Raw genomic sequence first — 66,538 nt, 5'->3', positions numbered from 1 at the left:
TGTCTGTCTCCCCCTTTTAGACTGTGAGCCCACTGTTGGGTAGGGACTGTCTCTACATGTTGCCAATTTGTACTTCCCAAGTGCTTAGTACAGTGCTCTGCACATAGTAGGCGCTCAATAAATACGATTGATGATGATAGTAAGTGCTTAATAAATGCCATTATTAGTATTACAGTGCTCTGCACACTAAGCGCTCAATAAATACGACTGATTCCCAAGCTCAGGCTCTATCCACTAGGCCTCACAGGTTCTCCTGCTGCTCCTCGCGGCCTCCCCATCCTCTTCCTGACCTGGTTGGGCGCGAGGGCCGTCACCCCATCGCTCGAGAGTCGTCCCCCCCCGGGATCTTCCTCCCATCCCGGACCCTCCTCTGTCTGGTTTGGCTCCGGAGTGGGAGGCGGAGAGGGATTCGAGGGTGGGAATGCGGGTGCCTGGAGTATCTCAGGGAGACTTTCATCTCCCCGGGAGCCGAGGCTCCCCCGTCTGACCTTGGCCAAACCCTCCGGCCTCCTCCTTCCCAGCTCTTCCCCCATCCCGTGAGATAACTGCATTCCTCCCAGGCCTGGGAGGAGGAGGAACAGACAGAGCCCGGGCCCGGCAGTAAGAAGGATCCGGGGTCTCACTTGTCTGCTGGGTGCCCCTGGGCAAGTCACATAACTTCTCTAGACTTCTTCTTTTAGACCGTGAGCCCACTGTTGGGTAGGGACCGTCTCTATATGTCGCCAACTTGGACTTCCCAAGCGCTTAGTACAGTGCTCTGCACACAGTAAGCGCTCAATAAATACGATGGATTGATTGATTGATTGACTGTAAGCCCACTGTTGGGTAGGGACCGTCTCTAGATGTTGCCTACTTGTACTCCCCAAGCGCTTAGTACAGTGCTCTGCACACAGTAAGCGCTCAATAAACACGATTGAATGAATGAACAAATGGCAGTTAACCTTGTGACTCCCAGGCCCGTGCCCTATCCCATGCAGCAGAGGTATTTATTCTATTTATTTTATCTTGTTAATACGTTTTGTTTCGTTGTCTGTCTCCCCCTTCTAGACTGTGAGCCCACTGTTGGGTAGGGACCGTCTCTAGATGTTGCCTACTTGTACTCCCCAAGCGCTTAGTACAGCGCTCTGCACACAGTAAGCGCTCAATAAATACGATTGAATGAATGAATGAATGAACAAATGCTAGCTAACCTTGTGACTCCCAGGCCCGTGCCCTATCCCATGCAGCAGACATATTTATTCTATTTATTTTATCTTGTTAATACGTTTTGTTTCGTTGTCTGTCTAACCCTTCTAGACTGTGAGCCCAGTGTTGGGTAGGGACCGTCTCTAGATGTTGCCTACTTGTACTCCCCAAGCGCTTAGTACAGCGCTCTGCACACAGTAAGCGCTCAATAAATACGATTGAATGAATGAATGAATGAACAAATGCTAGCTAACCTTGTGACTCCCAGGCCCGTGCCCTATCCCATGCAGCCCCTTCCTTCCTCTCCCCCTCGTCCCCCTCTCCATCCCCCGATCTTACCTCCTTCCCTTCCCCACAGCACCTGTATATATGTATATATGTTTGTATATATTTGGTACTCTATTTATTTATTTATTTATTTATTTTACTTGTACATATCTATTCTATTTATTTTATTTTGTTAGTATGTTTGGTTTTTTTCTCTGACACCCCATTTTAGACTGTGAGCCCACTGTTGGGTAGGGACTGTCTCTACATGTTGCCAACTTGTACTTCCCAAGCGCTTAGTACAGTGCTCTGCACACAGTAAGCGCTCAATAAATACGATTGATGATGCAGCAGACTAATGGCAGCAAACTTGTGACTCCCAGGCCCATGCCCTATCCCATGCAGCAGACATATTTATTCTATTTATTTTATTTTGTTAATATGTTTTGTTTCGTTGTCCGTCTCCCCCTTCTAGACTGTGAGCCCACTGTTGGGTCGGGACCATCTCTAGATGTTGCCTACTTGTACTCCCCAAGCGCTTAATACAGTGCTCTGCACACAGTAAGCGCTCAATAAATACGATTGAATGAATGACTGAATGAATGAACAAATGGCAGCTAACCTTGTGACTCCCAGGCCCGTGCCCTATCCCATGCAGCAGACATATTTATTCTATTTATTTTATTTTGTTAATATGTTTTGTTTCATTGTCTGTCTCCCCTTTCTAGACTGTGAGCCCACTGTTGGGTAGGGACCGTCTCTAGATGTTGCCTACTTGTACTCCCCAAGCGCTTAGTACAGTGCTATGCACACAGTAAGCGCTCAATAAATACGATTGAATGAATGAATAAATGAACAAATGGCAGCTAACCTTGTGACTCCCAGGCCCGTGCCCTATCCCACGCAGCAGACATATTTATTCTATTTATTTTATCTTGTTAATATGTTTTGTTTCGTTGTCTGTCTCCCCCTTCTAGACTGTGAGCCCACTGTTGGGTAGGGACCGTCTCTACATGTTGCCAACTTGTACTCCCCAAGCGCTTAGTACAGTGCTCTGCACACAGTAAGCGCTTAATAAATACGATTGAATGAATGAATGAATGAACAAATGGCCCCTAACCTTGTGATTCCCAGGCCCGTGCCCTAACCTCTGCAGCAGGCATATTTATTCTATTTATTTTATTTTGTTAATATGTTTTGTTTCGTTGTCTGTTTCCCCCTCCTAGACTGTGAGCCCACTGTTGGGAAGGGACCGTCTCTAGATGTTGTCTACTTGTACTCCCCAAGCGCTTAGTACAGTGCTCTGCACATAGTAAGCGCTCAATAAATACGAATGAATGAATGAATGAATGAATGAACAAAAGGCAGCTAACCTTGTGACTCCCAGGCCCGTGCCCCGTCCCCATGCAGCAGACAAATGGCAGCAAAGCTTGTGACTCCCAGGCCCGTGCCCTATCCCATGCAGCAGACGTATTTATTCTATTTATTTTATTTTGTTAATATGTTTTGTTTCGTTGACTGTCTCCCCCCTCTAGACTGTGAGTCCACTGTTGGGTAGGGACCGTCTCTAGATGTTGCCTACTTGTACTCCCCAAGCGCTTAGTACAGTCCTCTGCACACAGTAAGCACTCAATAAATACCATTGAATGAATGAATGAATGAACAAATGGCAGCAAAGCTTGTGACTCCCAGGCCCGTGCCCTATCCCACGCAGCAGACATATTTATTCTATTTATTTTATTTTGTTAATATGTTTTGTTTCGTTGTCTGTCTCCCCCTTCTAGACTGTGAGCCCACTGTTGGGTAGGGACCGTCTCTATATGTTGCCAATTTGTACTTCCCAAGCGCTTAGTCCAGTGCTCTGCACACAGTAAGCGCTCAATAAATACGATTGAATGAATGACTGAATGAATGAACAAATGGCAGCTAACCTTGTGACTCCCAGGCCCGTGCCCTATCCCATGCAGCAGACATATTTATTCTATTTACTTTATTTTGTTAATATGTTTTGTTTCATTGTCTGTCTCCCCCTCCTAGACTGTGAGCCCACAGTTGGGTAGGGACCGTCTCTAGATGTTGCCTACTGGTACTCCCCAAGCGCTTAGTACAGTGCTCTGAACACAGTAAGCGCTCAATAAATACGATTGAATGAATGAATGAATGAACAAATGGCAGTAAAGCTTGTGACTCCCAGGCCCGTGCCCTATCCCTTGCAGCAGACATATTTATTCTATTTACTTTATTTTGTTAACATGTTTTGTTTTGTTCTCTGTCTCCCCTTCTAGACTGTGAGCCCACTGTTGGGTAGGGACCGTCTCTAGGTGTTGCCTACTTGTACTCCCCAAGCGCTTAGTACAGTGCTCTGCACACAGTAAGCGCTCAATAAGTACGATTGAATGAATGAATGAACAAATGGCAGCTAACCTTGTGACTCCCAGGCCCGTGCCCTAACCCATGCAGCAGACATATTTATTCTATTTATTTTATTTTGTTAATATGTTTTGTTTCGTTGTCTGTCTCCCCCTTCTAGACTATGAGCCCACTGTTGGGTAGGGACCGTCTCTAGATGTTGCCTACTTGTACTCCCCAAGCGCTTAGTACAGCGCTCTGCAAACAGTAAGCGCTCAATAAATACAATTGAATGAATGAATGAATGAACAAATGGCAGCTAACCTTGTGACTCGCAGGCCCGTGCCCTGTCCCCATGCAGCAGACAAATGGCAGCAAACCTTGTGACTCCCAGGCCTGTGCCCCAACCCCATGCAGCAGACTTATTTACTCTATTTATTTTATTTTGTTAATATGTTTTGTTTTGTTGTCTCTCTCCCCCTCCTAGACTGTGAGCCCACTGTTGGGTAGGGACCGTCTCTAGATGTTGCCTACTTGTACTCCCCAAGCGCTTAGTACAGTGCTCTGCACACAGTAAGCGCTCAATAAATACGATTGATGATGCAGCAGACAAATGGCAGCAAAGCTTGTGACTCCCAGGCCCGTGCCCTATCCCATGCAGCAGACATATTTATTCTATTTATTTTATTCAGTTAATATGTTTTGTTTTGTCGTCTGTCTCCCCCTTCTAGACTGTGCGCCCACTGTTGGGTAGGGACCGTCTCTAGATGTTGCCTACTTGTACTCCCCAAGCGCTTAATACAGTGCTCTGCACACAGTAAGCGCTCAATAAATACGATTGAATGAATGAATGAATGAACAAATGGCAGCAAAGCTTGTGACTCCCAGGCCCATGCCCTATCCCATGCAGCAGACATATTTATTCTATTTATTTTATCTTGTTAATATGTTTTCTTTCGTTGTCCGTCTCCCCCTTCTAGACTGTGAGCCCACTGTTGGGTAGGGACCGTCTCTAGATGTTGCCTACTTGTACTCCCCAAGCGCTTAGTACAGCGCTCTGCACACAGTAAGCATTCAATAAATACGATTGAATGAATGAATGAATGAACAAATGGCAGCTAACCTATTGACTCCCAGGCCCGTGCCCTAACCCACGCAGCAGACATATTTATTCTATTTATTTTATCTTGTTAATATCTTTTGTTTCGTTCTCTGTCTCCCCCTTCTAGACTGTGAGCCCACTGTTGGGTAGGGACCGTCCCCATATGTTGCCTACTTGTACTCCCCAAGCGCTTAGTACAGTGCTCTGCACACAGTAAGCGCTCAATAAATATGATTGAATGAATGAATGAATGAACAAATGGCAGCTAACCTTGTGACTCCCAGGCCCGTGCCCTATCCCATGCAGCAGACATATTTTTTCTATTTATTTTATTTTGTTAATATGTTTTGTTTCGTTGTCTGTCTCCCCCTTCTAGACTGTGAGCCCACTGTTGGGTAGGGACCGTCTCTATATTTTGCCTACTTGTACTCCCCAAGCGCTTAGTACAGTGCTCTGCACACAGTAAGCGCTCAATGAGTACGATTGAATGAATGAATGAATGAACAAATGGCAGCCAAACTTGTGACTCCCAGGCTCGTGCCCTATCCCACGCAGCAGACATATTTATTCTATTTATTGTATTTTGTTAATATGTTTTGTTTCATTGTCTGTCTCCCCCTCCTAGACTGTGAGCCCACTGTTGGGTAGGGACCGTCTCTAGATGTTGCCTACTTGTACTCGCCAAGCGCTTAGTCCAGTGCTCTGCACACATTAAGCGCTCAATAAATACGATTGAATGAATGAATGAATGAACAAATGGCAGCAAACCCTGTGACTCCCAGGCCCGTGCCCTGTCCCCATGCAGCAGAAGTATTTATTCTATTTATTTTATTTTGTTAATATGTTTTTGTTTCGTTGTCTGTCTCCCCATTCTAGACTGTGAGCCCACTGTTGGGTAGGGACCGTCTCTAGATGTTGCCTACTTGTACTCCTCAAGCGCTTAGTACAGTGCTCTGCACACAGTAAGCGCTCAATAAATACAATTGATTGAATGAATGAATGAATGAACAAATGGCAGCTAACCTTGTGACTCCCAGGCCCGTGCCCTAACCCATGCAGCCCCTTCCTTCCTCTCCCCCTCATCCCCCTCTCCACCCCACCATCTTACCTCCTTCCCTTCCCCACAGCACCTGTATATATGGATATGTTTGTACATATTTGTTACTCTATTTATTCATTTTACTTGTACATATCTATTCTATTTATTTTATTTTGTTAGTATGTTTGGTTTTGTTCTCCGTCGCCCCCTTTTAGACTGTGAGCCCACTGTTGGGTAGGGACCGTCTCTAGATGTTGCCTACTTGTACTCCCCAAGCGCTTAGTACAGTGCTCTGCACACAGTAAGTGCTCAATAAATACGATTGAATGAATGAATGAATGAATGAACAAATGGCAGCTAACCTTGTGACTCCCAGGCCCGTGCCCTATCCCATGCAGCGGACATATTTATTCTATTTATTTTGTCTTGTTAATATGTTTTGTTTCGTCGTCCGTCTCCCCCTTCTAGACAGTGAGCCCACTGTTGGGTAGGGACCGTCTCTAGACGTTGCCTACTTGTACTCCCCGAGCGCTTAGTACAGTGCTCTGCACACAGTAAGCGCTCAATAAATACGATTGAATGAATGAATGAATGAACAAATGGCAGCTAACCTTGTGACTCCCAGGCCCGTGCCCCGTCCCCATGCAGCAGACAAATGGCAGCAAACCTTGTGACTCCCAGGCCCGTGCCCTAGCCCTATGCAGCAGACATATTTATTCTATTTATTTTACTTTGTTAATATGTTTTGTTTCATTGTTTGTCTCCCCCTTCTAGTCTGTGAGCCCATTGTTGGGTAGGGACCGTCTCTAGATGTCGCCTACTTGTACTCCCCAAGCGCTTAGTACAGTGCTGTGCACACAGTAAGCGCTCAATAAATACGATTGAATAAATGAATGAATGAACAAATGGCAGCTAACCTTGTGACTCCCAGGCCCGTGCCCTAACCCCATGCAGCCCCTTCCTTCCTCTCCCCCTCGTCCCCCTCTCCACCCCCCGATCTTACCTCCTTCCCTTCCCCACAGCACCTGTATATATGTATATGTTTGTGCATCTTTGTTACTCTATTTATTTATTTATTTATTTATTTGTTTTACTTGTACACATCTATTCTATTTATTTTATTTTGTTAGTATGTTTGGTTTTTTTCTGTCACCCCATTTTAGACTGTGAGCCCACTGTTGGGTAGGGACCGTCTCTATATGTTGCCAACTTGTACTTCCCAAACGCTTAGTACAGTGCTCTGCACACAGTAAGTACTCAATAAATACGATTGATGATGCAGCAAATTGCAGCAAAGCTTGTGACTCCCAGGCCCATGCCCTATCCCATGCAGCAGACATATTTATTCTATTTATTTTATTTTGTTAATATGTTTTGTTTCGTTGTCCGTCTCCCCCTTCTAGACTGTGAGCCTACTGTTGGGTAGGGACCGTCTCTAGATGTTGCCAACTTGAACTTCCCAAGCGCTTAGTACAGTGCTGTGCACACAGTAAGCGCTCAGCACTTAGAACAGTGCTTTGCACATAGCACTTAACAAATACCATTATATTATTATTATTAATAATAATAATAAATGAAGGAATGAATGACAATAGACGCATTCCCTGCTCACGAGTTTACAGTCTAGAGGGGGAGACAGACAGCAGTATAAATAATTGCGCTAAGTAATGATAATAACGTTGGTATTTGTTAAGCGCTTACTATGCGCAAAGTACTGTTCTAAGCGCTGGGGAACAGTACTTTACAATACAAGATGATCAGGTTGTCCCACATGGGGCTCAGTCTTCATCCCCATTTTCCAGATGAGGTCACTGAGGCCCAGAGAAGTGAAGTGACTTGCCCAAAGTCACACAGCTGACAAGCGGTGGAGCCAGGATTTGAACCCATGACCTCTGACTCCAAAGCCCGGGCTCTTTCCACTGAGCCATGCTGAAGTACAGTGCTCTGCACACAGTAAGTGCTCAATAAATAATAAATAAATAATCAATCACTGATTGAACAGAGCACTGATTGAACAGAGAGACTGATATAACAGGGTTCTTAGATTCCCTGCCCACAACGAGCTTCCGGTCTAGAACGGTTAAGGAAAACCAGGAGAGGACTGGGTGAGTAATAATAATTCTGGTATTCGTCAAGCACTTACTATGGGCCAGGCACTGTACTAAGCGCTGGGGTGGATACAACAAAATGGGTTTGGGCACGGTCCCTGTCCCACGTGGGGCTCACGGTCTCAATCCCCATTTGACAGATGAGGGAACCGAGGCCCAAAGAATAATAATAATAATGGCATTTATTAAGTGCTTACTATGTGCAAAGCACTGTTCTAAGTGGCTGGGGATGTTACAAGGCGATCTGGTTGTCCCACGGGGCATTCAGTCGTCATCCCACGGGGCGTTCAGTCTTCATCCCCATTTTACAGATGAGGGAACTGAGGCCCAGGGAAGTGAAGTGACTTGCCCAAAGTCACCCAGCTGCCAAGTGGCGGAGCCAGGATTTGAACCCATGACATCTGACTCCAAAGCCCGGGCTCTTTCCAATGAGCCATGCTGTTTCTCAGTGAAGTGACTTGTCCAAAGTCACACAGCAGACAAGTGGCGGAGCCGGGATTAGAACCCATGACCTTCCGATTCCCAGGCCCGCGCTCTATCCACTATGCCAGGGTGGGACGGTGGTTCCGATCCTCAGCAGTTCCTGGTGTCGAAGGAGGATTGAGATAATAATAATAATAATAATAGTGATGGCAGATTTTAAGCGCTTACTATGTGCAGAGCACTGTTCTAAGCGCTAGGGAGGTTACAAGGTGATCAGGTTGTCCCACGGGGGGGGTCACAGTCTTCATCCCCATTTTACAGATGAGATCACTGAGGCCCAGAGAAGTGAAGTGACTTGCCCAAAGTCACACGGTTGACAATTGGCGGTGCTGGGATTTGAACCCGTGACCTCTGACTCCAAAGCCTGGGCTCTTCCCACTGAGCCACAATGGATAATCTGCCGCCCGCCCCCCGCCCAAAAAAACACCAGCCACGCGGCTTTTTATTTAAAAAAATTTTTTTTAATCCGTTTACAAAGGAAACTACAGGCTATGTTGAAACTAACCTTTGTACAAAAAGGCCAAAAAGGGGCGCTGAGATGGACAGATACGGAGACAGGCACGGGAGAGAGACGGAGTGAGGCCGACAGAAGCGGTGAGAGACGGGGAGATTGAGAGATCCGGACAGGGCAATCATCTAGATAAAAAAACAAAAATGTCCCCCCGACCCAGCCCTGGTGGCGGGGGGATCGAGGCCCGTGACCCAAACAGAACCAAATATTATTTCGCTAAAAAATGCCCAGCCGTCGGTGGCAGAGGCTGGCACAGCTGTAGGCACCGGAGGTGGGAGGCAGCACCGGCCCGCAACCGTCCCCTGCCGGGGTTGGGGTGCGGAAGCTCGGGAAGACGGGGCAGAGGGGGCCGGGGGGGGGCGAGGAGCTGCCAATCTGGGGGGGGGGGGGGGTCCTCCCCTGGCCCGCCGACATGGAGGTCTGGGCTCCTCCTGGCCATGAGGCCTGGGGGGGGGGCCCACCCCCGGGGAAGGGAAGGGAAGGGAAGGGAAGGGAAGGGAAGGGAAGGGAAGGGAAGGGAAGGGAAGGGAAGGGAAAGGAGGGAGGGAGGAAGGAAGGAAAGGAAAGGAAAGGAAAGGAAAGGAAAGGAAAGGAAAGGAAAGGAAAGGAAAGGAAAGGAAAGGAAAGGAAAGGAAGGAGGGGAAGGGAGAGAAGGAAGGGAAGGGAGAGAAGGAAGGGAAGGGAGGGAAGGAAGGGAAGGAGGGGAAGGGAGAGAAGGAAGGGAAAGGAAGGAAGGGAAGGAAGGGAAGGAAGGGAAGGGAAGGAGGGGAAGGAGGGGAAGGAAGGGAACCAAGGGAAGGAAAGGAAGGAAGGGAAGGAAGGGAAGGAGGGGAAGGAGGGGAAGGAAGGGAAGGAGGGGAAGGGAGAGAAGGAAGGGAAAGGAAGGGAAGGGAAGGAAGGAAGGGAAGGAAGGGAAGGAAGGGAAGGGAAGGAGGGGAAGGAGGGGAAGGAAGGGAACCAAGGGAAGGAAAGGAAGGAAGGGAAGGAAGGGAAGGAGGGGAAGGAAGGGAAGGAAGGGAAGGAAGGAAAGGAAGGAAGGGAAGGAAGGGAAGGAAGGGAAGGAAAGAACAAAGCTCAGAGGGACAAGGCACATTTGGATTTCCCGAGTTTGGACTTCCTGCGGTGGGACCCCCGCCTCCGCCCGGCCCCGGATGGATGGGGAGGGGGGCGACTTGGCAGCGCCCACATGGACTCCCCCGGGAGGCGAGACGGGAGGGGCGGGGCCGGGCCCCCCAAATCTCCCCACGGTCCGGGACTGGGGCGAGCCTGGGGCCGCAGTCCAAGTCCGGGCCTCAGCCCTGGGAAGACCGATGGAGACCGGGGGAGGAGAGGTCAGGGGACAGAGAGGGGCACAGAGCGCGGTGGGGCGGGGGGGGGGGGGGGGGGGGGGCCTCAGAGGCTGGCTCAGAGTGGAAGTCCCGAGTGTTTTTATCGGGGCATTTCAAAAGCAAGTTTTTCTCGGCCTGGCAGAGAGCCACGTCCTCCCATCCTCTCTCAAGGCTACAGCTGCCTCCTTCCATCCCGCGGACCCCCCCCCCCCCCCCGGCCCCCGCAGAGACGAAGCTTGGACATTGGCCTCTCCAGCTCTGAGGACCCCTCCCCTCCCCTCACGTCTACACAACCCTCCAGGATCCCCCCGACCCCCTCGCCTCCAGGCCGGGCGGACGGGGGGGCCGCGCTTGTGTGTGTTTGTGTGGCACCCCCCGGGCCGGGCCTGGCCGGGGTCCGCGCAACCCTCCCCGCGGAGAGAGACTTATTGCATTCTAGCCAAGGGTTTTCAGCTTCCAGGATTCACACGCCATGAAGGTATTAACAATACAAAATATATTCCGAAAGTAGAACACATCTGCCATCCATAGTGCTTTTCTCAGATTCTGTTAAAAAAATACAAGGCTTAAAGTTTCCTATATAAGATATACAAAAGCAAAAAAAAAAAAAAAATATATATATATATATATATATAGTAGAAATCAATCAGCCAGAGGAATTTACAGAGACGGACCCTCGCCTCCGCCGCCCCGCCGGTTTGGGTTGCTGGACCCCGAGACGCCCCATCCAGGCCCGACGGGTGGGAGGGGGTTATTGCTTTGCAAGGCAAAGGGGGCGGGGGGAGGGCCGGCTTTTGGGGGGGCGGGCGGGAGGTGGGCACATCTGCTGCCCCTCTCCCCCCATAATCAGAACAGAAAAATTGGGTTTGGTCACCACGAAAGGAATTGTACATCCGGTGGGGAGAAAAAGAGGGGGACAGAATCGGGGGGGGGGGGGGCGGGGGTACACACACGCACCCAAGGTGAGGCTGGGCTCGCCGGGCCACGGGGTGCCACGAGCCCGGCCCGGGGAGGGGGCTCCCCAAATCGTCGAGGTGGATTCCTGAGTTCTGCAGCTCCCGGGTGCCCGCCGGGGACCTGGGGGTGCTTGGAGGCTTGGAGCCTCTGGAAGACCTGAAGGGCCCCGCGAGGAGCCGGGTGCCCGCGCCCCCCGGGGACCCCGGCCGCCTCTCCCGGCTTGGCCGGACCGCGGGTGGCGGGGGAGTCCGGGAAAAGTCCTAACCCTCACCCGCGTCCCTCTCGGCCCCGGCCCGCCGCGCCCTTTGGGCACCAGACTCAAACAGAGGTAACGCTCTGCCCCTCGAGGGGGTGGGCGGCCGGACGGGTGGCATCTCGCCGGCCTCTTTGGGGACCTGACGCCCGGGTGAGGGAGGGTCGAACCCCCAACCCGTCCCCCCCGACCGCCGAGGGGAGACTACTCCGGGCGAGACGGGGCGGTCCCGGACGCGGGCACAAAGCGGTGGGTGTGAGGCGGGGCGGCGGCAGGCTTGGGGGACGCGGGCGAGAAGGGGGCGGTCACCGGGGGGAAGAGGGCGGAAGGCCGCTCTCCGTTAAAATGACAAAAAAAAGAAGAAACCAACCCATATATATAAACCTAAAAGCGGAACGTGAGGACCGGAAAACGGGCGGGGGGGGGGGGGAAGCCCCGTGTGAATGCGTCATATACTTTTTTCTTTTTTAATATATATATATAATATAGAATCTGTCTTTTGTTAAAAAGTATTTCAATGATCATATATATTTATCAAGGCATGATGGCTTTGGGCGGGCGGGCGGGGGGGGGGTTGAAGGGGAAGCCGTCTGGGGACGCGCGCCGGCGGCGATGCCACCCTCTCCCCCGCGTCTCTTGGACCCTCGCTACCGGGCGGCCCGCCCCCGTCCCGACCCCCGGCGGCGGCGGCGGCGGCGGCGGGTCCCCCCCTGCCCCCCACCCCCCCATCCGGACCCCCGGCCGGGCCCCGGGGGGGCTCAGAAGCCGTTGCCGCTGATGTTGATGGACTGCAGGTCGGCCACCTGCATGACGTTGATGCCGCTGTTGGCGAGGCGGGCGATGCCGTCGGGGCAGATGGCTTCCATGGCCACCATGTTGGTGGCGATGAGGGCGGGGGGGGCGGGGGGGCCCCCGCCGCCCCCGCCACCCTCGGAGCCGGCCCCGCTGTCCAGGGGCAGGGCCCCCACGCTCAGGGCCACGCCTGCCACGCCCGCCCCGCCTTTCTTGTTCTGGTGGGTCTTGATGTGCTTGGAAAGGTGGTCGCTCCTCATGAAGCGCTTCGGACACTCGGGGCAGGCGAACTTCTTCTCACCTGGACCGGGGCGGAGGGGGCCGTGAGAGACGTCCGGCGTCCGCCCGAGCGCGCGGCAATGCCGTGGGCTCCTTCTAGCCTGGGAGCCCACCGTTGGGTAGGGACTGTCTCTATGTGATGCCAATTTGTGCTTCCCAAGAGCTTAGTACAGTGCTCTGCACATAGTAAGCGCTCAATAAATACGATTGATTGATTGATTGATTGATTATATGTTGCCGACTTGGACTTCCCGAGCTCCAAGCGCTCAATACATCCGATTGAACGAATGAATGAACAGCGCGTTAAGCGCTTACTATTCAGGATAATAATAATAATAACGATGGCATTTGTTAAGCGCTTACTACGTGCCAAGCACCGTTCTAAGCGCTGGGCGGGATGCAGGGTGATCAGGTTGTCCCCCGCGAAACTCACCGTCTTCATCCCCATTTGACGGATCAGGGAACAAGTGACTTGCCCAAGGTCACCCGGCTGGCAAGCGGCAGAGCCGGGATCCGAACCCACGACCTCGGACTCCCCAACCCGGGCTCTTTCCACTAAACCACGCTGCTTCTCAGCGCTTGCTATGTGCCAAGCACTGTTCTAAGCGCCGGGGGAGATGCCAAGGAATCCGGCTGTCCCCCGTGGGGCTCAGAGTCTCGATCCCCATTTTCCAGATGAGGGAACTGAGGCCCGGGGAATAATAATAATAATAACAATGATGGCATTTATTACGCGCTTACTATGTGCAGAGCACTGTACTAAGCGCTGGGGAGGTTACAAGGTGATCAGGTTGTCCCATGGCGGGGGCTCACAGTCTTAATCCCCATTTTACAGCTGAGGTAACTGAGGCCCAGAGAATGATAATAATAATGATGGCATTTATTAAGCGCTTACTATGTGCAAAGCACTGTACTAAGCGCTGGGGAGGTTACAACGTGATCAGGTTGTCCCATGGCGGGGGCTCACAGTCTTAATCCCTATTTTACAGCTGAGGTAACTGAGGCCCAGAGAAGTTAAATGACCTGCCCAAAGTCACCAAGCTGACAATGGGCTGAGCCGGGATTTGAACCCAAGACCTCTGACTCCAAAGCCCGGGCTCTTTCCACTGAGCCACGCTGCTTCTCTATGTGCAATGTGCCAAGCACTGTTCTAAGCGCTGGGGGAGATGCCAAGGAATCCGGTTGTCCCCCGTGGGGCTCACAGTCTCGATCCCCATTTTCCAGATGAGGGAACTGAGGCCCAGAGAAGTGAAGTGACTTGCCCAAAGTCACACAGCCGACAAGCGGCGGAGCCGGGATTAGAACCCATGACCTCTGACTCCGAAGCCCGGGCTCTTTCCACTGAGCCACGGTAAGTCAGATGACTTGACACCTGTCCACATGTTTTGTTTTGTTGTCCGTCCCTTCGAGGTTGTGACCCCGTTGTCGGGTAGGGACCGTCTCTATACGCTGCCGACTTGGACTTCCCAAGCGCTTAGTCCAGTGCTCTGCACACAGTAAGCGCTCAATAAATACGATTGATCGAATGAATGAATGAACGACCGGGGTACTTGTTGAGCGCTCACTGCGGCCGGGCACCGGCCTGAGCACTGGAGTCCATCCAAGATGAAAGGGTTGGACCCATTCCCTGTCCCCCACGGGGCTCGCACTCTTCACCCCCATTTTCCAGGCCCAGAGAAGCGAAGTGACTCGCCCAAGGTCACACGGCAGACAGGTGGCGGAGTCGGGATTAGAACCCAGATCCTCCCGGCCCCCGGGGCTCTCTCCGCTTAACGAAGACCACAATTATTATTATTCCTTCTTATTAAGGAAGCAGCGTGGCTCAGGGGAAAGAGCCCGGGCTCGGGAGTCCGAGGTCATGGGTTCTAATCCCGCCTCCAGCTGGGTGACTCTGGGCAAGTCGCTTCACCTCTCTGGGCCTCAGTTCCCTCATCTGGAAAATGGGGACGATGCCTGTGAGCCCCACGGGGAACAACCTGATGACCTTGTATCTACCCCAGCGCTTAGAACAGTGCTTGACACTTAGTAAGCGCTTCACAAATATCAACATTATTATTATTATTACTACCCCAACAGTTAGAACAGTGCTTGGCACAAGGTAAGCGCTTAACAAATACCAACATTATTATTACACGAATGCTTAGAACAGTGCTTGGCACACAGTAAGCGCTTAACAAACACCAACATTATTATTATTACCACCCCAACGCTTAGAATAGTGCTTGGCACAAAGTAAGCGCTTAACAAATACCAACATTATTATTATTATTATTATTACACGAACGCTTAGAACAGTGCTTGGCACATAGTAAGCGCTTAACAAACACCAACATTATTATTATTACCACCCCAACGCTTAGAATAGTGCTTGGCACACAGTAAGCGCTTAAACACCAACATTATTATTATTATTATTATTATTATTATTATTATTATTATAACACCAACGCTTAGAACAGCGCTTGGCACATAGTAAGCACTTAGCAAATACCAACATTATTATTATTACTATTACTCCAGCAGTTAGAATAGTGCTTGGCACATAGTAAAGCGCTTAACAAATACCAACATTATTATTATTACCCCAACGCTTAGAACAGTGCTTGGCACGTAGTAAGCGCTTAACAAATGCCAACATTATTATTACCCCAGCACTCAGAACAGTGCTTGGCACATAGTAAGCGCTTAACAAATACCAACATTATTATTCTTACCCCAACACTTAACAGTGCTTGGCACATAGTAAGCGCTTAACAAATGCCAACCGTATTATTATTATTACCCCATTGCTTGGCACATAGTAAGCGCTTAACAAATACCAACCTTATTATTATTATTACCCCAGTGCTTGGCACATAATAAGCGCTTAGCAAATGCCAACCGTATTATTATCATTATTACTACCCCAGTGCTTGGCACATAGTGCTTAGCAGATGTCAACCTTATCATTATTATTACCCCAGTGCTTGGCACATAGCAAGCGCTTAGCAGATGCCAACCTTATCATTATGATTACCCCAGTGCTTGGCACATAGTAAGCGCTTAACACATACCCACCTTATTACTACCCCAGTGCTTGGCACATAGTAAGCACTTAACAAATACCAACCTTATTACTACCCCAGTGCTTGGCACATAGTAAGTGCTTAACAAATGTCAAATGCATTATTGCTATTACCCCAGTGCTTGGCACATAGTAAGCACTTAACACATACCAACCTTATTATTATTATTACCCCAGTGCTTGGCACGTAGTAAGTGCTTAACACATACCAACCTTACTACTACCCCAGTGCTTGGCACATGGTAAGCGCTTAGCAAATGCCAACCGTATTATTATTATTACCCCAGTGCTTGGCACATAGTAAGCGCTTAACAAATACCAACCTTATTATTATTATTACCCCAGTGCTTGGCACATAGCAAGCGCTTAGCAAATGCCAACCTTATTATTATGATTACCCCAGTGCTTGGCACATTGTAAGCGCTTAACACATACCCACCTTATTACTACCCCAGTGCTTGGCACATAGTAAGTGCTTAACAAATGCCAACTGCATTATTATTATTACCCCAGTGCTTGGCACATAGTAAGCACTTAACACATACCAACCTTATTATTATTATTACCCCAGTGCTTGGCATGTAGTAAGTGCTTAACACAGACCAACCTTATTACTACCCCTGTGCTTGGCACATAGTAAGTGCTTAGCAAATGCCAACCGTATTATTATTATTACCCCAGTGCTTGGCACATAGTAAGCGCTTAACACATACCAACCTTATTACTACCCCAGTGCTTGGCACATAGTAAGTGCTTAGCAAATGCCAACCTTATTATTATTATTACCCCAGTGCTTGGCACACAGTAAGCGCTTAGCACATACCAACCTTATTACTACCCCAGTGCTTGGCACATAGCAAGCGCTTAGCAAATGCCAACAGTATTATTATTATTACCCCAGTGCTTGGCTTGTAGTAAGCGCTTAACACATACCAACTGTATTACTACCCCAGTGCTTGGCACATGGTAAGCGCTTAGCAAATGCCAACCTTATCATTATGATTACCCGCCAACCTTATTATTATGATTACCCCAGTGCTTGGCACATAGTAAGCACTTAACACATAACCACCTTATTACTACCCCAATGCTTGGCACTTAGTAAGCGCTGAACACATACCCACCTTATTACTACCCCAGTGCTTGGCACATGGTAGGTGCTTAGCAGATGCCAACCTTACTATTTTGATTACCCCAGTGCTTGGCACGTAGTAAGCGCCTAACAAATCCCATCATCATCACCATCCCTTCCTCCTGATTATGACGCTCGGCGGTGAGATCATTGAGCCCTCCCTGAGCTCCATCCGTCTCCGGGATGCCCCGCGTCTTCCCGCCCGCCCGGTGCCCGGTGCCCGGTGCCCGGCGCCCGGGGGGGGGTTTCTCACCGGTGTGCGTGCGTTTGTGCCGCTGCAGCTCGTCGGAGCGGGTGAAGCGCTTGCCGCAGAACATCCAGGAGCAGATGAAGGGCCGCTCGCCCGTGTGCCAGCGCAGGTGTGCCCGCAGGTGGGAAGTCTTGCCGTACACCTTCCCGCAGCCCTGGATGTGGCAGATGTGCTGCTTCTTCTTGCCGGGATCGCCGCTGCTCCTGCGGGATTCATTCGGTCGTATTTATTGAGCGCTTACTGTGTGCAGAGCGCTGTACTAAGTGCTTGGGAAGTACAAGTTGGCAACAGCGGGGAGGGAAAGCCGGCCCGTCTCTGGGGGCTCCGGACGGACGCCCCCCGTTTTTTCTCCTGGTTAGTATGTTTGGTTTTGTTCTCTGTCTCCCCCTTTTAGACTGTGAGCCCGCTGTTGGGTAGGGACTGTCTCTAGATGTTGCCAACTTGGACTTCCCAAGCGCTTAGTACAGTGCTCTGCACAAAGTAAGCGCTCAATAAATACAATTGATTGATTGATTCGCCTCCTTCCCCTCCCCACAGATTACTCCATTTTACTTGTAATAACAATAACGATGACGGCATTTAATAAGCGCTTACTATGTGCAAAGCACTGTTCTAAGCGCTTGGGGAGGTCACAAGGGGATCAGGCGGGCCCACTTGGGGCTCCCAGTCTCCATCCCCATTTGACAGATGAGGTCACGGAGGCCCAGAGAGGTGAAGTGACTTGCCCGAAGTCACCCAGTGCAAATCAATCAATCAATCGTATTTATTGAGCGCTTACTGTGTGCAGAGCACTGTCCTAAGTGCTTGGGAAGTACAAGTTGGCAACATCTAGAGACAGTCCCTACCCAACAGTGGGCTCACAGGCTAGAAAAGCACTGTTCTAAGTGCTGGGGAGGTCACAAGGTGATCAGGTTGTCCTACTTGGGGCTCCCAGTCTCCATCCCCATTTGACAGATGAGGTCACTGAGGCCCAGAGAAGTGAAGTGACTTGCCCAAAGTCACCCAGCTGACAAGTGGCGGAGCCGGGATTGGAACCCATGACATCAGACTCCAAAGCCCAGGCTCTTTCCAATGAGCCACGCTGCTTCTCTGATATGCAGCATTAATACATTAATAATTTATAATTAATTAATAATTAATGTTAAGCATTAATGATTAATAAATGATAGCATTTATTAAGCACTTACTATATGCAAAGCACTGTTCTAAGCACTGGGGAGGTCACAAGGTGATCAGGTTGTCCCACGGGGGGCTCACAGTCTTCATCCCCATTTGACAGGTGAGGTGCTGAGGCACAGAGAAGTTGTACATATTTACAACTTACTCTATTTTATTTGTAATAATAATAATGATGATGGCATTTATTAAACGCTTACTATATGCAAGGCACTGTTCTAAGTGCTGGGGAGGTCACAAGGTGATCAGGTGGTCCCACGGGGGGCTCACAGTTTTCACCCCCATTTTACAGATAAGGTACTGAGGCACAGAGAAGTTGTACATATTTACAACTTTATTTTACTCATTTTATTTGTAGTAATAACAATAATAATGATGGCATTTATTAAGCGCTTACTACGTGCAAAGCACTGTTCTAAGCGCTGGGGAGGTTACAAGGTGATCAGGTTGTCCCACGGGGGGCTCACAGTCTTCATCCCCATTTGACAGAGGAGGTACTGAGGCACAGAGAAGTTGTACATATTTACTATTCTATTTATTTTGTTAATGATGTGCATAGGGCTTTAATTCCATTTGTTCTGACGACTTGACACCTGTCCACATGTTTTGTTTTGTCGTCCGTCTCCCCCTTCTAGACTGTGAGCCCGTTGTTGGGTAGGGACCGTCTCCATATGTTGCCGACTTGTCCTTCCCAAGCGCTTAGTACAGTGCCCTGCGCACAGTAAGCGCTCAATCAATACGATTGAGTGAATGAATGAATCCCCCCATGCCACCCTGGGGCCTTCATTCATGAGAAGCAGCGTGGCTCAGTGGAAAGAGCCCGGGCTTGGGAGTCAGAGGTCATGGGTTCAAATCCCGGCCACTTGTCAGCTGGGTGACTTTGGGCCAGCCACCTCACTTCTCTGGGCCTCAGTTCCCTCCTCTGGAAAATGGGGATTAAAACTGTGAGCCCCACGTGGGACAACCTGATTACCAGCGCTTAGAACAGTGCTTGACACATAGTAAGCGCTTAACAAATATCAAAATTATTATGATAATAGTAAGCGCTTAAAAATACCATTATCATTATTATTATTATAATGATATTGGATTATGACAACAATCTCTCAGCTGGGTGACTTTGGCCAAGTCACTTCACTTCTCTGGGCCTCAGTGACCTCACCTGGAAAATGGGGATGAAGACTGTGAGTCCCCCATGGGACAACCTGATCTCCTTGTAACCTCCCCAGCGCTTAGAACAGTGCTTTGCACATAGTAAGGGCTTAATAAATGCCATCATTATTATTACCCAGCGCTTAGAACAGTGCATTGCACAGAGTAAGCGCTTAATAAATGCCATTATTATTATTATTATTGTTTGGAGACAGAGGTCATGGGTTCAAATCCCAGCTCTGCCAATTGTCAGCTGTGTGACTCTGGGCAAGTCACTTCACTTCTCTGGGCCTCAGTTACTTCATCTGTCAAATAGGGATGAAGACCGTGAGCCCCCCGTGGGACAACCTGATCACCTTGTAATCTCTCCAGCGCTTAGAACAGTGCTTTGCACATAGTAAGTGCTTAATAAATGCCATCATTATTATTACCCAGTGCTTAGAACAGTGCTGGAAACATAGTAAGCGCTTAACAAATACCAAAATTATTATTATTATAGTAAGCGCTTGAAAAAATACCATTATCATTACTATTATTATAATGATACCGGATTAGGACCACAATGATCATGATGAGTCCTATGGGGTCCTGAAGGCGGACCAGGGCACAGAACAGTGCTTGACACATAGTAAGCACTTAAAAAATACCATTATCATTATTATTATTATAATGATATTGGATTAGGACCTCAATGATCATGATGATTCCTACGGGGTCCTGAGGGTGACCAGAGCATAGAACAGTGCTTGACACATAGTAAGCGCTTAACAAATACCGTTATCATTACTATTATTATAATGATACTGGATTAGGACCACAATGATCACGATGATTCCTACGGGGTCCTGAGGGTGACCAGAGCATAGAACAGCGCTTGACACACAGTAAGCGCTTAACAAATACCGTTATCATTACTATTATTATAATGATACTGGATTAGGACCACAATGATCACGATGATTCCTACGGGGTTCTGAGGGTGACCAGAGCATAGAACAGCGCTTGACACACAGTAAGCACTTAACAAATACCGTTATCATTACTATTATTATAATGATACTGGATTAGGACCACAATGATCACGATGATTCCTACGGGGTCCTGAGGGTGGACCAGGTCATAGAACAGCGCTTGACACACAGTAAGCACTTAACAAATACCGTTATCATTACTATTATTATAATGATACTGGATTAGGACCACAATCATCATGATGAGTCCTCTGGGGTCCTGAGGGCAGACCAGAGCATAGAACAGTGCTCGACACATAGTAAGCGCTTAACAAATACTATTATCATTACTATTATTATAATGATACTGGATTAGGACCACAATGATCACAATGATTCCTACGGGGTCCTGAGGGCGGACCAGGGCATAGAACAGTGCTTGACACATAGTAAGTGCTTAAAAAACACCATTATCATTACTATTATTATAACGATACTGGATTAGGACCTCAATGATCATGATGATTCCTACGGGGTCCTGAGGGCGGACCAGAGCATAGAACAGTGCTTGACACATAGTAAGCGCTTAAAAAATACCATTATCATTACTATTATTATAGTGATACTGGATTAGGACCACAGTGATCATGATTCCTATGGGGTCCTGAGGGCAGACCACAGCATAGAACAGTGCTTGACACATAGTAAGCGCTTAACAAATACCATTATCATTACTATTATTATAATGATACTGGATTAGGACCACAATGATCACGATGATTCCTACGGGGTCCTAAGGGTGGACCAGGGCATAGAACAGTGCTTGACACATAGTGAGCACTTAAAACATACTATTATCATTATTATTATTATAATGATATTGGATTAGGACCTCAATGATCACGATGATTCCTACGGGGTCCTGAGAGCGGACCAGAGCACAGAACAGTGCTTGACACATAGTAAGTGCTTAAAAAATACCATTATCATTACTATTATTATAATGATACTGGATTAGGACCACAATGATCACGATGATTCCTACGGGGTCCTGAGGGCGGATCAGAGCACAGAACAGGGTTTGACACATAGCAAGCGCTTAAAAAATACCATTATCATTATTACTATTATAATGATATTGGATTAGGACCTCAATGATCATAATGATTCCTATGGGGTCCTGAGGGCGGACCAGGGCATAGAACAGCGCTTGACACATAGTAAGCGCTTAACAAATACCGTTATCATTACTATTATTATAATGATATTGGATTAGGACCTCAATGATCACGATGATTCCTATGGGGTCCTGAGGGCGGACCAGGGCACAGAACAGTGCTTGACACATAGTAAGCGCTTAACAAATACCGTTATCATTACTATTATTATAATGACACTGGATTAGGACCACAATGATCACGATGATTCCTATGGGGTCCTGAGGGCAGACCAGGGCACAGAACAGTGCTTGACACATAGTAAGTGCTTAACAAATACCGTTATCATTACTATTATTATAATGACACTGGATTAGGACCACAATGATCACGATGATTCCTATGGGGTCCTGAGGGCAGACCAGAGCACAGAACAGTGCTTGACACATAGTAAGTGCTTAAAAAACACCATTATCATTATTATTATTATAATGATATTGGATTAGGACCACAATGATCATGGTGATTCCTAAGGGGTCCTGAGGGTGGACCAGGGCATAGAACAGCGCTTGACACATAGTAAGCGCTTAACAAATACCGTTATCATTACTATTATTATAATGATAGGACCTCAATGATTATGATGATTCCTACGGGGTCCTGAGGGTGGACCAGAGCATAGAACAGTGCTTGACACATAGTAAGCGCTTAAAAAATACCATTATCATTACTATTATTATAATGATATTGGATTAGGACCACAATGATCACGATGATTCCTACGGGGTCCTGAGGGCGGACCAGAGCATAGAACAGTCCTTGACACATAATAAGCGCTTAACAAACACCAAAATTATTATTATTATTATAGTAAGCGCTTAAAAAATACCGTTATCATTACTATTATTATAGTGACACTGGATTAGGACCACATCGATCACGATGATTCCTACGGGGTCCTGAGGGCGACCAGAGCATAGAACAGTGCTTGACACATAGTAAGCGCTTAAAAAATACCACTGTCATTACTATTATTATAATGATACTGGATTAGGACCACAATGATCACAATGATTCCTACGGGGTCCTGAGGGCGACCAGAGCACAGAACAGTGCTTGACACATAGTAAGCGCTTAACAAATACCGTTATCATTACTATTATTATAATGATACTGGATTAGGACCACAATGATCACGATGATTCCTACGGGGTCCTGAGGGCGACCAGAGCATAGAACAGTGCTTGACACATAGTAAGCGCTTAAAAAATACCATTATCATTATTACTATTATTATAATGATACTGTATTAGGACCACAATGATCCTGATGAGTCCTCTGGGGTCCTGTGGGTGGACCAGGGCATAGAACAGCGCTTGACACACAGTAAGCACTTAACAAATACCGTTATCATTACTATTATTATAATGATACTGGATTAGGACCACAATGATCATGATGAGTCCTCTGGGGTCCTGAGGGCGGACCAGAGCATAGAACAGTGCTCGACACATAGTAAGCGCTTAACAAATACTATTATCATTACTATTATTATAATGATACTGGATTAGGACCACAATGATCACGATGATTCCTACGGGGTCCTGAGGGTGGACCAGAGCATAGAACAGTGCTTGACACATAGTAAGCGCTTAAAAAATACCATTATCATTATTACTATTATTATAATGATACTGTATTAGGACCACAATGATCCTGATGAGTCCTCTGGGGTCCTGTGGGTGGACCAGGGCATAGAACAGCGCTTGACACACAGTAAGCACTTAACAAATACCGTTATCATTACTATTATTATAATGATACTGGATTAGGACCACAATGATCATGATGAGTCCTCTGGGGTCCTGAGGGCGGACCAGAGCATAGAACAGTGCTCGACACATAGTAAGCGCTTAACAAATACTATTATCATTACTATTATTATAATGATACTGGATTAGGACCACAATGATCACGATGATTCCTACGGGGTCCTGAGGGTGGACCAGAGCATAGAACAGTGCTTGACACATAGTAAGCGCTTAAAAAATACCATTATCATTATTACTATTATTATAATGATACTGGATTAGGACCACAACGATCACGATGATTCCTACGGGGTCCTGAGGGCGGACCAGAGCACTCCTCTCCCCCTCGTCCCCCTCTCCATCCCCCTCATCTTACCTCCTTCCCTTCCCCACAGCACCTGTATATATGTTTGTACATATTTATTACTCTATTTATTTTACTTGTATATATCTATTCTATTTATTTTATTTTGTTAGTACGTTGGGTTTTGTTCTCCGTCTCCCCCTTCTAGACTGTGAGCCCACTGTTGGGTAGGGACTGTCTCTAGATGTTGCCAACTTGTAGTTCCCAAGCGCTTAGTCCAGTGCTCTGCACACAGTAAGCGCTCAATAAATACGACTGATTGATTGATTGATTCTCGGGGGTTCCTCCCCTCCGCTCCCCAGGTCCCGGGGGGGTCCGCGCGGAGGGTCTCACCGTCCTTCGCTGTCCTTGCAGTAGGGGCAGGTGCAGGCCTCTCGGCGGGTGCGCCGTCCGGGCTGGGGCTGGGGGTCCGGGCTGGCGTCCCCGTCGTCTCCGCCGGCCGCCTCGTCGTGCAGCCCGTCCGGGCCGGCCCCGTGCAGGCCCAGCTGGGCTCCGTGCTCGCCTGCCGGACACAATCCCGGAAGGACCGAGGGTTGGGCGGGGGCGGGCAGCCGGGGGGGCCCCAATATGCCAGCGGCCCTGGGCGCCATCCCCTCGGGACCCCCGGCCAGCCCACCGGTCTACATGTTTTAATGATAAAATAATAATAATAATAATAATAATAATAATAATGATGATAATAATAGCATTTGTGATGCACTTAATAATAATAATAATAACCGGCCTACCTGTCTACATGTTTTAATAATAATAATAATGATAATAATAACAATAACAGCATTTGTGGGGTGCTTAATAATAATAATAATAACCGGCCTACCTGTCTACGTTTTAATAATAATAATAATAATAATAATAATAATAACAACAATAACAGCATTTGTGGGGCGCTTAATAATAATAATAATAACCGGCCTACCTGTCTACGTTTTAATAATAATAATAATAATAATAATAACAGCATTTGTGAGGCGCTTAATAATAGTAATAATAATGATGGTGGTACTTGTTAAGCACTTACTATGTGCTTACTATGTACTATTTACTTGTACATATCTATTCTATTCTATTTTATTTTGTTAGTATGTTTGGTTTTGTTCTCTGTCTCCCCCTTTTAGACTGTGAGCCCACTGTTGGGTAGGGACTGTCTCTAGATGTTGCCAACCTGTACTTCCCAAGCGCTTAGTACAGTGCTCTACACACAGTAAGCGCTCAATAAATACGATTGATTGATTGACTGATTGATTGCAAAGCCCTGTTCTAAGCGCTGGGGAGGTTACAAGGTGATCAGGCTGTCCTACGTGGGGCTCACAGTCTTCATCCCCATTTTCCAGATGAGGGAACTGAGGCCCGGAGAAGTGAAGCGACTTGCCCAAAGTCACCCGGCTGCCAATTGGCGGAGCCGGGATTTGAACCCACGACCTCTGACTCCAGAGCCCGGGCTCTTTCCACTGAGCCATGCTACTGCGTGTGAAGCGCTAAGCGCTGGGGAAGGTGATCAAGTTGTCCCCCGTGGGGCTCACAGTCTTCATCCCCATTTTCCAGATGAGGGAACTGAGGCCCAGAGAAGGGAAGTGGCTTGCCCAAACTCACACAGCTAAGTGATGGAGCCGGGATTCGAACCCATGACCTCCGGCTCCCAAGGCCGGGCTCTTCCCACTGAGCCACGCTGCTTGTCACCTGTTTCCATGCTTTGTTTTGACGTCTGTCTCCCCCTTCTAGACTGTGAGCCCGTTGTCGGGGAGGGACCGTCTCTGTTGCCGACCTGGACTTCCCAAGCGCTTAGTACAGTGCTCTGCACACAGTAAGCGCTCAATAAATACCATTGAATGAATGAATGAATGGGGGGACGTGGGGGTAGGCGGTGGGACCCGCGGCTTAGTGGCTCGCACCCGGGCCTGCGATTCTAGAGGACCTGGGTTCTAGTCCGGGCTCCCCCATCTTGTCTGCCGTGTGACCCTGGGCGAGTCACTTCCCTGGGCCTCAGTTCCCTCAGAACAATAACAACGTTGGCATCTGTTAAGCGCTTACTATGTGCCGAGCACTGTTCTAAGCGCTGGGGGAGACGCAGGGTCATCAGGTGGTCCCACAGGGGGGCTCAGGGTCTCAAACCCCATTTTCCAGATGAGGTAACTGAGGCCCAGAGAATCAATCAATCAATCGTATTTATTGAGCGCTTGGGAAGTACAAGTTGGAGTGGCTCACCCAAAGTCACACAGCTGGGATTCGAACCCATGACCTCTGACTCCTAAACCCGGGCTCTTTCCACCGAGCCACGCCGCTTCCGTGACACGGGGTTGGAGACTGTGAGCCCCACGCGGGACCGTGCCCAACTCGATTTGCTTGTATCCACCCCAGCGCTTAGTACAGTCCCTGGCACACAGTAAATGCTTAACAAATACCATTATTATTATTATAATTATTATTATTATTATTATTATTATCACTATTATTAAGACTGTGAGCCCCATGTGGGACAGGGACTGTGTCCAACCTGATCAGAGAAGCAGCGTGGCTCAGTGGAAAGAGCCCGGGCTTTGGAGTCAGAGGTCATGGGTTCAAATCCCGGCTCTGCCAATTGTCGGCTGTGTGACTTTGGGCAAGTCACTTTGCTTCTCTGGGCCTCAGTGACCTCATCCGTAAAATGGGGATTAAGACCGTGGGACAACCTGATAACCTTGTAACCTCCCCAGTGCTCAGAACAGTGCTTTGCTTATAGTAAGTGCTTAATAAATACCTATTATTATTGTCATATGTAAAACATGCATGGCGACTATATGGATATATGATTATAATTAATCATCATATAATTACATGCAATATAGTTAAACATGATTTATGATTAATTAATATTACAATATTGATAACAGTAATAACAATAATGATGATAACAATGGTACTAATAAATGATAATAGTAATAAGTGCTTAGAACAGTGCTCTGCACACAGTAAGCGCTCAATAAATATGACTGAATGAATAATAGCAACAATAACGATAACAATGATAATGATAACAACAATAATAATAATAATGAGAATAATAATAATAAGCGCTCAGTAAATACGACTGAATGAGTAATAACAATAACGATGACGATGATAACGATAACAATGGCAATAACAACAACGGTAATAATAATGGCATTGATAATAATAATAATGATAAAAATAATAAGCATGTAGCACAGTGCTCTGTACACAGTAAACGCTCAATAAATGTGACTGAATGAATAATAATACGATAACAATGATAACGATAATGGTAATAATAACAACAACGGTAATAATAATGGCATGAATAATAATAATGATAAAGATAATAAGCGCTTAGTACAGTGCTCTGTGCACAGTAAGCGCTCAATAAATATGACTGAATGAATAATAATACGATAACAATGATAATGATAATGGTAATAATAACAATGATAACAATGGCATGAATAATAATAATGATAAAAATAATAAGCGCTTAGTACAGTGCTCTGTACACAGTAAGTGCTCAATAAATATGACTGAATGAATAATAATATGATAAAAATGATAGCGATAATAATGGTAATAACAACAACGATAATAATAAGGGCATGAATAATAATGATAAAGATAATAAGCCCTTAGTACAGTGCTCTGTGCACAGTAAGTGCTCAGTAAATACGACTGAATACTAATACGATAACAATGATAACGAAAATAACGGTAATAATAACAACGATAATAATAACAATGATGAGGATAATAATCATGAGAATCATCATCATCATAAGTGCTGATAAACACGACTGAATGAATAACAATAATAACGATAACTGTGTATATGTTTGTACATATTTTTTTTACTCTATTTATTTATTTAATTTATTTGTACATATCTATTCTATTTATTTTATTTTGTTAGTATGTTTGGTTTTGTTCTCTGTCTCCCCCTTTTAGACTGTGAGCCCACTGTTGGGTGGGGACTGTCTCTACGTGTTGCCAATTTGTACTTCCCAAGCGCCTAGTACAGTGCTCTGCACATAGTAAGCGCTCAATAAATACGATTGATGATGATGATAACGATAATAATGGTAGTACCAATAATAACAACGATAATAATGGTAATAATAATGATAACAATACTAATGATCCCACTAATGATACTACTGCTCTATATGTTGCCAACCTGCACTTCCCAAGGGCTTAGTACAGTGCTCTGCACACATAAGTGCTCAAAAATAATAATAATAATAATAATAATGTTGGTATTTGTTAAGCGCTTACTATGTGCCAAGCACTGTTCTAAGTGCTGGGGTAGATACAAGGTCATCAGATTGTCCCACATGGGACTCCCAGTCTTCATCCCCATTTTACAGATGAGGGAACTGAGGCCCAGTGAAGTGACCTGCCCAAAGTCGCACAGCTGACAAGTGGCAGGGCCGGGATTGGAACCCACGACCTCTGACTCCAAAGCCCGGGCTCTTTCCACTGAGCCACGCTGACTGACCTCTACTCCGGTGCTTTCAACAGGGATGGTCCTCTCCCAAGCGCTTAGTGCAGTGCTCTGCACACAGTAAACGCTCAATAAATACCACTGAATGAATGAATGAATGAATGCTACTACTAAGGGAGAGCTTCGCGTCGCCGCCGCCAGGGGGAGCGCGCGCGCGCGCCCTCCCGCCCACGCGCCCGTCACGCAGGCTGCCGTGGGCGCGCACGCACGTCACGCCGACTGGCCAGTAAGCGCGCGCACGCACGTACGTACGTACGTCACGCCCGTACGTAAGAACGTAAGGCGGCCCAGTCGGAGGTTGCCCAACCTCAGCAGCCTCACAACCGTGGAGGAGGCGCTCAGTACAGTGCCCCGCGCACACCCAGCGCTCAATAAATAGGACTGAATGACTGAGGGGGAGGGGGAGGCAAGGGGTCTGACCCGCCCCCGGCCCCCGACGCTGTACTAAGTGCCTGGGAGAGGCCATCACACTAACATATGTATATTACATTATTGATAATAACAACAATAATGATGATAATAATGGTAATAATAAATGATAATAGTAATAAAGCAGTGTGGCTCAGTGGAAGGAGCCCGGGCTTTGGAGTCAGAGGCCATGGGTTCAAATCCCGGCTCCGCCACTTGTCAGCTGGGTGACTTTGGGCAAGTCACTTCTCTGGGCCTCTGGAAAATGGGGATGAAGACTGTGAGCCCCACGTGGGACAACCCCATCACCCTGTAACCTCCCCAGCGCTTAGAACGGTGCTTTGCACATAGTAAGCGCTTAATAAATGTCATCATCATTATTATTATTATTCTCTGGGCCTCAGTTGCCTCATCTGGAAAATGGGGATGAAGACTGGGAGCCCCCCGTGGGACAACCTGATCACCTTGTATCCTCCCCGGCGCTTAGAACAATGCTTTGCACATAGTAAGCGTTTAATAAATGTCATCATCATTATTATTATTCTCTGGGCCTCAGTTGCCTCTTCTGGAAAATGGGGATGAAGACTGTGAGCCCCACGTGGGACAACCTCATCACCTTGTAACCTCCCCAGCGCTTAGAACAGTGCTTTGTACATAGTAAGTGCTTAATAAATGTCATCATTATTATTATTATTATTATCACCCCCGTCCCAGCCCCACACCACTTTTATGCCCATGTCTGTAATTTATAGACCGGCGCAATTGGAGCAATTATTATTATTAGTATTATTATTATTATTATTATTATTATTATTAAGAGGTCTTCCCTAACTAAGCCTTCCTCCTTTCTTCTTCTTCCCCTGCCTTCTGCATCCCCCTGACTTGCTCCCCTCATTCATCACCCTGGTCCCAGCCCCACACCACTTTCATGCCCATGTCTGTAATTTATAGACCGGCACAATTGCCGCAATTATTATTATTATTATTATTATTATTATGAGGTCTTCCCTAAGCCCTCCTCCTTTCTTCTTCTCTCCCAGCCTTCTACATCCCCGACTTGCTCCCCTCATTCATCACCCCCGTCCCAGCCCCACACCACTTTTATGCCCGTGTCTGTAATTTATAGACCGGTGCAATTGCCGCAATTACTACTATTATTATTGTTATTACGTATTAATAATAATAATAATAATAATAATGAGGTCTTCCCTAACTAAGCCCTTCTCCTTTCTTCTTCTCCCCTGGCCTTCTGCGCTCCCAACTTGCTCCCCTCATTCATCACCCCCGTCCCGGCCCCACCCCACTTTTATGTCCATGTCTGTAATTTATAGACCGGCGCAATCGCCGCAATAATAATAATAATAATAACAATAATAATAATAATAATTGTTATTATTATTATTAAGAGGTCTTCCCTAACTAAGCCCTCCTCCTTTCTTCTTCTCCCCCCGCCTTCTGCGTCCCCCTTACTTGCTCCCCTCATTCATCACCCCCGTCCCAGCCCCACACCACTTTTATGCCTGTCTGTAATTTATAGACCGGCGCAATTGCCGCTATTATTATTATTATTATTATTATTATTATTGTTAATAAGAGGTCTTCCCTAACTAAGCCCTCCTCCTTTCTTCTTCTCCCCCCGGCCTTCTGCGTCCCCCTGACTTGCTCCCCTCATTCATTCATCACCCCCATCCCGGCCCCACACCACTTTATGCCCATGTCCGTAATTTATAGACCGGCGCTCAGAACAGTGTCTGGCACACAGTAAGCGCTTACCAAATACCGATTAAATAAAAAAGCACAGCCAAAACAGAAAAATCAAGTTTGAGGTACAGGTCACGAACAGTCCCCGCCAAGAACCCCGAAGACCCCCGCTCCCTAACCCACAATGCCTCGATTGCATAATGCTCCATCTCCCCCGCCTGCGCTTAGTGCAGTGCTTTGCACACAGTAAGCGCTTAATAAATGCCATCATTATTATATATTATATACAACATTATACATACAGTATGTATTATATATAATAATAATAATAATAATGGCATTTGTTAAGCGCTTACTATGTGCAAAGCACTGTTCTAAGCACTGGGGGGATACAAGGTGATCAGGTTGTCCCACGTGGGGCTCACAGTCTTAATCCCCATCTTACAGATGAGGTAACTGAGGCTCAGAGAAGTTAAGTGACTTGCCCAAGGTCACACAGCAGACGTGGAGGAGCCGGGATTCAAACCCATGACCTCTGACTCCAAAGCCCGGGCTTTTCCCACTGAGCCACGCTGCTTCTCTAGTACACATTATATATATTATATAGTATGATGATGAAGTGACTTAATAATAATAATGATAGCATTTATTAAGCGCTTACTATGTGACTTTGGGCAAGTCACTTCACTTCTCTGGGCCTCAGTTACCTCATCTGGAAAATGGGAATTAAGACTGTGAGCCCCCCCACCCCCGCCACCGTGGGACAGCCTGATCACCTTGTAACCTCCCCAGCGCTTAGAACAGTGCTGTGTACATAGTAAGCGCTTAATAAATGCTATCATTATTAGTATTATTATTAAGTCACTTCACTTCTCTGGGCCTCAGTTCCCTCATCTGTAAAATGGGGATGAAGACTGTGAGCCCCCCGTGGGACAACCTGATCACCCCGTAACCTCCCCAGCGCTTAGAAAAGTGCTTTGCACATAGTAAGAGCTTAGCGTGGTTCAGTGGAAAGAGCCCGGGCTTTGGAGTCAGAGGTTATGGGTTCAAATCCCAGCTCTGCCACTTGGCAGCTGTGACTTTGGGCAAGTCACTTCACTTCTCTGGGCCTCAGTGATCTCAGCTGGAAAATGGGGATGAAGACTGGGAGCCCCCCGGGGGAAAACCTGATCACCCTGTAACCTTCCCAGTGCTTAGAACAGTGCTTTGCACATAGTAAGCGCTTAACAAATATCATCATTATTATTATTGGGGCAAGAGCCCGGGCTTTGGAGTCAGAGGTCATGGGTTCAAATCCCAGCTCCGCCACTTGGCAGCCGTGTGACTTTGGGCAAGTCACTTCACTTCTCTGGGCCTCAGTGACCTCATCTGGAAAATGGGGATGAAGACTGTGAGCCTTACATGGGACAACCTGATCACCTTGTAACCTTCCCAGCGCTTAGAACAGTGCTTTGCACATAGTAAGTGCTTAGCGTGGCTCAGGGGACAGAGCCTGGGCTTTGGAGTCCAAGGTCACGGGTTCAAATCCTGGCTCCGCCACTTGGCAGCTGTGTGACTTTGGGCAAGTCACTTCACTTCTCTGGGCCTCAGTGACCTCATCTGGAAAATGGGGATGAAGACTGGGAGCCTTACATGGGACAACCTGATCACCCTATAACCTTCCCAGCGCTTAGAACAGTGCTTTGCACATAGTAAGCGCCTAATAAATGCTATTATTATTATTATTATTATTATTATTATTATCTGGGCCTTCAGCGACACAGGCACAAACACTCCGTCCGGAAGGCCCGGACACGTCCGCCCCACTTTATTTTTAAATCGCTGCCTCCCCCCAAGAGACTTTTCTCCCTGGCAGCCCTCCCTCCCCCGGGTCTTCCTTTTCCACATCCGCCGGTATTCCTACATTCCCCCGGAAAAGCCGGACGGGATTTTCCTCCTCCCTTCATCCCGATCCTCCCTCCTCTCCCCCGTCCCCGGAGCAGCTGCGGGAATCAGGTCCGATGGGGCAACCAGTCGCTTCACTTCTCTGTGCCTCAGTTCCCTCATCTGTAAAATGGGGATGAAGACTGGGAGCCCCCCAGGGGACAACCTGATCACCTTGTAACCTCTCCAGCGCTTAGAATAGTGCTTGGCACATAGTAAGCGCTTAGTAAATGTCATCATTATTATTATTATTCTCTGTGCCTCAGTTACCTCATCTGTAAAATGGGGATGAAGACTGTGAGCCCCCCCAGGGGACAACCTGATCACCTTGTAACCTCCCCAGCACTTAGAACAGTGCTTGGCACATAGTAAGCGCTTAATAAATGTCATCATCATTATTATTATTATTCTCTATGCCTCAGTTACCTCATCTGTAAAATGGGGATGAAGACTGTGAGCCCCCCCGGGGGACAACCTGATCACCTTGTAACCTCTCCAGCACTTCGAACAGGGCTTGGCACATAGTAAGCGCTTAATAAATGTCATCATTATTATTATTATTCTCTGTGCCTCAGTTACCTCACCTGTAAAATGGGGATGAAGACTGTAAGCTCCCCCGGGGGACAACCTGATCACCTTGTAACCTCCCCAGCACTTAGAACAGTGCTTGGCACATAGTAAGCGCTTAATAAATGCCATCATTATTATTATTATTATTCTCTGGGCCTCAGTTACCTCATCTGTCAAATGGGGATGAAGACTGTGAGCCCCCTGTGGGACCACCTGATCACCTTGTAACCTCCCCAGCGCTTAGAACAGTGCTCTGCATATAGTAAGCGCTTAATAAATGCCATCATTATTATTATTATTATTCTCTGTGCCTCAGTTCCCTCATCCGTCAAATGGGGATGAAGACTGTGAGCCCCCAGGGGGACAATGTGATCACCTTGGAACCTCCCCAGCGCTTAGAACAGTGCTTGGCACGTAGTAAGCGCTTAATAAATGTCATCATCATTATTATTATTCTCTGTGCCTCAGTTACTCATCTGTAAAATGGGGATGAAGACTGTGAGCCCCCCGTGGGACAACGGGATCACCTTGTGACCTCCCCAGCGTTTAGAACAGTGCTCTGCATATAGTAAGCGCTTAATAAATGCCATCATTAAAGAGGATTATTAGAGGGTGTTTTACAGTCCTCAGGCCCGGGAGAACCCGGACGTCAGTGACCCGGGCGGCCTCCGAAACCCGTCGGACCAGTCAGTCTGCCCACCCGCCCCATTCATTCATTCAATCGTATTTATTGAGCGCTTCCTGTGTGCGGAGCACTGTACTGAGCGCTTGGGAAGTCCAAGTTGGCAACATCTAGAGATGGTCCCTACCCGACAGCGGGCTCACAGTCGAGAAGGGGCAGACGGACAACAAAATCATTCATTCATTCAATCGTATTTATTGAGCGCTTCCTGTGTGCGGAGCACTGTACTGAGCGCTTGGGAAGTCCAAGTTGGCAACATGTAGAGACAGTCCCTAAGCATTCATTCAACTGTATTTATTGAGCACTTCCTGTGTGCAGAGCACTGGACTAAGCGCTTGGGAAGTCCAAGTTGGCAACATGTGGAGACGGTCCCTAAGCATTCATTCAATTGTATTTACTGAGCGCTTCCTTTGTGCAGAGCACTGGACTAAGCGCTTGGGAAGTCCAAGTTGGCAACACGTAGAGACGGTCCCTAAGCATTCATTCAGTCGTATTTATTGAGCGCTTCCTATGTGCAGAGCACTGGACTAAGCGCTTGGGAAGTCCAAGTTGGCAACACGTAGAGACGGTCCCTAAGCATTCATTCAATTGTATTTATTGAGCGCTTCCTGTCTGCGGAGCACTGGACTGAGCGCTTGGGAAGTCCAAGTTGGCAACATCTAGAGACAGGCCCTACCCAACAGCGGGCTCACAGTCGAGAAGGGGGAGACGGACAACAAAATCATTCATTCATTCAATCGTATTTATTGAGCGCTTCCTGTGTGCGGAGCACTGTACTGAGCGCTTGGGAAGTCCAAGTTGGCAACATCTAGAGACGGTCCCTAAGCATTCATTCAACTGTATTTATTGAGCACTTCCTGTGTGCAGAGCACTGGACTAAGCGCTTGGGAAGTCCAAGTTGGCAACATGTGGAGACGGTCCCTAAGCATTCATTCAATTGTATTTACTGAGCGCTTCCTTTGTGCAGAGCACTGGACTAAGCGCTTGGGAAGTCCAAGTTGGCAACACGTAGAGACGGTCCCTAAGCATTCATTCAATTGTATTTATTGAGCGCTTCCTGTGTGCGGAGCATTGTACTGAGCGCTTGGGAAGTCCAAGTTGGCAACACATAGAGCCGGTCCCTACCCAACAGCGGGCTCACAGTCGAGAAGGGGGAGACAGACAACAAAATCATTCATTCATTCAATCGTATTTATTGAGCGCTTCCTGTGTGCGGAGCACTGTACTGAGCGCTTGGGAAGTCCAAGTTGGCAACATCTAGAGACGGTCCCTAAGCATTCATTCAGTCGTATTTATTGACCGCTTCCTGTGTGCAGAGCACTGGACTAAGCGCTTGGGGAGTCCAAGTTGGCAACATGTAGAGACGGTCCCTAAGCATTCATTCAATCGTATTTATTGAGCGCTTCCTGTGTGCGGAGCACTGTACTGAGCGCTTGGGAAGTCCAAGTTGGCAACACGTAGAGACGGTCCCTAAGCATTCATTCAATCGTATTTATTGAGCGCTTCCTGTGTGCAGAGCACTGGACTAAGCGCTTGGGAAGTCCAAGTTGGCAACACGTAGAGACGGTCCCTAAGCATTCATTCAATTGTATTTATTGAGCGCTTCCTGTGTGCGGAGCACTGGACTGAGCGCTTGGGAAGTCCAAGTTGGCAACATCTAGAGACAGGCCCTACCCAACAGCGGGCTCACAGTCGAGAAGGGGGAGACGGACAACAAAATCATTCATTCATTCAATCGTATTTATTGAGCGCTTCCTGTGTGCGGAGCACTGGACTGAGCGCTTGGGAAGTCCAAGTTGGCAACACGTAGAGACGGTCCCTAAGCATTCATTCAACTGTATTTATTGAGCGCTTCCTGTGTGCGGAGCACTGTACTGAGCGCTTGGGAAGTCCAAGTTGGCAACATGTAGAGACGGTCCCTAAGCATTCATTCAGTCGTATTTATTGACCGCTTCCTGTGTGCAGAGCACTGGACTAAGCGCTTGGGGAGTCCAAGTTGGCAACATGTAGAGACGGTCCCTAAGCATTCATTCAATCGTATTTATTGAGCGCTTCCTGTGTGCGGAGCACTGTACTGAGCGCTTGGGAAGTCCAAGTTGGCAACACGTAGAGACGGTCCCTAAGCATTCATTCAATCGTATTTATTGAGCGCTTCCTGTGTGCAGAGCACTGGACTAAGCGCTTGGGAAGTCCAAGTTGTCAACATGTAGAGACGGTCCCTAAGCATTCATTCAATCGTATTTATTGAGCGCTTCCTGTGTGCGGAGCACTGGACTGAGTGCTTGGGAAGTCCAAGTTGGCAACATCTAGAGACGGTCCCTACCCAACAGCGGGCTCACGGTCTAGAAGGGGGAGACGGACAACAAAATCATTCATTCATTCATTCATTCAATCGTATTTACTGAGCGCTTACTGTGTGCGGAGCACTGTACTGAGCGCTTGGGAAGTCCAAGGTGGCAACATCTAGAGACGGTCCCTACCCAACAGCGGGCTCAAGGTCGAGAAAGCGGGCATCGAGGGACTCTCCGGGCCGCCCGGACGGTTGGGTCCTCGCGGCCCCGTCCGGGGTTCGAGGTCGCCCGTGCGTGGCTGGAGGTGGGCGGAGGGGCGGGCCGGACCCCTCGGAGGGCACCGTGCCAACGCACAGCCGAGATCGTCTGGCAAATATACTCCCCCTTCTAGACTGTGAGCCCACTGTTGGGTAGAGACCGTCCCTATAAGTTGCCAACTTGGACTTCCCAAGCGCTTAGTACAGCGCTCTTCACACAGTAAGTGCTCAATAAATACAACTGAATGAATGAATGAATTGATGTTTTGTTTTGTTCTCTGTCTCCCCCTACTAGAGTGTGAGCCCTCTGTTGGGTAGGGACCGTCCCTATAGGTTGCCAACTTGCACTTCCCAAGCGCTTAGTACAGTGCTCTGCACACAGTAAGCGCTCAATAAATACGACTGAATGAAGGAATGAATTAATATGTTTTGTTTTGTTGTCTGTCTCCCCCTACTAGACCGTGAGCCCGCTGTTGGGTAGGGACTGTCCCTATATGTTGCCAACTTGGACTTCCCAAGCGCTTAGTACAGTGCTGTGCACACAGTAAGCGCTCAATAAATACTATGGAATGAATTGGAGGCCCCGGGCGGGGGTGAGGCTGGCACGGACCCCGACCATCTGTGGGCCGTCTCTGACCGGCCCGAGACGCCCTTTTAATAATAATAACGGCATTTATTAAGCGCTTACTACGTGCCAAGCACTGTTTTAAGCGCTGGGGAGGTTACAAGGTGATCAAGTTGTCCCACGGGGGGCTCCCAGTCTTCATCCCCGTTTTACAGATGATGAAACCGAGGCACAGAGAATAATAATAATAATGATGACATTTATTAAGCGCTTACTATGTGCCAAGCACCGTTCTAAGCGCTGGGGAGGTTACAAGGTGATCAGGTTGTCCCCCGGTGGGCTCCCAGTCTTCACCCTCATTTGACAGATGAGGGAACTGAGGCACAGAGAATAATAATAATAATGATGACATTTATTAAGCGCTTACTATGTGCCAAGCACCGTCCTAAGCGCTGGGGAGGTTACAAGGTGATCAGGTTGTCCCCCGGGGGGCTCACAGTTTTAATCCCCATTTTCCAGATGAGGGAACTGAGGCCCAGAGAAGGGAAGTGACTTGCCCAAAGTCACCCAGCTGACAATGGGCGGAGCCGGGATTTGAACCCATGACCTCTGACTCTCCAAAGCCTGGGCTCTTTCCAAGCTGCTTTGGAAATCCCCCACCCCGAGGCATCCTCCTCCTGCACCTGGGCCCTCGGGAGGGGATAGGGCTCCCCGGGGTTCGGCTCCGCCAACTGTCAGCTGTGTGACTTTGGGCAAGTCACTTCACTTCTCTGGGCCTCAGTTTCCTCATCTGTCAAATGGGGATGAAGACTGTGAGCTCCCCGTGGGACAACTAGATCACCTTGTAGCCTCCCCAGCGCTTAGAACAGTGCTTTGCACATAGTAAGCGCTTAATAGATTCCATCATTATTATTATAGGTCGTGGGTTCAAATCCCAGCTCCGCCAATTGTCAGCTGGGTGACTTTGGGCAAGTCACTTCACTTCTCTGGGCCTCAGTTCCCTCATCTGTCAAATGGGGATAAAGACTGTGAGCTCCCCGTGGGACAACTAGATCACCTTGTATCCTCCCCAGAGCTTAGAACAGCGCTTTGCACGTAGTAAGCGCTTAATAAATGCCATCATTATTATTATAGGTCGTGGGTTCAAATCCCGGCTCCACCAATTGTCAGCTGGGTGACTTTGGGCAAGTCACTTCACTTCTCTGGGCCTCAGTTCCCTCATCTGTCAAAGGGGGATGAAGACTGTGAGCCCCCCGTGGGACAACCTCATCACCTTGTAACCTCCCCAGCGCTTAGAACAGTGCTTTGCACGTAGTAAGCGCTTAATAAATGCCATTGTTATTATTATTATTCGGCCCCCCGCTTTCGGGTCGGGGGGCTCTGTGGGTGTCCCCCTCTCTCTCTCTCCGTTTTTCATTTTTTCCAATGAGGAACTAAAATGGCCACATTACACAATGAGACGTGCTTTAGGGGTGACGTCAGATAGACGGAAAAAGTCACTGAGGAGGAGCGGGGGGGGGGGGGGGGGGGGCTTGGTGTCAGTCAAACAATCAATCGTATTTATTGAGCACTTACTGTGTGCAGAGCACTGTACTAAGCGCTTGGGAAGTCCAAGTTGGGTCATGGTGGGGACTCCCTCCCCGCCCCCCCCGCGCCCGGCTGCACCCCAAAACCTTTCAGAAACAGAAACGGGGGCTCACAGTCTTCATCCCCATTTGACAGATGAGGGAACTGAGGCACGGAGAAGTGAAGTGACTTGTCTACACCACCAATCGAAACTACCCCTAGCCTGGCTTTTCCGCCTTTGGGTGGGTTTTTTGGCTTTTTAGAGTCCAGAGTCGGCGCCCCGGGCCCAGCTCCCGTGCCCCCAGATTCCCCCCCCCCCGGCCCCCCAAGTCTCATCTTCATCCCCATTTGACAGATGAGGGAACTGAGGCACGGAGAAGTGAAGTGACTTGTCTACACCACCAATCGAAACTACCCCTCGCCTGGCTTTTCCGCCTTTGGGTGGGTTTTTTGGCTTTTTCAAGTCCGGAGTCGGCGCCCCAGGCCCAGCCCCCACGCCCCCAGATTCCCTCCCGGCCCCCCAAGTCTCATCTTCTCCCCATTTGACAGATGGGGGAACTGAGGCACGGAGAAGTGAAGTGACCTGTCTACACCACCAATCGAAACTACCCCTTGCCCGGCTTTTCCGCCTTTGGGTGGGTTTTTTGGATTTTTAAAGTCCGGAGTCGGTGCCCCAGGCCCGGCTCCCACACCCCCAGATTCCCTCCGGGCCCCCCAAGTCTCGTCTTCTCCCCATTTGACAGATGGGGGAACTGAGGCACGGAGAAGTGAAGTGACTTGTCTACACCACCAACTGAAACTACCCCTCGCCTGGCTTTTCCAGGCAGAGAAGCAGAAGCCAGCCAGCCAGCCAGAGAAACAGCGTGGCTCAGTGGAAAGAGCCCGGGCTTTGGAGTCAGAGGTCATGGGTTCAAATCCCGGCTCCGCCACTTGGCAGCTGTGTGACTTTGGGCAAGTCACTTCACTTCTCTGGGCCTCAGTGACCTCATCTGTAAAATGGATATTAAGACTTTGAACCCCCTGTGGGACAACCTGATCACCTTGTAACCTCCCCAGCGCTTAGAACAGTGCTTTGCACATAGTAAGCGCTTAATAAATACCATCATTATTATTATTATTATTATTTTCCGCCTTTGGGTGGTTTTTTTAATTTTTAAAGTCCAGAGTCGGCGCCCCGTGCCCCCAGATCCCCCCCCCCCGGCCCCCCAAGTCTCGTCTTTTCCCCGTCCCCTCTGCCCCCTTCCTGCTCGCGCTCCACGCCGTCCTGGAAAGGGAGGAAAAGAGGACAGAGACGCAGAGACGGGGAGACACGCGGGGGGAGACGGGGTCGCTCAGTACAGAGGCGGAGAGATACCCAAGGGCCAACTCAAAGGCTGGGAGGCCGACTTGGGGGTTGGGGTGGGGGGCGGCTGGCCCAGAGACAGGGAGACAGACCCAGAGACGAGGACACGGGCCCAGAGACAGAGAGACAGCCCCAGAGACAAGGACACCCAGAGGCAGAGAGACAGACCCAGAGAGAGGGAGACAGCCCCAGGGATGAGGAGACAGCCCCAGAGATAGAGAGACAGCCCCAGAGACAGAGAGACAGCCCCAGAGACAAGGAGACAGAACCAGAGATGAGGACACCCAGAGGCAGAGAGACAGCCCCAGAGACAGAGAGACAGCCCCAGAGACAGAGAGACAGAACCAGAGATAGGGAGACAGAACCAGAGAGAGGGAGACAGCCCCAGAGACAGAAAGCCCCAGAGACAAGGAGACAGAACCAGAGATAAGGACACCCAGAGGCAGAGAGACAGCCCCAGAGACAGAGAGACAGCCCCAGAGACGAGGAGACAGAACCAGAGATAGGGAGACAGAACCAGAGAGAGGGAGACAGCCCCAGAGATGAGGAGACAGCCCCAGAGACAGAGAGACAGCCCCAGAGACAGAGAGACAGCCCCAGAGACAAGGAGACAGAAGCAGAGATGAGGACACCCAGAGGCAGAGAGACAGCCCCAGAGACAGAGAGACAGCCCCAGAGACGAGAAGACAGAACCAGAGATAGGGAGACAGAACCAGAGAGAGGGAGACAGAACCAGAGAGAGGGAGACAGCCCCAGAGACAAGGAGACAGAACCAGAGATAAGGACACCCAGAGGCAGAGAGACAGCCCCAGAGACAGACAGCCCCAGAGACGAGGAGACAGAACCAGAGATAGGGAGACAGAACCAGAGAGAGGGAGACAGCCCCAGAGAGAGGGAGACAGCCCCAGAGACGGGGAGACAGCCCCAGAGATGAGGAAACAGCCCCAGAGATGAGGAGACAGCCCCAGAGACAAGGAGAGAGAACCAGAGACAAGGAGAGAGAACCAGAGATGAGGACACCCACAGACAAGGAGACAGCCCCAGAGAGAGGGAGACAGCCCCAGAGACGAGGAGACAGCCCCAGAGATGAGGAGACAGCCCCGGAGACGAGAGACAGCCTCAGAGACAAGGAGACAGAACCAGAGATGAGGACACCCAGAGGCAGAGAGACAGCCCCAGAGACAGAGACAGCCCCAGAGACAGAGAGACAGCCCCAGAGACAGACAGCCCCAGAGATGAGGAGACAGCCCCAGAGACGAGGAGACAGAACCAGAGATGAGGACACCCAGAGACAAGGAGACAGCCCCAGAGAGAGGGAGACAGCCCCAGAGACGAGGAGACAGCCCCAGAGATGAGGAGACAGCCCCAGAGACAAGAGACAGCCTCAGAGACAAGGAGACAGAACCAGAGATGAGGACACCCAGAGGCAGAGACACAGCCCCAGAGACAGAGAGACAGCCCCAGAGACAGAGAGACTGCCCCAGAGACAAGGAGATAGCACCAGAGACAAGGAGACAGCCCCAGAGACAGAGAGACAGCCCCAGAGACAAGGAGACAGAACCAGAGATGAGGACACCCAGAGACAAGGAGACAGCCCCAGAGAGAGGGAGACAGCCACAGAGATGAGGAGACAGCCCCAGAGATGAGGAGACAGGCCCAGAGACGAGAGACAGCCTTAGAGACAAGGAGACAGAACCAGAGATGAGGACACCCAGAGGCAGAGAGACAGCCCCAGAGACAGAGAGACAGCCCCAGAGACAGAGAGACAGCCCCAGAGACAAGGAGACAGAACCAGAGATAGGGAGACAGAACCAGAGAGAGGGAGACAGCCCCAGAGACAGGGAGACAGCCCCAGAGACAAGGCGACAGAACCAGAGATGAGGACACCCAGAGACAAGGAGACAGCCCCAGAGACAGAGAGACAGCCCCAGAGACAAGGAGACAGCCCCAGAGACAAGGAGACAGCCCCAGAGACAAGGAGACAGCCCCAGAGACGAGGAGACAGCCCCAGAGATGAGGAGACAGAACCAGAGATGAGATGAAGACACCCAGAGGCAGAGAGACAGCCCCAGAGAGAGGGAGACAGCCCCAGAGACAGAGAGACAGCCCCAGAGACGAGGAGATAGCCCCAGGGATGAGGAGACAGCCCCACAGAGAGGGAGACAGCCCCAAGGACAAGGAGACAGAACCAGAGATGGGGACACCCAGAGGCAGAGACAGAACCAGAGATAGGGAGACAGACTCAGAGACAAGGAGACAGCCCCAGAGATGAAGAGACAGAACCAGAGATAGGGAGATAGCCCCAGAGACAAGGAGACAGCCCCAGAGACAATGAGACAGAACCAGAGATGAGGATAAAGCCCCAGAGAGACAGCCCCAGAGAGAGGGAGATAGGCCCAGATATGAGGAGATAGCCCTAGAGAGGAGGACATAGTCCCAGAGACAAGGAGGTAGCCCCAGGGATGAGGAGACAGCCCCAGAGACAGAGAGACAGCCCCGAGACAAGGAGACAGAACCAGAGATGAGGACACCCAGAGATGAGACAGCCCCAGAGATGAGGTGACAGAACCAGAGATAGGGAGACAGCCTCAGAGACAAGGACACAGCCCCAGAGATGAGGAGACAAAACCAGAGATAGGGAGATAGCCCCAGAGACAAGGAGACAGCCCCAGAGACAAGGAGACAGAACCAGAGATAGGGAGATAGAACCAGAGACAAGGAGACAGCCCCAGAGACAAAGAGACAGAACCAGAGATAGGGAGATAGCCCCAGAGACAAGGAGACAGCCCCAGAGACAAAGAGACAGAACCAGAGATGAGGACTCAGCCCCAGAGAGACAGCCCCAGAGAGAGGGAGACAGCCCCAGGGATGAGGAGACAGAACCAGAGACAGGGAGACAGCCCCAGAGACAGGGAAACAGCCCCAGAGACAGACAACCCCAGAGACACGGAGACAGAACCAGAGATGACACAGCCCCAGAGACAGAGAGACAGCCCCATAGATGAGGAGACAGCCCCAGAGATGAGGAGACAGAACCAGAGATAGGGAGACAGCCCCAGAGACAGGGAAACAGCCCCAGAGACAGACAACCCCAGAGACACGGAGACAGAACCAGAGATGAGGACACAACCCCAGAGGCAGAGAGACGGCCCCAGAGAGAGAGAGAGAGACAGCCCCAGGGATGAGGAGACAGCCCCAGAGACGGGGAGACAGAACCAGAGATAGGGAGAGACAGCCCCAGAGACAAGGAGACAGAACCAGAGATGAGGGCACAATCCCAGACGCAGAGAGACAAAACCAGGGATGAGGAGACAGCCCCAGAGATGAGGAGACAGAGCCCCAGAGATGAGGAGACAGAGCCAGAGATAGAGAGACTGCCCCAGAGACAAGGAGACAGCCCCAGAGACAAGGAGACAGAACCAGAGATGAGGACACAGCCCCAGAGGCAGAGAGATAGCCCCAGAGACAGAGAGACAGCCCCAGGGATGAGGAGACAGAACCAGAGATAGGGAGACCGCCCCAGAGACAAGGAGACAGCCCCAGAGACAGACAACCCCAGAGACACGGAGACAGAACCAGAGATGAGGACACAACCCCAGAGGCAGAGAGACAGCCCCAGAGAGAGAGAGACAGCCCCAGAGATGAGGAGACAGAGCCCCAGAGATGATGAGACAGAGCCAGAGATAGAGAGACCGCCCCAGAGACAAGGAGACAGCCCCAGAGACAAGGAGACAGAACCAGAGATGAGGACACAGCCTCAGAGGCAGAGAGATAGCCCCAGAGACAGAGAGACAGCCCCAGGGATGAGGAGACAGAACCAGAGATAGGGAGACAGCCCCAGAGACAAGGAGACAGCCCCAGAGACACGGAGACAGAACCCCAGAGACACGGAGACAGAACCAGAGATGAGGACACAACCCCAGAGGTAGAGAGACGGCCCCAGAGAGAGAGAGACAGCCCCAGGGATGAGGAGACAGCCCCAGAGATGATGAGACAGAGCCAGAGATAGAGAGACCGCCCCAGAGACAAGGAGACAGAACCAGAGATGAGGATACAGCCTCAGAGGCAGAGAGATAGCCCCAGAGACAGAGAGACAGCCCCAGGGATGAGGAGACAGAACCAGAGATAGGGAGACAGCCCCAGAGACACGGAGACAGAACCCCAGAGACACGGAGACAGAACCAGAGATGAGGACACAACCCCAGAGGTAGAGAGACGGCCCCAGAGAGAGAGAGACAGCCCCAGGGATGAGGAGACAGCCCCAGAGACGGGGAGACAGAACCAGAGATAGGGAGAGACAGCGCCAGAGACAAGGAGACAGCCCCAGAGATGAGGGCACAACCCCAGACGCAGAGAGACAGCCCCAGGGATGAGGAGACAGCCCCAGAGATGAGGAGACAGAGCCCCAGAGATGAGGAGACAGAGCCAGAGATAGAGAGACAGCCCCAGAGACAAGGAGACAGCCCCAGAGACGACAGACAGCCCCAGAGACAAGGAGACAGAACCAGAGATGAGGACACAGCCCCAGAGGCAGAGAGACAGCCCCAGAGACAGACAGCCCCAGAGACAAGGAGACAGAAGCAGAGACATGGAGACAGAAGCAGAGATACAGCCCCAAAGGCAGAGAGACGGCCCCGGGGAGAGGGAGACGAGGCGGCGTGCGGCCTACTGTCACTGTGCTGAGCGGCTAGTCTGGGAAGGGCGGAAACTTCCTCCTGGCGGAGGGCCGGCCCACACCGGGAACCCCGCGACGACGGGGCCGGCCCGCTTGGTCAACGGGGGACCGGAAACCAAGCCGGTCTTCTGCTTTTTAACGGTATTTCTCAAGCGCTGACTATGTACTGGGCGCTGGACTAAGCGACGGGGTCCATACGACCCAAGCGGGTTGGACGCGGCCCCCGTCCCGCATGGACCTCCCAGTCTCGACACCCACCGTAGAGTGCTCTGCACAGAGTAAGCGCTCAATAAGTACGAGCCTTCCCCCTCCCCACCACCCCCTTACCTCCTTCCCCTCCCCACAGTACCTGTACATGTTTGTATGCATTTAGTACTCTATTTTATTTGTCCATATTTATTCTATTTATTTTATTTTGTTAATATGTTTTGCTTTGTTCTCTGTCTCCCCCTTCTCGACTGTGAGCCCGCTGTTGAGTAGGGACCATCTCTATATGTTGCCAACTTGTACTTCCCAAGCGCTTAGTACAGTGCTCTACAATCAATCAATCAATCAATCAATCGTATTTATTGAGCGCTTACTATGTGCAGAGCACTGTACTAAGCGCTTGGGAAGTACAAATTGGCATCGCATAGAGACAGTCCCTACCCAACAGTGGGCTACACACAGTAAGCGCTCAATAAATACGATTGAATGAATGAACAAATACCAACATTATTATTATTATGATGATTTCATAACACTGACCGTTTCATTGCCAACTTGTACTTCCCAAGCGCTTAGTCCAGTGCTCTGCACACAGTAAGCGCTCAATAAATACGATTGACTGATTTCACCTCAATTACCTCAGCCGGTGAATGCAGCGGTGGAACCAGGAGGTGGGATTAATCAGAAAAATGTAAAAGTGTACAATGTAAAAATTGTAAAAATGGGGATTAAGACTGTGAGCCCCATGTGGGACAACTTATTGTACCCCCTCCCAGCGCTTAGAACAGTGCTTTGCACATAGTAAGCGCTTAACAAATGCCATCATCATTATTATTATTATTATTAAAAGCCACTTGGAACATTGGAAGGGGGCCCTGAAGATGGAGGAAGGATGGGATTTGCTTCTTTCATTCATTCATTCAATCGTATTTATTGAGCGCTTACTGTGTGCAGAGCACTGTACTAAGCGCTTGGGAAGGACAAGTTGGCAACATATAGAGACGGTCCCTACCCAACAGCGGGCTCATTCATTCATTCATATTGATTGAGCACTTACTGCGTGCAGAGCACTGTACTAAGCGCTTGGGAAGTACAAGTCGGCAACGTGTAGAGACGGTCCCTACCCAACAGTGGGCTCATTCACGCATTCATTCAATCGTATTTATTGAGCGCTTACTGTGTGCAGAGCACTGGACTAAGCGCTTGGGAAGTCCAAGTCGGCAACATACAGAGCCCGCTGTCGGGTAGGGACCGCCTCTAGATGTTGCCAACTTGGACTTCCCAAGCGCTTAGTCCAGTGCTCTGCACACGGGAAGCGCTCAATAAATACGATGGAGTGGATGAATGAATTGATAAATACCACTGAATGAATGAACAAGTGGGTATGTATATATGTTTGTACATATTTATTACTCTACTTATTTTACTTGTACTTATCATCAATCGTATTTATTGAGTGCTTACTATGTGCAGAGCACTGTACTAAGCGCTTATCTATTCTATTTATTTTATTTTGTTAATATGTTTGGTTTTGTTCTCTGTCTCCCCCTTCTAGCCTGTGAGCCCGCTGTTGGGTAGGGCCCATCTCTAGATGTTGCCAACTTGGACTTCCCAAGCGCTTAGGCCAGTGCTCTGCACACAGTAAGCGCTCAATCACTACGATCGACTGACTGACTGATTGAGCCCGGGCTGCGGAGTCAAGAGGTCATGGGTTCAAATCCCGGCTCCGCCACCTGTCAGCCGGGTGACTCTGGGCAAGTCCCTTCACTTCTCTGGGCCTCAGTTCCCTCCTCTGTCAAATGGGGATGAAGACTGTGAGCCCCCCGAGGGACCACCTGATCACCTTGTAACCTCCCCAGCGCTTAGAACGGTGCTGTGCACGTAGTAAGCGCTTAATAAATGCCATTATTATGATGATTATTATTGAAGGGAGAGGAAGCCCATCACCTCAGGAAGTCAGCGGTCACGGAGCGGATGAGGCGGCGACCCCAGCCCTTTGGGAGACGCCCCCGGTACCCCCGAGCCGGTGTATCCGCACCCCCAGACGCGCCCCGCCAAGCAGAACGGACTCGCCCCGGTCGGAGGCGCAACTCTGGTATCCCCCGAGACGTCCTCAACATCCTGGCGGACGGGGCCGGGCCCGGGTCAGGGCCGTGCCCCGGCTTCCCGTCTCCCCGGGCGGAGGGGCGACCACCCAAACACCCCCCAAGTCGAAAACAGAGAAGCAGCGTGGCTCAGTGGGAAAGAGCCAGGGCTTTGGAGTCCGAGGTCACGGGTTCGAATCCCGGCTCCGCCAATTGTCAGCTGGGTGACTTTGGGCAAGCCACTTCACTTCTCTGGGCCTCATTCCCTCATCTGGAAAATGGGGGATTAAGACCGTGAGCCCCACGCGGGACAACCTGATCACCTTGTATCCTCCCCGGCGCTTAGAACAGTGCTTGGCACATAGTAAGCGCTTAATAAATGCCATTAAAAAAAAAACATTCAAAATTCCCAACCCGCTGGGAAGCGGCGCGGCCCGATGGCTACAGCCCGGGCCTGGCTCAGCGGCGGCAGCAGCAGCAGCAGCAGCGTGGCTCAGCGGAGAGAGCCCGGGCTTTGGAGTCGGAGGTCACGGGTTCAAATCCCGGCTCTGCCAGCTGGGTGACTTTGGGCAAGTCACGTCACCTCTCTGGGCCTCGGTTCCCTCATCTGTCAAATGGGGATGAAGACCGGGAGCCCCCCGGGGGACAACCTGATCACCTTGTAACCTCCCCAGCGCTTAGAACAGTGCTTGGCACATAGTAAGCGCTTAGCAAATACCATCATTATTATTATCCCGGCTCCGCCGCATATCTGCTGTGTGACCTTGGGCCGGTCACTTCACTCTTCTGGGCCTCGGTTCCCTCATCTGTCAAATGGGGATGAAGACTGTCAGCCCCCCGTAGGACCACGTGATCACCTTGTAACCTCCCCAGCGCTTAGAACAGTGCTTGGCACATAGTAAGCGCTCAACAAATATCATCATTATTGTTATTCCGGCTTCGCCGCATATCTGCTGTGTGACCTCGGGCCGGTCACTTCCATTCTCTGGGACTCAGTTCCCTCATCTGTCAAATGGGGATGAAGACTGTGAGCCCCCCGTGGGACAACCTGATCACCTTGTAACCTCCCCAGCGCTTAGAACAGTGCTTGGCACATAGTAAGCGCCTAGCAAATACCACCATTATTATTATCCTGGCTCCACCGCATATCCGCTGTGTGACCTTGGGCCGGTCACTTCACTTCTCTGGGCCTCGGTTCCCTCATCTGGAAAACGGGGATGGAGACCATGAGCCCCACAGTCTGACCCGACTCGCCTGGATCCACCCCAGCGCTAAGTACAGTGCCCGGCACGTCGTAAGTGCTTAACAAATGTCACAATTATCATTCTTACTTCTCTGTGACTCAGTTTCCTCATCTGCACAATGGGGATTAAGAGTGCGAGCCCCCCGTGGGCCAGGGACTGGGTCCAACCTGATTAACTGGCAATTCCCCCAGCACACACAACAGTGCTGGCATGTAGTGAGCGCTTAATAAACGCCACGATTATTATTAACGGCCCCGATCCGTTGGCGCTCCGTCTGGTGACAGGTGGGTCCCCCCGTCTCCCAATACCAGTCCTCGCCCCCCGTCTTTCCGATCGAGGAAACTGAGGCCCGGGGACGAGAAGCCACTCGCTCAAGGTCACGGACGCTGGGCGAGCGTCGGAGCTGGGATGCGAACCCAGGTCCTCTGACTCCGAAGCCTGTCGCCCACAGAATAATAATAATAATAATAATAATAATAATAATAATAATAATGGCATTTGTTAAGTGCTTACTATGTGCCCAGCACCGTTCTAAGCGCCGGGGAGGTTACAAGGCAATCAGGTTGTCCCTCAGGGGGCTCCCAGTTTACAGATGGGTAACTGAGGCCCAGAGAAGTTAAGTGACTTGCCCAAAGTCACACAGCTGACAAGTGGTATATGTTTGTACATATTTATTACTCAATTTAAGCTCACCTCCTCCAGGAGGCCTTCCCAGACTGAGCCCCTTCCTTCCTCTCCCCCTTGTCCCCCTCTCCATCCCCCCCATCTTACCTCCTTCCCTTCCCCACAGCACCTGGATAGATGTATATATGTTTGTACATATTTATTACTCTATTTATTTATTTTACTTGTACATATCTATTCTATTTATTTTATTTTGTTAGTATGTTTGGTTTTGTTCTCTGTCTCCCCCTTTCAGACTGTGAGCCCACTGTTGGGTAGGGACTGTCTCTAGATGTTGCCAACTTGTACTTCCCAAGCGCTTAGTACAGTGCTCTGCACATAGTAAGCGCTCAATAAATACGATTGATGATGATGATGATCCCCATTTTCCAGATCAGGTCACTGAGGCACAGGGAAGAGAAGTGACTTACCCCAAGTCACCCAGCTGACCAGTGGTGGAGCCGGGATTAGAACCCACGACCTCGGACTCCAAAGCCCGGGCTCTTTCCAGTACAGGGCCGGGCACGTAGTAAGCACCCAAATACCACAGTCGAGACCCCGGCCAAGGCGCTTCACTGCTCCGGGCCTCGGTTCCCTCGTCGGTGAAACGGGGATGGGGACTTGTGCCCGCTCCGGCGCTGGGCACAGCGCATAGTAGTAATAATAATAATAATGATGGCATTTGTTAAGCGCTTACTATGTGCAGAGCACTGTTCTAAGCGCTGGGGGGGAATACAAGGTGATCAAGTTGTCCCACGGGGGGCTCACAGTCTTAATCCCCATTTTCCAGATGAGGGAACTGAGGCTCAGAGAAGTGAAGTGACTTCCCTAAGGTCATACAGCAGACATGTGGCAGAGCCGGGATTCGAACCCATGACCTCGGACTCCAAAGCCCGGGCTCTTCCCAGTACAGTGCCCGGCACGTAGTAAGCACCCAAATACCACAGTCGAGACCCCGGCCAAGGCGCTTCACTGCTGCGGGCTTTGGTTCCCTTGTTGGTGAAACGGGGATGGGGACTCGTGCCCGGGTTGGCGCTGGACACAGCGCCTGACACACAGTAGGCGCCTAACCCACACCGTCACCGGATTCAGCCTCCGGGCGCCGTCTCCCTTCGCCGACTCCTAACGGGGGGCAGCCCCGCCGCCGCGACTCACGGGGACTCGTGCCCGCCCTGGCACTGGGCACAGCGCCTGATGCATAGTAGGCGCCTAACCCACACCGTCACCGGATTCAGCCTCCGGGCACCGTCTCCCTTGGCCGTCCCCTAACGGGGGGCGGCCCCGCGGATGGGCGAAGGGAGCCCCGGACCCCCCTCCCCGGCCCCGCCGCGACTCACCGGTGGCGTTGGCGATGGTGAGGGGCAGGCCGGACAGCTGGTGGACTTGGATGCCCGAGGCGCTCAGCGCGCTGAGGTTGATGGTCTGCAGGCCGGGCACGGAGGACAGCTGGGCGGCGTTGACGGTGACGGTGCCCGCGGGGATGGAGGCGGCCGAGGCGATGGGCGTCAGGGTGCCGCCCCCGGCCGCCCCGCCGCCGGCCGCGCCGCCCGCGGCGGGGGCGGCGCCCGCGGCCTGGCCCAGCGTGACGCCCTGCATGGGTGCCAGCGTGATGGTCTGGGCCTGGGGATTCTGCACCTGCAGGTTCTGCAGCTGGATGGTCTGCCAGCTCACCTGCCCGTTGGGCCCCACGGTGGGCGTGCGGATGAGGATGGGGCCCGAGTTGGGCACGGCCTGCAGCTGCAGGTTCTGCAGGGCCTCGGGGGCGAAGGTCTGGCCGGTCAGCGGGGCGGCCTGCAGGGTCTGGATGGCCTGGCCCCCCTGGACCAGCTGCGGCTGGATGAGGATCTGCTGGGGCGGCTGGGCCGCCGGCCCGCCCTCGCCCTCCTTGGGCACGGCCGGCGGCAGGGTCAGCGCCGCCGCCGCCGCCGCCGCCGCCGCCGCGTCCCCGGCGGGCCGCGGGGGCCGCCGCGAAGCCCAGCCCGCCCGCGCTGCCGCTGGCCGTGGCGGCCGTGGCGGGGTAGCTGTTGGCGTTGGTGAAGAAGGGGCCCGAGCCGGGCTGGGCAGCGGCGGCGGCCGAGCCGGAGGTGGCCGGCGGCGGCCCGCCCTCCTGGCCCCCCGAGCCGCTCAGCGCCACGGCCGGCTGCGAGCCGGGCGCCAGGGAGGCCGCCACGCTGTTGACGGGCAGCAGGGTGATGTTGCCGTTGAGGGCCACGGGCACGTTGGCCACGTACTGGGCCTGGCCGGCCAGGACGTTGTTGGCCAGGCCCTGCAGGGGCACGGCCTGCTGCAGGAGGTTGGGCATGGCGGCGATGATGTTGCCCCCGCTGCCCCGGTTGGTGATGATCTGCTGGTTGGCCCCGGGGAGGATCTGGATGTGGCCCCCGGCCCCGTCCGGGGCCACCGGGGCGCCCGCCGCCGTGGCCGCCAGCTGCAGCTGCTGCCCGTCCACCGTCTGGAACTGGGGGATCACCTGGTACTGGATGTTGGGCATCACCCCGGGCAGGCCCGCCAGCACCGGCTGGCCGGGGCCCTGGGCCGCCGCCGCCGCCGTGGTGGCCACCACGTACTGGCCGCCCGCCAGCGGCCGCGCCTTGGGGGACGGGTCCCCGGCCCCGCCGGCCGCCGGCTCCTTGGCGGGGGCCGCGGCCGAGACGATCTGCCAGCCGTTGGAGCCCTGCGCCAGCTGGGCGGCCGCCGCCAGGTCCAGCTCGCCCGCGGTGCCCGCCGCCTGGCCGGAGGAGCCCTGCGAGGCGTTGCTGTTGTCGTTGGGCGACTCGATGCGGCTGCAGGTGGCCGCCAGCAAGGCCAGGGGGCTCGGCTGCGAATCCTGCTCGGAGACACGACGGGGCGGGGGGGGGGGGGGGGGGGGGGGGCGGGGGGTCACAGCCAGCTCGGAGTCACAACAGTAACACCACCAGCGTGGCTCGGCGGGTTCAAATCCCAGCTCTGCCTATTATCGGCTGGGTGACTTTGGGCGAGCCGCTTCACTTCTCTGGGCCTCAGTTCCCTCATCTGGAAAATGGGGGTGAAGGCTGGGAGCCCCCCACCCCCGGTGGGACAACCTGATCACCTTGCAACCTCCCCGGCGCTTAAAACAGTGCTTTGCACATAGTAAGCGCTTAATAAATGCCATTATTATTTAAGCGCTCACCATTCTTCTAGACTGTGAGCCCGCTGTTGGGTAATGTAATAATAATAATAATGCTGGTATTTGTTAAGCGCTTACTATGTGCAACGCACTGAGATGCAAGGTGATCAGGTTGTCCCCCGTGGGGCTCCCGGTCTTCATCCCCATCTTCCGGATGAGGGAACTGAGGCCCAGAGGAGCGACGTGACTGGCCCAAAGTCACCCAGCTGACAAGTGGCGGAGTCGGGATTTGAACCCGTGGCCTCTGCCTCCAAAGACCGGGCTCTTTCCACTGAGCCACGCCGCTTGGTTGTCCCCCGTGGGGCTCACAATCTTCATCCCCATTTTCCGGATGAGGGAACTGAGGCCCAGAGAAGCGAAGTGACTGGCCCAAAGTCACCCAGCTGACAAGTGGCGGAGCCGGGATTTGAACCTGTGACCTCTGACTCCAAAGCCCGGGCTCTTTCCACTGAGCTACACTGTAGGGACCAAGCGCTTAGTACAGTGCTCTGCACACAGTAAGCGCTCAATAAATACAATTGAATGAATGAATGAATGACCGTCTCTAGATGTTGCCAACTTGGACTTCCCAAGCGCTTAGTACAGTGCTCTGCACACAGCAAGCGCTCAATAAATTCGACTGTGAGCCCCACGTGGGACAACCCGATCACCTTGGATTCCCCCCCAGCGCTTAGAACAGTGCTTTGCACATAGTAAGCGCTTAATAAATACCATCATTATTATTCTCTGGGCCTCAGTTACCCCATCTGGAAAATGGGGATTAAGACTGTGAGCCCCCCGTGGGACAACCTGATAACCTTGTAACCTCCCCAGCGCTTAGAACAGTGCTTTGCACATAGTAAGCGCTTAATAAATGCCATCATCATTATTATTATTATTCTGATTAACGTGTAACTCCCCCGGCACTTAGTACAGTGCTTTGCACGTAGTAAGCGCTTAATAAATGCCATCATTATTATTATGATGATTATTATGATTAACTTGTAACTCCCCCAGCGCTTAGTACAGTGCTTAGCACATAGTAAGCATGGACTGTGTCCAACCTGATTAACTTCCATCTGCCCTGGCACTTAGTACAGTGGCTGTCACAGAGTAAGCGCCCAACAAGTACCATTATTATGACGATTACCTTGTTATCTCCCCCAGTGCTTAGTACAATGCCTGGCACATAGTAAGCACTTAAATACCACAATTCCTACTATTCTTATGATTAACCTATAATTCCCCCAGTTCCAAATACAGTGACTGGCCCACGGTAAGTGCTTACCAAATACCACAATTATTATGATTATTATCTTGTATCTCCCTTGGTGTTTAGTACAGTGCCTGGCACACAGTAAGTGCTTAACAAATAGCACAGTTATTACTAATCTAATAATTAACCTGTAATTCCCTCGGTTCCAAATCCAGTGGCTGGCCCATAGTAAGTACTTACCAAATACCACAATGATTATGATTATTATCTTGTATCTCTCTCGGCGCTTAGTACAGTGCCTGGCACACAGAAAGCGCTTAACAAATACCACAATTCCTACTATTATGACTTGTATTTCCAAAGCACTTAGTACAGTGCTCTGCACACAGTAAGCGCTCAATAAATACGACTGAATGAATGATTAACCTTTAATTCCCCCAATTCCGGGTATAGAGGCTGGCCATAGTAAGTACTTACCAAATACCACAATTATTATTACGATTATTATCTTGTATCTCCCTCGGCGCTTAGTACAGCGCCTGGCACCCAGTAAGCACTTAGCAAATACCACAATTATTACTAATCTAATGATTAGCCTGTAATTCCCCCAGTTCCAAGTCCAGTGGCTGGCCCATAGTAAGTACTGACCAAATACCACAATTATTATTACGATTATTATCTTGTATCTCCCTCGGCGCTTAGTACAGCGCCTGGCACCCAGTAAGCACTTAGCAAATACCACAATTATTACTAATCTAATGATTAGCCTGTAATTCCCCCAGTTCCAAGTCCAGTGGCTGGCCCATAGTAAGTACTGACCAAATACCACAATTATTATTACAATTATTATCTTGTATCTCCCTCGGCGCTTAGTACAGTGCCTGGCACCCAGTAGGCGCTTAACAAATACCACAATTATTACTAATCTAATGATTAACCTGTAATTCCCCCAGTTCCAAGTCCAGTGGCTGGCCCATAGTAAGTACTGACCAAATACCACAATGATTATGATTATTATCTTGTACCTCCCTCGGCGCTTAGTAAAGTGCCTGGCACACAGTAAGCGCTTAACAAATACCACAATTATTACTAATCTAATGATCAACCTGTAATTCCCCCAGTTCCAAGTCCAGTGGCTGGCCCATAGTAAGTACTGACCAAATACCACAATGATTATGTGATTATTATCTTGTATCTCTCTCGGCGCTTAGTACAGTGCCTGGCACCCAGTAAGCGCTTAACAAATACCACAATTATTACTAATCTAATGATCAACCTGTAATTCCCCCAGTTCCAAGTCCAGTGGCTGGCCCATAGTAAGTACTGACCAAATACCACAATGATTATGATTATTATCTTGTATCTCCCTCGGCGCTTAGTACAGTGCCTGGCACCCAGTAAGCGCTTAACAAATACCACAATTCCTACTACCCTTATGATGACCCCGTTACCGCCCCCCCCCCCCCCCCCCCCCCCCCAGTTCCAAGTCCAGTGGCTGGCCCATAGTAAGCACTTCATTCATTCATTCAATCGCATTTCTTGAGCGCTTCCTGTTCATTCATTCAATCGCATTTATTGAGCGCTTCCTGTTCATTCATTCATTCATTCAATCACATTTATTGAGCGCTTCCTGTTCATTCATTCATTCATTCGCATTTATTGAGCACTTCCTGTTCATTCATTCATTCAATCGCATTTATTGAGCGCTTCCTGTTCATTCATTCATTCATTCATTCAATCACATTTATCAAGCACTTCCTGTTCATTCATTCATTCATTCAATCGCATTTATTGAGCGCTTCCTGTTCATGCATTCATTCATTCATTCAATCGCATTTATTGAGCGCGTCCTGTTCATTCATTCATTCATTCAATCGCATTTATTGAGTGCTTCCTGTTCATTCATTCATTCAATCGCATTTATTGAGCGCTTCCTGTTCATTCATTCACTCATTCAATAGCATTTATTGAGCGCTTCCTGTTCATTCATTCATTCATTCAATCACATTTATCAAGCGCTTCCTGTTCATTCATTCATTCATTCAATCGCATTTATTGAGCACTTCCTGTTCATTCATTCATTCATTCCTTAATCGCATTTATTGAGCGCTTCCTGTTCATTCATTCATTCCTTCAATCGCATTTATTGAGCGCTTCCTGTTCATTCATTCATTCATTCAATCGCATTTATTGAGCGCTTCCTGTTCATTCATTCATTCATTCAATCGCATTTCTTCATCATCAATCGTATTTCTTGAGCGCTTACTCTGTGCAGAGCACCGTACTAAGCGCTTGGAAGGTACAGGTTGGCAACAGGTTGTGGGGTAAGCGCATTTATTGCGCGCTTCCTGTGCGCAGAGCACTGTACTGAGCGCTTGGAAGGTACAGGCTGGCAACATACGGTACTTCCCAAGTACCGCGGTGACTACCATCTCGTATCTCCCTCGGCGCTCAGGGAGATAGCAGTCCGGTGCTCGGCACACAGTAGGCGCTCAATAAATACGACCGGATGAATGGATCGGACACCATTTAAAAAGTGAAAAAGCAAAATTCCCGGGGGGTCCAGGGTCCCAGAGCGATTCCGGGGGCTCACCTGGCCGCTTCCTCCTCCTCCTCCTCCGCTTCCTCCTCCTCCTCCTCCGGCTCCTGCTCCTCCGCTACTGCTCCCGGTGCTCCCCGGACTGCCGCTCTGGGCCTGGGAGAAGCCGGCATTCCCGTCCCCGTTGCCGCCGTTCCCGACTCCCTTCTCGATCTTCACCACGGCAGTCATCTCCTCCAAGGAGTGGCTTTGGTCTGGGGGACGGTCAATCAATCAATCAATCAATCCATCGTATTTATTGGGCGCTTACTGGGGGCAGAGCACTGTACTAAGCGCTTGGGAAGTCCCAAGTTGGCAACATCTAGAGACGGTCCCTACCCAACGGCGGGCTCACGGTCTAGAGATGAAGGGACGGCGCTTACTATGTGCCAACTATTGTGCTACCGATAATAATCTATTGAGCGCTTACTGCGTGCAGAGCAATCAATCAATCGTGTTTACTGAGCACTTACTTTGTGCAGAGCACTGTACTAAGCGCCTGGGAAGTACAACTTGGCAACATAATCACGATGACGGTGTGGGGTAAGCGCTCACTACGTGCCCGGCACTGTGCTAAGCGCCGGGGGAGACACAAGCTGATCAGGTTGTCCCCCGTGGGGCTCACAGTCTTCATCCCCATTTGACAGAGGAGGTCACTGAGGCCCGGGGAATAATGATGGCGTTTATTAAGCGCTTACTATGTGCAAAGCACTGTTCTAAGCGCTGGGGAGGTTACAGGGTGATCAGGTTGTCCCGCAGGGGGGCTCACAGTCTTCATCCCCATTTTACAGATGAGGGAACTGAGGCCCAGAGGAGTTAAGTGACTTGCCCAAAGTCAATCAATCAATCAATCATATTTATTGAGCACTTACTGTGTGCAGAGCACTGTACTAAGCGCTTAAGTCACCCAGCTGACAGTTGGCGGAGCATGGATTTGAACCCACGACCTCTGATTCCCAAGCCCGGGCTCTTTCCGCTGAGCCACGCTGCTTCTCAATAATAATAATAATAATAAGGATAATTATGGCATTTAAGCGCTTACTGTTCTAAGCTGATCGGGTTGTCCCACGTGGGGCTCCCAGTCTTCATCCCCATTTTACGGATGAGGGAACTGAGGCCCAGAGAAGTCAAGTGACTTGCCCACAGTCACACAGCTGACAATTGGCAGAGCCAGAATTCGAACCCATGACCTCTGACTCCAAAGCCCGGGCTCTTTCCGCTGAGTCACGTAAGCGGCGTGTGTGGGACAACCTGATCACCTTGTATCCCCCCCAGTGCTTAGAACAGTGCTCTGCACATAGTAAGTGCTTAACAAATGCCATTATTATTATTATTCTCTGAGCCTCAGTTTCCTCATCTGTAAAATGGGGATGAAGACCATGAGCCCCATGTGGGACAACCTGATCACCTTGTATCCCCCCAGCGCTTAGAACAGTGCTTGGCACATAGTAAGCGCTTAACAAATGCCATTATTATTATTGTTATTATTATTATTATTATTATTATTATTATTATTATTATTATTATTATTCTCTGAGCCTCAGTCCCCTCATCTGTAAAACGGGGATGAAGACCGTGAGCCCCACCTGGGACAACCTCATCACCTTGTATCCCCCCCAGAGCTTAGAACAGTGCTTGGCACATAGTAAGCACTTAACAAATGCTATTATCATTATTATTATTATTATTCTCTGAGCCTCAGTCCCCTCATCTGTAAAACGGGGATGAAGACCGTGAGCCCCACCTGGGACAACCTCATCACCTTGTATCCCCCCCCAGCGCTTAGAACAGTGCTTGGCACATAGTAAGCACTTAACAAATGCTATTATCATAATTATTATTATTATTATTATTCTCTGAGCCTCAGTCCCCTCATCTGTAAAACGGGGATGAAGACCGTGAGCCCCACCTGGGACAACCTCATCACCTTGTATCCCCCCCAGCGCTTAGAACAGTGCTTGGCACATAGTAAGCACTTAACAAATGCTATTATCATTATTATTATTATTATTATTCTCTGAGCCTCAGTCCCCTCATCTGTAAAACGGGGATGAAGACCGTGAGCCCCACCTGGGACAACCTCATCACCTTGTATCCCCCCCAGCGCTTAGAACAGTGCTTGGCACATAGTAAGCACTTAACAAATGCTATTATCATAATTATTATTATTATTATTATTCTCTGAGCCTCAGTCCCCTCATCTGTAAAACGGGGATGAAGACCGTGAGCCCCACGTGGGACAACCTCATCACCTTGTATCCCCCCAGCGCTTAGAACAGTGCTTGGCACATAGTAAGCGCTTAACAAATGCTATTATCATTATTATTATTATTATTATTATTATTATTATTATTATTATTATTATTCTCTGAGCCTCAGTCCCCTCATCTGTAAAACGGGGATGAAGACCGTGAGCCCCATGTGGGACAACTTGATCACCTTGTATCCCCCCAGCGCTTAGAACAGTGCTTGGCACATAGTAAGCGCTTAACAAATGCCATTGTTATTATTATTATTATAATTAATTAATAATAATATTATTAATAATAATAATAATAATAGCAGCAGTATTTATTAAGCGCTTCCTGTGTGTGCAGCACTGTGCTAAGCACCGGGAGAGAACACCCAGGTGGGAATTAGAGCCGGTCCCTGTACCTCGGGGCAGGGGGGGGAGATTCCCAGATGAGAATGGGACAAGGGACCGGAGCTGGGACGCCTGAGGAATGATTCGTTCCTTCCATCCTATCTATTGAGCGCTTACTGTGGGCAGAACACTGTACTAAGCGCTTGGAAAGAACAATTCGGCAACAGACAGAGAACGGTCCCTACCCAACAACGGGCACTGGAGAAGCAGTGAGGCCTAGCGGATAATAATAATAATAATAATGGCATTTATTAAGCGCTTACTATGTGCAAAGCTCTGCTCTAAGCGCTGGGGAAGATTACAAGGTGATCAGGTTGTCCCACGGGGGGCTCACAGTCTTCATCCCCATTCTACAGATGAGGTCACTGAGGCTCAGAGAAGTTAAATGACTTGCCCAAGGTCACACGGCAGACACGTGGTGGAGCCGGGATTCAGCTCGGGCCCCGGAGTCAGGCGGTCACGGGCTCTAATTCAGTCACTCATTCGATCGTATTTATTGAGCGCTGTGTGCAGAGCACTGTACTAAGCGCTTGGGAACATACAGAGACGGCCCCCACCCAACAGCGGGCTCACAGTCTAGAAGGGGGGGACGGACAATAAAACAAAACAGATTAACAAAATAAAATAAATAGAATAGTAAACATCCCGGCTCTGCCACTTGCCAATCGATCAATCGTATTTATTGAGCGCTTACTGTGTGCACTGGACTAAGCGCTTGGGAAGTCCAAGTTGGCAACATATAGAGACGGTCCCTACCCAACAGCGGGCTTGTCTGCTGTGTGGCCTTGGGCGAGTCACTTCCCTGGGCCTCAGCGACCTCATCTGGGAAATGGGGATGGAGACTGTGAGCTCCATATGGGATGGGGACTGTGTCATTCATTCATTCAATCGTATTTATTGAGCGCCTACTGTGTGCAGAGCACTGTACTAAGCGCTTGGGAAGTACAAGTTGGCGGTCCCGACCCAACGGTGGGCTCACAGTTATTCAATTGTCTTTATTGAGCGTTTACTGTGTGCACGGCACTGTACTAAGCGCTTGGGAAGTACAAGTTGGCAACATCTAGAGACGGTCCCTACCCACCCCGGCGCTTAGCGCAGTGCCCGGTACATAGTAAGCGCTTAACAAATACCGTTTATAGCAAAACAACATAAAAAAAGATGGGGGGACGGTGTTGGAGTCAGGAACACCCGTCATCATCATCATCATCAATCGTATTTATTGAGCGCTTACTATGTGCAGAGCACTGTACTAAGCTGTTATGACCTTGGATGAGTCATTGTACTTAATAATGATGGCATTTATTAAGCGCCGACTACGTGCCAAGCACTGTTCTAGGCACTGGGGAGGTTACAAGGTGATCAGGTTGTTCCCCGGGGGGCCTCCCACTCTTCATCCCCATTTTCCAGATGAGGGAACTGAGGCCCAGAGAAGTGAAGTGACTTGCCCAAAGTCACCCAGCCGACAAGTGGCGGAGGCGGGATTTGAACCCACGGCCTCGGACTCCAAAGCCCGGGCTCTTTCCACTGAGCCACGCTGCTTCTCTCCGCCTCAGTTCCCACCTCTTTAAAATGGGCAAGGACTGTGATCAACCTAGCTTGAACCCGCCCGAGTGCTTAGTAATTAATTAATTAGTGATGGCATGTATTAAGTGCTTACTATGTGCAAAGCACTGTTCTAGGCGCTGGGGAGGTTACAAGGTGATCAGGTTGTTCCCCGGGGGGGGGCTCCCAGTCTTCATCCCCATTTTCCAGATGAGGGAACTGAGGCCCAGAGAAGTGAAGTGACTTGCCCAAAGTCACCCAGCCGACAAGTGGCGGGGCCGGGATTTGAACCCACGGCCTCTGACTCCAAAGCCCGGGCTCTTTCCACTGAGCCACGCTGCTTCTCTCCGCCTCAGTTCCCACCTCCTTAAAATGGGCAAGGACTGGGATCAACCTAGCATGAACCGCCCGAGTGCTTAGTAATTAATTAATCAGTGATGGCACGTATTAAGCGCTTACTATGTGCAAAGCACTGTTCTAAGCGCTGGGGAGGTTACCAGGTGATCAGGTTGTCCCTTAGTACAGTGCCTGGCACATGGTAAGAGCTTAACAAATATCCCTAAAAAAAAAAAAAAGATGGGGGGGAGTGTAGGAGACGCACGGAAGGAGGGGAAAGGGCGTCATGGGTTCAAATCCCGGCTCCGCCACTTGTCAGCTGTGTGACTTTGGGCAAGTCACTTCACTTCTCTGGGCCTCAGTGACCTCATCTGGAAAATGGGGATGAAGACCGTGAGCCCCACCGTGGGACAACCTCATCACCTTGTCACCTCCCCGGCGCTTAGAACAGTGGTTTGCACATAGTAAGCGCTTAATAAAAGCTATCATTATTATTATTGTCATTAAAAAGCAGCCTGGGCCAGTGGTTAGCTCCCCGGCCCGGGAGTCGGCAGGCCCCGGGTTCCGATCCCGACTGGGCCGCCTGTCTGCCCTGTGACCTTGGGCGAGTCCCTTGACGTCTCTGTGCCTCAGTTACCTCCTGTTTGGCCGCCCTGCCGGGGACAGGGACTGTCCCCAGCCTGATTACCTCAGGATCCACCCCAGCGCTTGCCACATAATGAGCGCTTCACTAAGCCCATTTAAAAACAAAAAAGGGGGGTGGGGAGGGCGGGGAGTGTAAAAGACACATGGCGGGGGGGGGGGGGGAGGGAGGAGGAGGGAGGGAGGGGTGGAGGGAAGGAAGGAGGAGGAGGGAGAGGAGGAGGGAGAGGAGGAGGGAGAGGAGAGGCAAGGAAGGAGGAGGAGGGAGAGGTGGAGGGATGGAGAAGGAAGGAAGGGAGGACAGGCAGGAGAAGGGAGGGAGAAGAGAGGCAGGAGAGGGGAAGGAGGAGGAGGAGGGAGAATGAGGAGGGAGAGGCAGGAGAAGGGGAGGAGGGGGAGGAGGGAGAAGGAGGGAGAAGGGGAGAAGGAGGAGGGAGAAGGAGGAGGGAGAAGGAGGAGGGAGAGGCAGGAGAAGGTGAGGAGGAGAGAGGAGGAGGGAGGAGGGAGGGAGGAGGAGGAGGAGGGAGGGAGGAGGGGGGAGGAGGAGGGAGGGAGGAGGAGGGAGGAGGAGGAGGGAGAAAGGAGAGGTGGGAGAAGGAGGAGGGAGGAAGAGGGAGAGGAGAGGCAGGAGGAGGGAAGAAGGAAAAGGGAGAAGAGAGGCAGGAGAAGGGAAGGAGGAGGAGGGAGAATGAGGAGGGAGAGGAGAGGCAGGAGAAGGGAGGCAGGAGGAGGGAGAATGAGGAGGGAGAGGAGAGGCAGGAGAAAGGGAGGAGGGAGAGGAGAAGCAGGAGAAGGGGAGAAGGAGGGAGGAGGAGGAGGGAGAAAGGACAGGTGGGAGAAGGGAGGGAGGAGGAGGAGGGAACGAGGAGGAGGGAGAAGAGAGAGGCAGGAGAAGGGGAGGAGGAGGGAGAGGAGAGGCAGGAGAGGGGGGAGGAGGAGGGAGGGGAGGGAGAGGAGGGAGAGGGGAGGGAGGAGGAGGAGGGAGAGGAGAAGCAGGAGGAGGGAGAGGAGAAGCAGGAGGAGGGAGAGGGGAAGGGAAGGGAGGAGGAGGGAAGAGGAGGAGGGAGAAAGGGGAGGCGGGAGAAGGGGAGGAGGTGGGGGAGGGAGAAAGGAGAGGCGGGAGAAGGAAGGAGGAGGAGGGAGAGGGGGGAGAGGCAAGGGAAGGGCGAATGAGGGGGGAGGAGGAGGAGGGAGGAGGGAGGAGGGGAAGGAAGGAGGAGGGAAGGAAAAGGGGGAGGAGGCGGAGGCGGAGAGGGGGAGGGGCGGCGGAGGGGGGGAGGAGGAGGAAGAGGGGAGGAGGGGGCGGGGAAAGGGCGGATTTGGGGGGTTGGGGGCGGATTGGGGGCTGGGAACGGGGCGGGATGCCCCCTCCCCCCCGGGGCGGGCGGCGGGAGGACGGACGGACGGACGGACGGAGGGCGGGAGGACGGAGGACGGGCGGGCGGGAGGACGGACCCTTGCCCTCCTCCTTCCCTCCCCCTGGGCGGGCGCGCCCGGGTCCCGGCCCCCGGCGCCCCCCGCCCGGCGGTGGTGGCGTCCTTACCGCTCATGGTGTCCGCGGGGGGACGAGCTCACCCGGTCCGGCCGCGGGGGGGGCGGGGGCGGCCCGGGACGAGCAAGCGCGCGCCGACGCTGACGAGGCAGGCGAACCCCGACCGGACGGCGGGGGGGTGGGGGGTGGGGGGGGCACTCACACACAGAGACAGGGAGGGAGGGAGGGAGGGACGGACGGGCAGAGACGGGGAGGGAGGGGGGGCGGGCGGGGAGGGAGCGGCGCGCCGTAAGCCCCGCCCTCCCGCCGCCGCCCCGCCCAATGAGGGAGGGGAGCGAGCGGCCCCCGCCGCGGACGGGCGGCCCGGGCGGCCAATCGGGAGGGCGCGCCCGGACGGCCAATGGGCGGCGTGGTCCGGGGAGGGGAGGTGGGAGGGGCGCCAAGGGGGAGCCAATGGGGCGCCGGGCGGGCTCCCCGCGGGGCCCGGATTGGACGCCTCCGGGCAGAGGCGGTGGCGCCGGCCAATCGCGGCCGGGGCCGGGCCCGGGAAGGCGGGGCGCGGAGCGCGCTACGGGCGCGGCCAATCGGGATTCGGGCTGGGCGGCGAGGGCGCGCCCGATTGGCCGGAAGGGCTCGGGGGGGGCGGGGCCGGGGATCGATTGACGGGGGCGGCGTCCAATCGGCGACCGAGAGGGTGGGGGGGGGCCGGAGAGTCGGTGCCTCGTCTCCCCCCCACCCACCCAGGGCGGGGCTCGAAGGCGCGCGAGGGGGCGGCCGCCGCCATGTTGCCTCTCCTCCGAGGGCCCCGGCCCGCCTTCGTGCCGGCCCCTCGGAGGGGAGGGGAGGCCCGGGGAGGCCGGGGGAGGCCGGGGGGAGGCCGGAGGGAGGAGGGCCGAGGGGGTTCCCGCCCCGGCCCCATGCCGCCGGACCCCGAAACCTCCCCTCCGCCGCTCGGGGCCGCCCACACCCCGCCCCGCCCGGACGCCATTTTGTCCCCGCGCGCCCGCCTCTCCCCTCACGGCCTCGCCCCCACAGCCCCCCGGGGCCCGCCTTAAACCGCCCTCCACACCCCGAGAATAATAAAATTAATAACAATATTAATAACAATAATCAATCAATCGTATTTATTGAGCGCTTGCTGTGTGCAGAGCGCTGGACTAAGCGCTTGGGAAGGACAAGTTGGCAACATATAGAGACGGTCCCCTACCCAACAGCGGGCTCCCGGTCTAGAAGGGGGAGACAGGCAACAAAACAAAACATTGATAAAATGAATAGAATAAATATGTACAAATAAAGTAATAAATACATACATACATATATACAGGTGCTGTGGGGAGGGGAAGGAGGTAAGGCGGGGAAGATGGAGAGGGCCACCTCACGGCCTTGCCCCCACAGCCCCCCGGGCCCGCCTTGAATCGCCCTCCACACCCCGATAATAATAAAATTAATAACAATATTAATATTAGTAACAATAGAGAAGAATTCATTCAGTCGTATTTATTGAGCGCTTGCTGTGTGCAGAGCACTGGACTAAGCGCTGGGGAAGGACAAGTTGGCAACATCTAGAGATGGTCCCTACCCAACAGTGGGCTCCCGGTCTAGAAGGGGGAGACAGACAACAAACATAAATAAAATAAATAGAATAAATATGTACAAATAGAGGAATAAATATGTACAAATAGAGGAATAAATACATATATACAGGTGATGTGGGGAGGGGAAGGAGGTAATGCGGGGGGGATGGAGAGGGCCCCCTCACGGCCTCGCCCCCACAGCCCCCCGGGCCCGCCTTGAATCGCCCTCCACACCCCGATAATAATAAAATTAATAACAATATTAATATTAGTAACAATAGAGAAGAATTCATTCAGTCGTATTTATTGAGCGCTTGCTGTGTGCAGAGCACTGGACTAAGCGCTTGGGAAGGACAAGTTGGCAACATCTAGAGACGGTCATTCATTCAATCATTCACTCAATCGTATTTATTGAGCGCTTAGTGTGTGCAGAGCACTGGACTAAGCGCTTGGGAAGGACAAGTTGGCAACATCTAGAGACGGTCATTCATTCAATCATTCACTCAATCGTATTTATTGAGCGCTTAGTGTGTGCACAGCACTGGACTAAGCGCTTGGGAAGGACAAGTGGGCAACATCTAGAGACGGTCATTCATTCAATCATTCACTCAATCGTATTTATTGAGCGCTTAGTGTGTGCACAGCACTGGACTAAGCGCTTGGGAAGGACAAGTTGGCAACATCTAGAGACGGTCATTCATTCAATCAAGCTAGAAGGGGTAGGCAGAGAACAAAACAAAGCATATTAACAAAATAAGTAGAATAAATATGTACAAATAAAATAAATAAGTAGAGTAATAAATACCTACAAACATCATATATACAGGTGCTGTGGGGAGGGGAAGGAGGTAAGGCGGGGGAGATGGAGAAGGCCCCCTCACGACCTTGCCCCCACAGCCCCCCGGGCCCGCCTTGAACTGCCCTCCACACCCCGATAATAATAAAATTAATAACAATATTAATAACAATAATCAATCAATCAATCGTATTTATTGAGCGCTTGCTGTGTGCAGAACACTGGACTAAGCGCTTGGGAAGGACAAGTTGGCAACATAGAGAGACGGTCCCTACCCAACAGTGGGCTCACGGTCTAGAAGGGGGAGACAGATAACAGAACCAAACATAATAAAACAAAATGAATAGAATAAATATGTACAAATAGAGTAATAAATACATATATACAGGTGCTGTGGGGAGGGGAAGGAGGTAAGGCGGGGGGGATGGAGAGGGCCCCCTCACGGCCTCGCCCCCACAATCAATCAATCAATCGTATTTATTGAGCGCTTACTGTGTGCAGAGCACTGGACTAAGCGCTTGGGAAGTCCAAGTGGGCAACATCTAGAGACGGTCATTCATTCAATCATTCACTCAATCGTATTTATTGAGCGCTTACTGTGTGCACAGCACTGGACTAAGCGCTTGGGAAGGACAAGTTGGCAACATCTAGAGCCGGTCCCTACCCAACAGCGGGCTCGCAGTCTAGAAGGGGGAGACAGACAACAAAACAAAACATATTAATAAAATAAAATAAATAGAATAAATATGTATCAGTAAAATAAATACATAAATAGAGTAATAAATCTGCACAAACATATATACATATATATATAGGCCTTCCCAGACTGAGCCCCCTCCTTCCTCTTCCCCTCCTCTCCCTCCCCATCCCCCCCACCTTACCTCCTTCCCCTCCCCACAGCCCCTGTATATATGTATATGTTTGTACGGATTTATTACTCTATTTATTTATTTTATTTGTACATATTTAGTCTGATTATTTTATTTTGTTAATATGTTTTGTTTTGTTGTCTGTCTCCCCCTTCTAGACTGCAAGCCCGCTGTTGGGTAGGGACCGGCTCTAGATGTTGCCAACTTGGACTTCCCAAGCGCTTAGTACAGTGCCCTGCACACAGTAAGCGCTCAATAAATACGATTGAATGAATGAATGAATGAATGAATATAGACAGGTGCTGTGGGGAGGGGAAGGAGGGGGCTCAGTCTGAAGCAGCGTGGCTCGGTGGAAAGAGCCCGGGCTTTGGAGTCAGAGGTCATGGGTTCCAATCCCGGCTCCGCCATTTAATAATAATAATAATGGCATTTATTAAGCGCTTACTATGTGCCAAGGACTGTTCTAAGCGCTGGGGAGGTTACCAGGTGATCAGGTTGTCCCACGGGGGGCCATCCCCATTTTACGGATGAGGGAACTGTGGCCCAGAGCAGTGAAGTGACTGATGGAACCGGGATTTGAACCCATGACCTCTGCCTCCAAAGCCTGGGCTCTTTCCACTGAGCCATGCTGCTTCTCCAGCAGCGTGGAGACATCTGTCAGCTGGGTGACTTTGGAAAAGTCACTTCTCTGGGCCTCAGTTGCCTCATCTGTCAAATGGGGATGAAGACTGGGAGCCCCCTGCCACCGTGGGACAACCTGATCACCGTAACTTCCCCAGCACGTAGAACAGCGGTTTGCACATAGTAAGCACCTAATCAATGCCATCATTAACAATATGTTAATTATGTTCATTCATGGGTTCAAATCCCGGCTCCGCCACTTGTCAGCTTTGTGACTTTGGGCAAGTCAATTAACTTCTCTATGCCTCAGTTACCTCATCTGTAAAATGGGGATTGACTGTGAACCCCCGTGGGACAACCTGATCACCTTGTAACCTCCCCAGCACTTAGAACAGTGCTTTGCCCATAGTAAGCGCCTAATAAATGCCGTCATTAACAATACGTTAATTATGTTCATTCATGGGTTCAAATCCCTGCTCCGCCACTTGTCAGCTGTGTGACTTTGGGCAAGTCAGTTAACTTCTCTGTGCCTCAGTGACCTCATCTGGAAAATGGGGATAAAGACTGTGAGCCTCCCGTGGGACAACCTGATCACCTTGTAACCTCCCCGGCTCTTAGAACAGTGCTTTGCATATAGTAAGCGCTTAATAAATGCCATCATTAACAATATGTTAATTATGTTCATTCAACCGCATTTATTGAGCGCTCACTGTGTAATAATGATGGTA

The 66,538-nt window shown here is 50.7% G+C and overlaps 1 protein-coding gene across 1 annotated transcript; it reads right to left on the bottom strand.

Annotated features, from left to right (window-relative positions):
- Positions 1-12,315: 12,315 nt before the first annotated feature.
- On the bottom strand, positions 12,316-62,037 carry SP1 (Sp1 transcription factor). Its single transcript, XM_038752848.1, is given in 7 exon segments — positions 12,316-12,675; positions 17,103-17,302; positions 24,043-24,211; positions 49,711-50,284; positions 50,286-51,200; positions 55,310-55,509; positions 62,002-62,037. Coding segments are annotated over 7 exon segments (2,400 nt in total). The 5' UTR covers positions 62,009-62,037; the 3' UTR covers positions 12,316-12,340.
- Between the last annotated feature and the right edge of the window lie 4,501 nt (positions 62,038-66,538).

The sequence above is a fragment of the Tachyglossus aculeatus genome, chromosome 10, assembly GCF_015852505.1.
Source record: "Tachyglossus aculeatus isolate mTacAcu1 chromosome 10, mTacAcu1.pri, whole genome shotgun sequence".
NCBI lineage: Eukaryota > Metazoa > Chordata > Mammalia > Monotremata > Tachyglossidae > Tachyglossus > Tachyglossus aculeatus.
The sequence above is the reverse complement of the archived record's forward strand: the minus strand, read 5'-3'. Positions and strand labels throughout refer to the sequence as shown.